The 67,359-nt window shown below is 45.1% G+C and overlaps 3 protein-coding genes across 5 annotated transcripts; all 3 read right to left on the bottom strand.

Annotated features, from left to right (window-relative positions):
- Positions 1-6,686: 6,686 nt before the first annotated feature.
- On the bottom strand, positions 6,687-50,180 carry ENDOD1 (endonuclease domain containing 1). 3 transcript variants are annotated; one of them, XM_072795070.1, is made up of 2 exons: positions 50,041-50,180; positions 6,687-10,851 (listed from the first exon to the last, which is right to left on the bottom strand). In XM_072795070.1, exons 1-2 carry the CDS (start codon positions 50,044-50,046, stop codon positions 9,649-9,651), a joined length of 1,209 nt encoding a protein of 402 aa, XP_072651171.1. In that variant the 5' UTR covers positions 50,047-50,180; the 3' UTR covers positions 6,687-9,648. The 3 variants fall into 3 exon arrangements, with proteins under 3 accessions (XP_072651171.1, XP_072651169.1, XP_072651170.1); XM_072795068.1 differs by lacking the exon at positions 50,041-50,180 and adding an exon at positions 33,710-34,038; XM_072795069.1 differs by lacking the exon at positions 50,041-50,180 and adding an exon at positions 33,851-34,038.
- Positions 50,079-52,016, bottom strand: LOC140615189 (lysine-specific demethylase 4D-like). Its single transcript, XM_072795071.1, has 2 exons — positions 50,946-52,016; positions 50,079-50,218 (listed from the first exon to the last, which is right to left on the bottom strand). Exon 1 carries the CDS (start codon positions 51,800-51,802, stop codon positions 51,065-51,067), a length of 738 nt encoding a protein of 245 aa, XP_072651172.1. The 5' UTR covers positions 51,803-52,016; the 3' UTR covers positions 50,079-50,218; positions 50,946-51,064.
- A 7,170-nt stretch (positions 52,017-59,186) lies between these two features.
- On the bottom strand, positions 59,187-61,172 carry LOC140615187 (lysine-specific demethylase 4D-like). The gene has a single exon (XM_072795067.1). It carries the CDS (start codon positions 61,155-61,157, stop codon positions 59,202-59,204), a length of 1,956 nt encoding a protein of 651 aa, XP_072651168.1. The 5' UTR covers positions 61,158-61,172; the 3' UTR covers positions 59,187-59,201.
- Between the last annotated feature and the right edge of the window lie 6,187 nt (positions 61,173-67,359).

Genomic DNA, 67,359 nt, shown 5'->3' with positions numbered 1-67,359 from the left:
AATGAGGTCATGTGTGGATGGAACTGGAGGGTATTATGCTGAGTGAAATAAGTCAATCGGAGAAGGACAAACATTATATGGTCTCATTCATTGGGGAATATAAAAAAATAGTGAAGGGAATAAAGGGGAAAGGAGAAAAAATGAGTGGGAAATATCAGAAAGGGAGACAGAACATGAGAGACTTCTAACTCTGGGAAACGAACTAGGGGTGGTAGAAGGGGAGGTGGGTGGGGGGTGGGGGTGACTGGGTGACGGGCACTGAGGGGGACACTTGATGGGCTGAGCACTGGGTGTTATTCTGTATGTTAGCAAATTGAACACCAATAAAAAAATAAATTTAATAAAAAAGAAAAAAGAAATGTCATGTTAGGGATTAGCAAACCCAAGTGCCTATGGGAGCTAAGCAGTAACTTAAATGAGTGAAGTAGATCAGGTCAGAGAGGTGATAAAGAAATGATGGGGCTCATGACAAATTGTCTACTCAGCTCTAGCTGATTATAGCCTATAAAAAGGCTGGAATACAGTGACCAGAGCTTCTGTTTTTTTAAAGAAGTCAAAAAACAAAATATTTGTGGTCAACATAGTCCACTGATGAATGTGAAAAGGCTTTATGAATTAGAAGTCACCTTATGTATTTATAGGGCATCATTATATAGCTTAACTCAAGCTGTGGGCCAGTCCGTGAGCAAGTAGGGTAGATATTTATCTTGCCCCCTCCTCTTGCCATGGAGGCAAGCCAACCTAGGAAGCCAGGTCATGATTCAAAGGTTGTATGGTCCGAATGGGATTGAAAAAGAGGTGTTAGGTAAGTTGAGGCTTAATGGCATTATGCTAAAATAACCTGATGCATTCACTTCACAGGGCAGGTGATTGATTTGGACTTGGAACTATTCAAAGTTCAAGTTGCTATGACTTCCTCTCTTGTGGATAATACTCATATGGGCATAGTCGGTGTCTGTCATAGTGACCTTTCTTTCTCTACCATGCCATGGCTGATCAACTCCCTGTCTGCTGGAAACACCTTTTCTCTATATGTCTTAATGCACCCAAATGGGTTATAAAGTTGTGGGTGGTGGAGTGGCTCCCAGTGACTTGCACCAGCTCAGGAGTGCTGATCATGTGCATCTCTTCCCCGTTCTGCATTCAGTGATGTCATACTGGAACCTTGAAATTAGCCACGGTCCAAGTATTTATACTAGAGAAATTGGCAAACATTACAAATGGAGTTTATCCCTCTCACCCGCAGAAAACTGGTTGCTGAACACTAAGTAGCACACCACTGGTCATGCGTGTTATAGAGTTTGTAGCCTTGTTACCTCTTCCATGTGTGTATTTCTAATTTGACCTATTATGGGCCGATCTTCTACTTGACATGTAGAGAGCAATGTGCTGACATTATTTCTAAGATCTTAGAGGGTATCTTGTGTTGTCCCCAGGGTATCTTTCTGGCCCCATGGAAAGCTGGTCTAAGGCTCCTCCTGACCCTCAGCAGAATGCTTCCCATCACACCCCTCACCTAGCAAAATAATTCATGTGGAGGCTTTGTTCCAGCTAGTGGGATTTCATGAGATCATTTATTCTAACTAGCTAGTATTGACACAGTGTGTAACTCTCCTTAGACTCTTTGTATTTTTATAGGCAACAGAGACAGCCCAAGGGAAGAGAACCAAGGGGCGAGATCCCTGGCAGCATTCCAGGCTGCTGGGGAGTTACTTGTGATCGAGGATCTTTATGACAGTTCTTAAATGCTCTCAGGTTGGCTATAACCTAAGAGTAACCCCACTAATTAATTTTGTGAGTCTGGGAAGAAGAAATAATAATAAAATAATAATAATAATAATAATAATAATAATAATAATAATAGCAATGATGATGAGATGATGCTTCATTATCCTTCCCAGTAATGTCCCAGGGAATTTCTCTGACTTTTGGTAATCGTCAAATAGAAGTGATAAACTTATAAAACTTGATTGGGATCTCTGTGACTCAGTGACAGAAAATTCCCTGTTGAAAAGCAAAGATTTATCCCCCACAATTTGGCAAGGCCCTAAGGATGGGCCTGTCCATCCCTTCTCGTTTTGCAATGACATCCGGAAAAAGTACAGTAACTCAGAGGAAGTAAATTCAGGTTTCCTGTGTCCCAGGAGCACCCTCCCATTGACTAGCTTGCTTCTTCCTCATTTCTAGAACTTCCACTTCCCTGAACATTCTTCTGGATGCAGTGAACAGGCTACACCTGGATATGCCTAATCAACAAATATCTTAGGGAAATACACACTTGAGAGAACCTCCAAACACACAATCCTAGAAGCTGCTGTCTGGTGTTCTTGGGGATAGATGACTCAGTGGCAGGCCCAGGCTGGCCCTCAGTTCGTAGGCTGGTCTGGGCAGCTTCTGTCAGTTTTCAGAGGCTCTCCTATGGCTTTTCACTCTCTGGCATGCTTCTTGTTCAGCTCTATGGTTATATGACTCATATAGTGTCTTCTTTTCAAGACCTAATATTCCAGGGACTCAGCTGACTCATACATGAGGGATAGGCATGAGGTACGTACAGAGCAGTCTACTGAAGATGGGATTTATTGATTTTGAGAAAATAGACTTAGGGAAGGATAAAAGGCAGAATAATGAGGATCTTTAATCCAGAGCCTTCCCAGGGCATTATTTCAACATGTTCTGCCAAACCCAGTCTTTGGCTAAACCACATACTTTCTAGATAACTGCTCTTAATTTTCATTTATATCTAATCACACTTTATTTATTTTTTAAAAGATTTTATTTATTTGAGAGAGAGAGAGCCCACCAGCAGGGGGAGGGGCAGGCAGAGAGAGAGAGAGAGAGAGAGAGAGAGAGAGAGAGAAGCAGCCTTCCAGCTAAGCAGGGAGCCCCATGTAGGGCTCAATCCCAGGACCCTGGAATTATGAGCTGAGCCAAAGGCAGATGCTTAAATGACTAAGCCATCAGCACCTCTGTCTACTCACATTTTAAAAAAGGAAACATGCATCAATTTTTGAGGAAATGGAACCAACCCTAGAGACTCCTATAATAATAAATCCTTATATTTATATGATAACTTTATAGTTTACAAAGCTTATTATCTCACTTGATCCTTACAGAAACCCTATGAGGTTGATATTTTTATTTGGAGATTTCCCCAAAAATGTCATAGGAGCACAGAGACTTGAACCCAGGTCTATAGAATCCAGAGTGCAGGCTAAAAAACAAACAAAATGATACGATATTTAAAAACCAAACTCAAAAAAAAAAAAAAAAACCCACCAAACTTGTGCCAAAGCTCTTTATAGAAGCACTTTTGTGCGGAACTCATGGCAAATTTGATCATGAGCTCCTTTTCCCTCCCCAAAATGCCCCAGATTCTGGGAGCTCTTGTTAGGACATGGCCTTTCCTATAACACTGAGTCTTTAGGTAGTGATGTTCCAAATCATAGTAGTATTATTCAGTACAGTTCTGCATGCAACTTCTCTCTATACTATAAAGTAAAAAAAAAAAAAAAAAAAAGTTGCTTTTTTTTTTTTTTAATGGAATATTGGGCCATCTTGTGAGTGTACCCTTTTTCTACCCAAAAAGGAATCAGATACTCCCTAAGAGGACAGCAGCTCTAGGCTTCTCCCTTGGAAGTCTAGTTAACTGTGGGTGTACCTGCCAATACTCTAGTTTACACAGTGCTGAGGAGGGTTGGATGAATCCCTCTTGGTGAAAGTACTTCTGAAAACTCTAGAGTTCTGGTAGGTGAATCTACCATTTTCAGTTGAAAAGGAAGCCAGTAAACTTTTTCAGATGGGCAAGGAGTATGCAAAATAACACATATATTTAGGAAGGGCTTATTGACATGAGAATCCTAATGACTGCTGGTTCAAGGCATCACTCTGCCCCACCACCAAATTATTGTATTTATTCTCAAAGCCCTTTTCATTAAGTATTGTATTTATTCTCAAAGCCCTTTTCATTAAGCATTAATTACATTTTTCTATACTTTTAAAGTCACATAAATTTAACTCTGGTTGGTTGCATGAGCCAAAATCCCCCTGTTACCCTCATAAACTTCTCCCCCACTACTCAGGAGAGGAACCTTCTAGCGTGCCCATGAAGTAGGGCTCCTCCTGGCTGGGGCTGTCTGAGCAGCTCTCCAGAGAGAAGGGGCTCTGGGTTGGAAAAGTGATCTTTCAGGAGACATAACTATGTCAAGATAAAAAGAAGCAAGACTGGTCCTGCAGGGTCAAGCCTCAAAAACCCAGAAAGCACTTAATATATGCATCAGTTGGAATAGGAGGCAGAGAAGGTTGGAAAGATGCCCAGCTAGGTGGTCAAGAGGGATGGAACTTACCAGTGAAAAGGGTGGTTCAGGACCCAAGTCCACAAGCTCTGAGCATCTGCCAGCATGACAGAGTGTTTGAACCAGAGTGATCCATTAAGTGGGCCAACTCAGGACACAAAAATCAGTTGACCTCTTATAATTTCTTAATCATCAAAAATTATCTTTTGGTTCATTTGATTAGTATAGATTCTTCTTTATTAAAAAATAATCTCTTATCCTGAAAGTTATTATGTGATCTTCAGAGGTAATGTGCAGTTTTATATCATACTCAAGCCCCAGAGTCCAAACTTGTTGTCAGCATCTGCTTTGGAGGTAGGTATTAAAGATCAGTTAGTCTTTGGGCACTACTACTTCATGATGTCTTAACTCATGAGAGGCTGAAGAAGGAAGAGGAATGACTATTTACAGTAAGAGCCATCATCCTTTCCAGGCCACTAAAATGTACATACTCTCTGTCGAGTTACCTCTCTTTCAATAACAGGTTCTTGGGAAGCTGAATCTGTTATAAAACCTTGGACTCATCAAGGAAGGGCCTTGGATGGAAAACTCTCTTCCAGCAACCAGAAATGCTCATGCCTCCCTTGCTGAGTAGTGCTGGAAACAAGCCAGTTCCTGGTCCATCCCTCACCTCTTTCTTCAGACAGAGGCTCGGAGCTCCTTCACTTTCATTCATGGCCTCAACTCCCAGACTCTACTTTAACCCTAGCCTTTCTCTCTCTGAACTAGAACCATATTTTTTTTAAAAGATTTATTTATTCGTGAGAGAGAGAGAGAGAGAGGCAGAGAGAGAGAGAGAGAGAGAGAGAGGCAGAGACACAGGCAGTGGGAGAAGCAGGCTCCATGCAGGGAGCCTGATGTGGGACTCGATCCTGGGTCTCCAAGATCACACCCTGGGCTGAAGGCGGCGCTAAACCGCTGAGCCACTCGGGCTGCCCCTTGAACTATCTTGAACTCTAAGGCCACTTTGGCCAGTTCCATCCAAGATGCATGAATATTATTATTATTATTAATTATTATGAATATTATTACCAACAACTTCTGTTAACAAGAATTAACATTTACAGAGCACTAACCACATGGCAGCCATGTAACAAACCTTCATTATCTTCATTAACTTCATTGGATTCACTAACCTTCATTAACTAATTGAATTCCCATAACCCTTTGAGGTTGGTACTAATAATTAGCCCCATCTTACAGATGAGGAAGCCAAGGATTTGGGTGGTAACTTGTCTAATATCGCACAGTTGTTGAACAGTGAGGCCATTTAGAATTCCTTCATGGATTCCGAATCACGTAGAAAATTACAGGATTTCAGCCTTAGTAATTTTGACTCCAGAGCCTGGGCTCAACCATTAGGCAATGTTCCCTCCAGAAGTGACCTTGACCCACCTCCCCAGAGCGTCTTGCTGTGGACTCCTATACACCAAACACAACCAATGATGACAAGTGGTCATGAAGGCTTTCTTTGTTGAAATTTAAGCTTAACAATAGTTGGTTTGAAGCGTAGTTATTAGAAAGCAAGTCACAATCTGGAGGGAGAGAGACAAGGGAAGTCTGAGAACTCATCAAAGTCAAGCAGTCCCCACTGTGTGGCTCCTGGTGTAACGTCTTGAAAACACACGTGTTATGTAGTAAGCTTAGGTAAAATGCTGAAAAAGACACAAAATCACACCTAAGACCCTGCCCAAATGGGAAGACTGTCAAGAATTACCTACACCTCAGATGGGGCGCCCTACCGAAGGCCACAGAGAAGACTGGTTCTCCTCAGAGCCCACTACTTACTTCTCACGTCATGGCCATTTCCTAACAAATAAGCAAATAAGTGTCTTTATAATGTTCTCTGATTCAGAATCAGTGAAGGAATAAGCCTTTGGTGCTTATTTATGAAGGACGTATCACAAATACCTGGTGTCTCAAATGGCTTTTGAGAGGAAAGAACACTGAACAGTAGTTCTCAGGCCGCATTCACTAATCTAACCTTCTCATATGATTCCAGAAACATTTTTTAAATATTTAATTAATTGAGAGAGAGAGAGAGAGCAGGTGTGTGCACACAAAAGCAAAGTGGGCAGGGGCATGTGGAGAGGCAGATTCCCTGCTGAGCAGGGAGCCAGGTGTGGGACTCAATCCCAGGACCCTGAGATCATGAGCTGACAGCAGATGCTTAGCTGACTGAGCCACCCAGGCACTTTTTTTTTTTTTTTTAACAAACCTAGATGTAAGAAGAAAACCACTTGAGTTAATGTGGATAAAGAAGAAAATGAGAAAAAATAAAAATCACAGATACTCGCCCAAGTTCATTTAATATAGACAGGATGATATAGATGGATAGATAGAACAGCTAAGGAGTTGTCGATGATTACTTTATTGAGCATTACAAGGTGTGCAGCATTGTACATAGCCTGAAAATGTCAAGCTGACTTTTGTCACACCCTCTGCAAAGGCTCCCCTCATTTCCATGGTTCTGTGGGCTTTCTTCCCGTGCTCCGGGGCGCACACTGCTAGTACCCCTCTTGCAGCGCTCAGCATGATGTGTTACAGCTGTCACCTGCACCATGTGTTCTCTCCACTAGATTTCTGAACTCTTCCAAGATGGGATCCACATATTCCTGATCTCTGCAAACTCGATGTTCAAATACACTTGTTACAGATGAATGACTGAATGATGAGTGCTTCATTCTAGTACCTTCTCCCAACTCCCTAGTTTGCATCTAGGTGGAAGTGCTAATGGTGAGAGAGAAGCCAACATTCAAAAGGCACAATGGAAAAGAGGAGTGTCCCAAGGCGTGGCTCAACCACAGACTAGAAATTAGCTCCATGATAAAGAAAAGTTGGCTGACCTCCCCAGGGCCTGAGAACATAACAGAGCCACAGAAAAATCTTCAAGCTAGACACAGGGCTCATTAGTCTAAATTCTCACCTCGAAGCCCAAAGTAGGTTGATGGGAACAGTCCTGCTGGAGCCAGTTCCAGTAAATCCCAGAGTTTCAGCCAACCTAGTGGTCCAGAGAGGATGGGCTCAGCCACCGAGCCTTAAGGATATATTTTGCTTTATTATCCTTTCCCATATTTCACAAAAGGCCACACAAGAATAAATAAATAAGACACTACACAACTATAAGTGAAAAAGAAGGCATTTCCAAATGGCTCTCAAGAAGCGGTTTGGATGCCTTGTTCCTTGCATGGTGCCAAGGGGTTCAAGCTGCCATGGGCGCCCTCTTCGGGCCTATCAGTATGCAAATTATTCTGAGGGAATACAGATTCTGCAGGAGGCAGTCAGCATGATGCTGTGTGTGGATGGCTAATCATTTCATCACACAGGCTGAATCCGATGGGTGAGTCAGGGGCTAGACTGTTTGATGGACCGAGAAACCCTGCCACGCTCCAGGGAGGCAGCTGAGTAGTAACGCACACACCACAGTATGTGACATCCGAGGTGTGATAGGACAGGTGCAAAAGAGCTTGGCTCCCGATCTGCCAGCAGCCAGCAAAGAAACGAAAGGCAAGCCTGCTGCCCCCTTATGTCTCAGTTTCTTCATCAGTTGAGGGCTTGGCCAGACCATCTCTCTGGTTGCTTCTAAGATTCCCTTCCTTTCAGCCAGCAGGATTCTTGATCCATCAGTACCAAGGCAAACCCTCACCCTGCCACATACCTTCACACTCAAACAGAAGTGTTGCTAAAATACTGCTTAAGATCTTGGATAAATCTAGTGTACATCCCCTATCATGGACCAGTCTGGTGTTCATAATCCCCAACATTGTATCACCAATTGATCAGGATGGCCACTCTTCCACTTTGGGTGCAATTAAAGTATTTTTCTGTGACATGTAGCTCACGGCACTCATATTTCTTGTCTACCTACCCACAGCAAATATTATTTCTCTCCATTATTCTCTCCTTGTTGCCTTTCTGGATCCCAGCTGTTTACAACCAAGTTTCAGATGGATGGTACCCTGTACCCCTAAGATCAGTATTTTATACTTGCCCCATTTCTACCTCACGGCAGCTCTTTAGAAAAATCCAGATGATTGCATCTCAGCTGTGGAAGGCAGAGCAAGGTTTGGAAGATTCTGCTTTCTCTTTCAGGAAAAGATTTAAAATGATAAGTGCTTTTTCAAAAAAATAGGGATTAGCTCTTAAATCAAACTTGCATTAACAGGAGAGTTGTTTTCTAACCTCAAACACGCTATAAAAATAATGTCCTAAGACACAGTGATTCTTAATCAAGTTTATGCCTACATAAACTTAGATATATATGGATATGGATTTTTTTTTTCTGAGATGGATAGAATAGTTTTTCTTTCGTGGTTCTTCTGTATATATTTAAACCAAAACAATCATTTAAGGTGGGGGTCAGAGTATTTTGCTGTAATGGGTACTTGTCTGATCCATAACAAAGGTGGATCTAGAATGTTGGAGAGTACAAATTTTCATGGTAGCCAACATGTCAGTCTTTGAGCTCATTCTTAGCCAGAGATTTAATATACATCAAGTTAATCTAAGCTTAGCTAAGGATGTTCTCAGACCTACAGCACCTATTCAAACAGGGCTCTGACCCTTGCACTCTCTTCTTTATACCCGAGAGGACCGTATTATACAGTTTTTTGCCCGTGCATTCAAACTTTGTTATGCCACATTTAACACATAATCCTTATCATTACCTAAAAGAAAAATGCAGCAAAATTCATCTTTGGAAGAAAAAAACCCCAAACAACATTACAGGTCCTTGGAAGCCATGGAAAGCTCAGGGATCTAGCAAATTCCTTATCCCTAAGAAAGTTATTTCAACAGGGAAACATGTCTGTACTTCACCAAGATCAGCTGAGTTGGAGAGAAAGAGAAGCAATGAAAACAAATCGACCAACAACATTTGTATAGGTTTTGCCTTAAGTTTCATAACAGAAACAAGATTTCTTTTCCATTTTCTTAGAAACTCTTTGGATTAAGGTTATACTCTTGCTAACTCTTCCCTTCTCTGTAATTCCTAGTTACCACAAATGAACACCAGAGTATCTCAGGAGGTCCATCCAGTAGCAGAGTGAATAAAGATTCTAATGATTTGGAAGTTTGCCTATATCCCACAGATGACCTACACATACATAATCTCACTCCCCACATCTATCTTTGGCCAAGTCCTAATTATACCATCTTCCTTTGCAAAAGCATGCAAATACCCCTACCAAAGGCCAAAATGTAATGGTAATTGACAGTGAACAGAAACCCATTGTAAAGACAAAGTATTCCAGCTTTCTCTTTAAAAAAAACAAAATCAAATTCACTGTAACTGGACACTACTAGCTTTTTTGGAGTTCTATAACTCCCCAGAATTGTCAAAGGTAACCCTGTAACCAATCTTCTTGCAGATACTAAAAATAACCTGAAATACACCACCCATAGTACCAAAAGCAGTGTCAAAGAGCAGAGAGATGGTGCCTCCAAGGCCCACTGCGATGTCCTTGCACACGATTGGAACTGCACCTATGGTGTGCATAGGGAAAGTGGCCACGTCCACAAGGACTCGGACTGGAATGCCCAGAATGCGGCAAACGGCCTTCAGCAGACAACAAAGGATCCGGAGCACGGCCCTGATGATTTTGACCATGACTTTGAGTACCTTCCAGGGAATGCTTGCCAACTCTTCCCCAATGGCCAAGAAGTAGGAGATGGTGGCTGAACCCAGGCGGTAAAGGCAATTCTCGATGCCGTTAATCACTTGCTTGGTAACAAACCACAGGAAATATATAATGTTCTTCAGGATGCCTACTGCAACGTAATAAAGTAACTGGAAAAGCCTGATGACCGGGGTAGTGATGAAGCCCATCAACCTACCCAAGAAGCTCCTCCTCTCCTCCGGTGCCTCCGGAGGCAGCAGAGCTGATCCTTCACTGGTCATGCTAGAGAGGGGACGAGTGTCCTCCTTGGATAGTACCGTCCGCTCCTCGTCCTGGACTTGGTTGACCACCTCCAGGATTTTCTTCATTCTCTCCGTGTCTTGCTCAGTTTCACCACAATTGTCCTGGAACAGCTGGGGGTTAGACGGAAGCAGTTTCTCAAGCTCCTTCACCATCACGTCTTCTATGATGTCACCATCCCGGGTGTGCTGGACAAAGCCCATGGCCCAGCCACCCCCGGGCATGGCACAACAGGCTGCCAGCCAGACAAACGCAGGGATGGTCACTCTGTCCTGAAGTCTGCGATCTGAGGGCACGGCGCCTGCGATGAGGTACAGGTCTTCCCCATTGCCACACTGCGGGGTCAGGGCCCGCTCCATCAGGCTGCGGAGATTCGTGTACCACCGCTCCTGGAAGGACGGGCTCATCGGTACGGCATTCGTTAGAGCGAAGGTGGCCTCTCGGAAATCACTGCTAAGGGAGAATGGGTACAGCTGTCCCCTTTGGTAATCAGGGTCCACATAATCTGTACTCAGGGCCTGCTTGCTTCCCAGGCTGTTCACAGAGGAGATGGCATCAGCCTCATCAGTCAGCTCCCCGAGGGTGCTGGTGGGGTCGTCAATCTGAAAGAAGAGGGCAGGTATTGAGATGCATCCTGTTCACAGGGGAGAGGGTGCATATGAATCACCTGCACTTGGAGCCGTGGCTCTAGAGAAGTCCCCAGGGCACCCGCCCTCCCAGTGCCCGGGTTTGGAAGGGCTTGGTTCTCTGGGGTGCATACACTTCATTCTGCTATCCCACCACCCTGTGTTTGGAAGCAGCTTCCGAATAGGTTGTTTCCTAATTTACTGCCTGATAAGTAAAGAGATCTCTTTACTTAAGAGATAGGTGGTAACACACTCTCTCTCTCTCTCTCTTTCTCTCTCTCTCTCTCACACACACACACACACACACACACACACCCCGGGCATTACACGATGAAGTCACTCTATCATATCATTTATAAAACATGAAATCCCAGGGCTTTTTTTCTTTTGTAAGATTTTATTATTCATTCACGAGAGACACAGAGAGAGAGAGAGACAGGGTGAGAGAGAGAGAGAGGCAGAGACAGAGAGAGAGAGAGGCAGAGAGAGAGAGAGGCAGAGACACAGGCAGAAGGTAAAGCAGGTTCCATGCAGGGAGCCCGATGTGGGACTCGATCCCAGGACCCCAGGATCACAACCTGAGCTGAAGGTAGATGTTCAACCACTAAGCCCCCCAGGTGCCTCAAAATCCTAGGGTCTTATAATGGTTCAAGCCCTGACCTCTACTGACAGAAAAGCTCATTATGATTCATGCTTCCTGTCTCAAGACCAGTTTTTTAAACCTCTGACAAAACTTTCTTCTGATCCCCGGCTGACTAGTGTTTTAGTGTCATTTGCTATAGAATCATCTGAATAACTAAATAAGATCAGTAGAACAGCTCCCCGTCATCACCACGCTTACTTAGCTCTACAGAACAGCTGAATCTGTCTTGGAAGGCCTCAATTTCTGAAGGAATATCAGTGCGTATGTAACTAAAATACCTAACTCACCAATGGGAAACTGGACTAAAAAGAATATTTGGTTTAGAAAGTCTAACATAAGGGCACCTGGGTGGCTCAGTGGTCTAGTGTCTGCTTTGACTTGGGTCGTGATCCCAGGGTCCTGGGATCCAGTCCCGCATCAGGCTCCCTGCATGGAGCCTGCTTCTCCCTCTGCCTGTGTGTCTGCCTCTGTGTCTCTCATGAATAAATAAATAAAATCTTAAAAAAAAAAAAGAAAGTCTAACATATTCTTTGAGACAGTGTCACCTAAAGGGCAGATGTATTTTTCCATGCTCTCTGCAGACACAGTTTAATGATCTGGTTATTGCCATTATAGTAAATTACTGACAACACCACTCCCTGAGGACAAAAATATGCCTATGACATAAGAGGTAATTTCAGACTACACTTCTGGTTTACACTTGCCTTCTTGCATGCACCGCTAATCTCACTCTTTGGTTTCCCAGTGGAATCTCAGGATGGAGGGACAGGCACAAAGCTCTCTCTGTGGACTCCACATCCCTGCTGACCTTGTCCCACTGGGTTGCCCATGTCATTGGATACAGTTCCTGTGTTTCATGGAAAGTTTTTTTTTTTTTTCCTAATCACAACATGCTAAGTAGGTTTTAGAAAAATGAACTCTTCCCCTCCACAAGCATCCTGTCCCATAAATAATCTTGTAATGAATTCCTTTTCAAACTTAGTACCAAGAAAAAAATAGTCTCTCTCAATGAGTTGGTCTCTATACCAGACAATAAAAGCTATTTAAACCCATTGGGTTTCTTTTTGTTTTGGAATTAAATGAAAGGAGACTTTCAGTTTTCCTGCCAACATGCATGTAAGAAAAACAGATGGATAGAAAATTGCAAAAGAGGACCGGAGGGGAAATATTCATCCATTCAACAATATTTATTAAGCATATATTACATGTGACTGGTACCACAGAAGGACGCATTAGCACTGGGAACAACCATCACCACTACCACCATCAACATTTATTGAACACTATATGCCAGGTTCCATTCTATGAACTTTACATGTATTAAATCAGTAAGTGGTTATGCTAAGTCTTCACTCATTTAAACTTACCAAAAAAATGAGGTACTATGGTATTAGTCTCACCTTTTGACAGATGAAGAAACTGAGGCACATCAAGATTAAGAAGCCTACTCAAGGTCACACAGTGAGTGGTGGCATCACCACATGAACACAGAAAGTCCAGCCCCGTGGCTGGTGTCCTTACTGTTTTCTATGCCTCAAGACAGGCCTTCACATTAAGAAAGTCACCATCTATTTGGGGAAATGAGATACAAAGTTAAATAGGAAACCAAGAAAAAGACAACAGTGCCATGCAGGTTACCATAGATGCTAAATAAATGATATAAAGAGGGGCACCTGGGTGACTCAGTTGTTAAACATCTTGCCTTTGGCTTAGGTCATGGTCCCAGGGTCCTGGGATCAAGTCCTGCATAGGGCTCCCTGCAGGGAGCCTGCTTCTCCCTCTGCCTGCATCTCTGCCTCTCATGAATAAATAAAATCTTTTAAAAAATAAATAAAATAAAGAAAAAGAGCAAATGAATTTCAAAGGAAGGAAGGGCACAACGAATGCAGTCAGAGATGACTTCTTACTTCTTGGAGAAGACAGAGCTGAGGTGGGATTAGAAGGATGTGCATGACTTCGATGAACACAGAGAAACCGAAAGGTTAGTTAAGGCTTAACAAGACTTTGGCATCAAGGCATGGGGGTAGAGACCACACCAGCCTGTGAAAATAGAATTCTTTCTCTCTCCTTTTTTTTTTTTTTTTAAGGATTAATTAACTTATTTGAGGCATTGAGGGGCAGAGAGAGAGTCTCTAGCAGTCTTGAGCACAACCCTGAGATCAGGACTGAACTAAACTCAAGAGTTGGACACTCAGGGGATCCCTGGGTGGCGCAGCGGTTTGGCGCCTGCCTTTGGCCCAGGGCGCGATCGAATCCCACATCCAGCTCCCGGTGCATGGAGCCTGCTTCTCCCTCTGCCTATGTCTCTGCCTCTCTCTCTCTCTCTCTCTGTGACTATCATAAATAAATAAAAAAAATTAAAAAAAAAAAAAGAGTTGGACACTCAACCAAATGAGCCGCCCAGGCACCCCAAAAATAGGATTCTACGTAAGTAAAAGTGAAAAGCTGAATTGGAAAGGATAAGCAGGAAGCAGAGTATAAATGATCTGATGTACAGATAACTCATCTTGGGATAATTATTACTTCCACTTACTGAGCACTCGTGATGCACCAAGCACCACAGAAAATGGTCTATATATAAAGCATCCTTTTTAACCCTAATGGGATCCCCATCACCTCAGATACGGCAAAAATTGTAAAGCACGTTTGCAAATGACTACGATTCAGAAAGCACTGCCCTGCTGCATCCCATTTACTCTCCACATAACCCAATGGGAGAGGCACTGTCTCCATTTGACACACAGGAAAATGAAAACTCACATAAGCAATGGGTACAAGGTCACCCAATATCTAAGTGGCAGGGCCAAGGTTTATACCCAGATTCTCAGGCTCCAAAGCCCCAGCCCCCCGCCAGCAGCAGCCCTTGGATGAGGAAGGCAGCATGAGAGCCACAGGGTAGCCACACTGGAGGACACAAGAAGGACAAGACACAACTGGGAAACACAGATGGAGCCGTTGGACAATCAGTCATCTAGGGTCACATCAAAAGTCAGGGGAGGAGAAAGCTTTGGTGAGAGAGGATCGACAGTGTGGCACCCACCACAGAGAGGGAAGGTTAAGGATGACAATAAAGACCAAAACCTCTGAGGATTCGAGAATCCTTAGTGAGGCTTCAAAGGGCGATTTCCACTGAGGGTTTGGCAAGGGAGGCAGGTGACAAGACTGACTGGATACAAGCAAGAGGGAGCTGAGACAGACACAGGCTTGTTGGAGAAGTCTGTAGGTAAAGGCAGGAGGTAAGGAGGCTCTTCGTTGGGAAGCAGGGCTCACAGGAATCAGCAAAGGTGGTCCTGCTGCCCCCCACACACAACCCAGGGAAAGGGGCAGGGTGGGGAGGGGTTCTAGGTCTCTGTGCGTGCGAGCGAACATTCTGAGGCCCAGAGGCATCTCAGGGGCACAGTGCCACGGAGCACCAGCCCAATCCCTGAGGGCTTCTGGGCTGCGAAATCCCTATAGACCTCAGGGACCTGAGTCACCTGGTGCTGATTTGTCACTGAGCGGGGAGGAGGAGCTATGTGCCGACCATGATGATGGTCTGCTGAACATGAACAGAAGCTTCGGCACTCATCAGCAGTACTCTACCCCCTTCTTCCCTCCTTCCTCTCGCTGTCTTCCCAACTCCTGTAGGAGTCCACAAGCACCTTCTCAGAAGCAGTTCAGAGGCCTGGCAGGTACAGGGGGTCCATTAACCCCCTTCCCAGTATTAAGACTGCACAAGGATTTTGACAAGACAACTCTACAGGGCCAGAAAACCAGGAGGTCCCAGCCAGGACCCCCAAGACCAGGTGGGGGACTGCACCATGGCCAGGAGAGTGGCAGCAGAGGGAGAGTGTATCTGTGCCCTGAGAGTGTGCAGAAACACAGAATGTTCCAGAATGCACAGCTGCACAGAGGCTTTGCAGTGGGCTTGGGATGACCAACCAGGTGAGAAGGACGGGAATGTGGGAGATGCCACCAAGGTTAGTTTTAAAGAGCACACACAATGGATCCACCAGAAAGAGATCTTGCGGGAGGGCGGTGTCTGCGTGTGCCAGAGATCAGGCTCCTGTGCATTTGCTTCTTGCGTTTTTACAGGCTGCAAGTTCCACAAACACCAGGATCACCTCTCATACTTTTGTCTGCTACAAACCTAATGAAGACTCTGCATATGATAGGTTTCTGGTAAGTGGTGGCCGATTAGTATGCTGGTGATCATGATGGCACCAATGGCACAGAGGAGCGGGACAGCAAAGAGAATGACAGTGGTAGCACGTGGAGAAGAGTCAGCCTGGAATGAGGGGACCTCTGCTGAGAACACAGGGGACGACGGAAGGGTACATGGGGGGTTGGTATTGGTGAGTTCTCTGCCATATGTGGGGGACGTGGCAGCAGGACCATAAGGAGAACACAGTGTGCAAGCCTCCAGAGGTCACAGTGCCAGGGAATTTAGGAGAGAGGAAATATGCTGGGAAGAAATGAAGGCTGTGTGGAAGCCAGCCAGGGTTAATGGGACAGGCCAGATCTGTTTAGTCCAGGGTTGCAGTTTTTATACTATTTTACCCACAGCCATTACCCATACATACTCCAGGGACAGGTGCAGAGAAAGAACTGGTGAGGATGAAGGGGGCGGGGGCAGGGAGGCTTGGCATTGCAAACAGAATTGAAGCGCCTCTGAGACCAGGTGGGCAGGGGCTGAGGTTGGCAGGTGACACCTCCTGGCACTGCTCCTGAAGAGACAGTGGGTACAGGTGAGGAGCAAGACAGGCTCAGGGGACGTGGACCGGGGATGCTGGAGGAGGGGGGGGGCACCCACACGAGGAGGGGGACACAAGTGGACAGTGGAGTTAGGCAAGCTGGCCACCAAAGACAAAGTGGGGAGAAGTGGTCCAGGCCCTGAAACTATGCTTATCCATCTGTCTGTGCCACTGAACTAGAGTCGGAGCCGGTGGCCAACGATGCCTGTGTTCTTGCACCTAGCACAGAGGCCCTTCGCACCAGGAAGCCATTGGTAGTTGTGGAAAGAATGAGCCCATCTGACCTCTACAACAATCTCCTGATGCATATAATTTCCTCCAGTTTGCAACTGAGAAAGAGAGGCCCCAGAGAGAACAGTTTGTCCTTTGGTGCTGCTCCAGGATCTGCCACATGGAAAGGTGGCCATCTAGAAGGATCATCAGAGCAGTTATAAAACTTCTCAGTGATTCAGGAAGGGTGGAGTTTCCCCCCCGGAGAATCTCAGGCTGAGGCTAGAGATGCACTCGCGGGGCTGATTCAGATGAGACCCCATGATCAGGAGAGACCCAACGGGCTCCCCCCAACTCTGTGGCGATAAAGAGGCTATATCGTTTGGGGAGTTGTTTTATTTCCAACGAGAACTAAGTAATCGAATGGGCTGAAGAGTTGGTGTTCTAATTCTGTTTCTGCCCTGAACTATGATGTGCACACAGGGACACTGAAAACATGCTGTCGTCCTCCTGCCCATCATGAAGTGGTAAGAGGGCCTCTCCTTACAGGGCATATGAGAGCAGCCGACAGTCGGAACATCAGATAATCTTATCAGACCTGGAGCTGGCTGGTGCACACAGGCCCTCAACACACTCGCACACACTAGAATAAACGAGATCTGAGGCCTTGGCTGAATGCTGAGAGAATGTATTCACCATGGAAAATACCCAGCTTGAGGAAAAGGGCTGCCTTTCATAAACGTAGCAGGACCAGGAGAGCAGATGAGGGAGCATTTGAGGAAGACTAAACCCTAAGACCTTTCAGCTATCAGGAAAGGGATAAACCGAGCTCTGACCCACCTATTTAAGAAAAATAAAATCCTCCCTGTTTGGCATCCAAAATATTCTTTATCCTCTTGGGAATAGAAACAGCTTTAGAAGACTTAGTAGGATTTTTTATTATTATTATTTTAATTTCTTCTTCTTCTTTTTTTTTTTTTTAAAAGAGAAATGCAGGGCTTTCCATGCCCTGAACTTCAGCACTCAGGTGGACTTCCCTGTCCTCTCGGCCCTCCTCCCCATGAATCACCCTTCCTCTGGGCCCCCCTGGGCCACTCACACACCTTCCTGCCCCAGGGAGGAGCCTGATTTTCAGCTCTCCCTCCTGCTGCTGGGCACCCTGGGCACACTGTCCGTGCTCAGTGCGTGCAAAGTGAGCCTGAGGAGGTGCAAAGGCAACTGGGGGAAGTGTTCTCTCCTCCTATGGTCAGAGGATGACGGAACAGAAGAAATAATCAAAGGATGTTCCTCTTCCATTTCAGACTTTTCTTTTTCTTGGAAATTAAAAAAAAAGAAAAAAGAAAAGAAAGAAAAGAAAAGAAAAGAAAAGAGAAAAAGAAAGAAAGAAAGAAAAAGAAAAGAAAAGAAAAAAAGAAAAAAGAAAAGAAAAGAAAAGAAAAAAGAAAAGAAAAGAAAAGAAAAGAAAAGAAAAGAAAAGAAAAGAAAAGAAAAGAAAAGAAAAAAGAAAAAAGGGAGCGATTAAAAAAAGGACCAACCCAAAACTGGCCACACCTGCTGTCAAGGGACTCCTGGGAGAGGCCAGTGGGTGGCCCCGGGGACAGACAAACTCCCCATGGGCTCCTCCAGCTGCTCCTTCTCACAAAAACTCTAAGTTTCAAGCTCCTTCTGGGAGCCTGTGAAAATGTGCCGAGAACTCCTTTAAGTCCTTCCAGAAGTGCAGCACCTTCTCAGGTTACATTGTCCTTGCTCTTCTTGGGTTTCCTTCCTCATTACTCACTGAAGCTTGTTTTCTACTCTGTACTCCGCTTTCTTTTCCAGAGCAATTATTCTTAGCATGTGACTGTGTTGTACAGAATTCCACAAAGTCCATTAAGCTAAGATATTTCCATTTCTAATTTTTTCCACCTTCTGGGTTCAGACAAGATTAGAGGTTCTTAGGTCTGGCTGCATGTCAGAATCACCTGGAAGCTTTAAATAAAATATGTCCAGGCCTCACCCCAAACCAATTAAATAGGAGTTCTGGCATCAGGAGAAGGCTGGGAATCAGGATGTTTTTAAAGTTCTCCAGATGATTCTAAATTGAGAACCTGCTGAGCTAGATCTCTATCAGATTTTCATTTATCTTATCAGGCTCTGGTGGAATTAACTCTTGCTCAGATGGCTACTACAAGAAATTAGTGATATCTCCTTAAATCAGTAGTTTTCAAAATTTAGTTTCTATCAGAAGTACCTTGGTCCTTGTTAAGAATGCATATTCCTGGGCTTCACACCAGAGATATATTCAGTAGGTCTGGAGTGGGACCCAAAAGTGCATTTCACCACTACCCCAGGTGACGCAGATGCAGAGGCTCCATGAACCCCACACCTAAAAGCAAACGTTTAAATCACCTTTGGGTAGTGCCCCAGCTGGGCTTAACTGATTCACATGATATTTGTGCTATGTGAGAGTATTATCCACAAATTCCAAGAGCTGTGAAGATAATACCAAGGGAGAGAACAAAGTATTAAAGGGCCATTAAGTCCCTCCACCTATCAGACCAGTTAATATTCTGATCATTTTTATGATTTGTAAACATGGATTTCTTGTCTTATTCACATATGAAATGAGAAGTCCATTTTTGCTAATTTACACTCAGTAATTTATACTCTTTTGAGCATATATTACTACTCTAACATCTTCAACAGCACCCTATATTTCCTGGTTAAATGACAAACAGGCATATTCGTCAGGCCTCCCACCCACAAAAGTCCTCCTTTCTCTTCTCTCAAATCTTCCCTTACATTCAACCACAATAGGTCCACCCCTTCCCAACCACATCAGTTACATGGATGTAATATACATGCTTCCCTCTGCACTCCCTCCAGGGGCCTCAGTGGTAGGGGTGCCTCCACCATTCCTCTCTGCTACTTGCGTGGGTGCTCAGTAGCACCCATGGATGGGCCTGTTGCTCAGGCCCAGCCTCACAGCCTCCCATGCTGGGGGTGGGGGGAAAGGGAGGAGGTCTCCTTTGGCCTCACAGATCCATTCTCCACTCTTCTCTGCCCCACTCTGTGCCACAGGAGGCTGACTTTTAGGACCCACATCATCTGAGCTCTCTTGCCCTCTGGCTTCTGACTGGAGCAGCCAGTGCGGGGGGAGGGGGGAGCGGGTGTGGAGAGAAACCAGAGTACTTATTCCTTTGCTCCCCATCCCCCTAGCTGCTGGGGTTCTGGCTCTGGCTGAGTCTCTCTACAGTCATGGCTCTCACCAGGCTCCCGCCTGACCCCACAGGCTTGGGATGGTGACAGCTTCCTATAAATGGCTAGGCCCTAGGAGCTTTACCAGATCGTGTTGACTCCCTTAATTCTCTGTAAATAAATTCTTCATTCAATTCTGTTGGTTAAACTACTTTGAAAGTTCCATTTGTTTCCTGCCAGGACCCTCGATACAACCTCAATGAGTGTTTTCCTGAGACCACAACTGGCCCAGTCCTGGGAGACTGATTCCACCTTGGGGCCTCTGTGGCGTGACTTACACACAGAGCTGGTACACAGACCAGTCCTGTTGAGCAGTGAAGGTCACTTGAGTCATTGTCCAATATGGCTGCCCAGACTGGGGTCTCCCAGACAGCCATCAGCACATCAGCCCTTGTTAGTCAGTGTGCTATAGTTAACTTCTATTTCTAAATTGACTGTTTCAAATACTATCTCTGAAAGAGTAGCACTGCTTGCCACTTGACCCCCTCCTACCCACCTCCTTGCCAGTCACAACCAAGGGATGGCCAATCTGGCCAGCAACCAGTCAGCTGGTTCTCTTGGGTTTTCAATCCAAGACACTCAGAGACTGACAACAAGCGGAGTGTGAAGGTTGCTATATGCAGTTTAGGTGTGGTAGCCAGGCTGACCCGTGGGAAAGCTGGAAAACCCTTAAAAGACCAGGAGGGTAGGATAAAGACTCTGAAGACTGTGAGACCATTTGGCTACTAGAAATTTCCCAACTCTGGTTCCTTTGAGGCCTGTGTGTACCTCTGTTCCTATGTCTGTGAATCTACCAGTGATCTGTTACAACAGACCTGCCCTTCACCTGAATGAGCTCAGGTAAGCTTATGATTCATGCATCAACTGGCCTGAAGCATCAGGAGAACCCAGCAAGTCTCCTGTGGGAGTTGGAGCAGGAACCTTATAGGCATGGAAGCTTCTAGGCATCTGGGTTAAATTTCAGGAGCAAATGAAGAGACAAGGCCATCTTGGTTCTAGACGTCTGGGAACAGACCAGAGGCACACCCCTGGGAGCAGAGAGAATGAACTTCTACTGAGTTCCTCAACAAAGAATGTACCAATGGGCAAAGTAACATGGAAGATAGTGTACAAGCCACTGAACTCAGAGAAAAAGCAGGGACCAGTCACAAGTAAGGTAGGAATGGAGCAGGAGTATGAATTTTTGTTTTTGACTAGCTCAACAGTTTTATTAGAGAAATCCTAGATTACAAAGTACTTTAGAGTTAACATTGGGATCCTTTTTTTGTCAGTACAACACTGACAAAGCCCTGCTTTTATTGCATCTGCTTGGCCTGACCGGTCTTCTCCCATTGACCACCTTAAGAGTCTGACCTCTCACTTCCCCGGAACAGGCCAGGAAACCATTTGAGCAATGATACTGAGTCAAATATAGGACCATGATGGCCCTAAGCCTGGCTGTCTCCACGGCAGGCAGGTCTCGGAAGTAAAGATTACTTGTTGGTTCAACATGCTTATTGTATATCTACTGAGTGCTTAGACACAATGCAGGGTGCCTTTTGTATATGCTGTCACACCAAGTCTTCCCAACTTCTCTATGGCATAGGGAAAATTTATTAGCCCCATGCCATAGGTAGGGGACTGAACTCCATGAGATTCAGTAACATTTCCAAGGTCACACAGCTGGTAAATGACAGGACTCAATCCAATTTTATCTCTCTACAAGACCCACTTTTTTTTTTTTTAAGATCTTTAAAATTTATTCATGAGAGACACACACAGAGGCAGAGATATAGACAGAGAGAGAAGCAGGCTCCATGCAGGGAGCCTGATGCAGGACTCGATCCCAGGACCCCACGATCACGCCCTGAGCTGAAGGAAGATGCTCAACCACTGAGCCACCCAGGCTTCCCCAAGACCCACTCTCTTAACCGCTCTGTGTGCTCGCTCTATCTTTGCCCCTTTGGGGCTAACAGTCTAGTAGGAGATAATTAAGTTGGTCATGATCTGCCTTCCTGACTTAAGGTAACAAGACACGTGCATGAGGGGACTGGGTCTTGTTCCAGGACCGTGTCTTAGACTCCTATTTCTTGGCTTGGCACTGAGAGAACTCAACAAATGGTTTGAATGTGGATGAGAATGACAACACCAATCAAAGTGTCAATCGGCAACTGGGTGTCTGACGATGCATTCTTGGCGGTGCTAAGATTCTAGACCCGCTGACCAGGAACGGATAAGTGAAAGGGCAGATAATAAACAGGATGGGTTTGCAAACACCTGCCATCCTATCCTTCCCTCTTAAATCCCAATTCACTGACAGAGAACAAATTTATGATAAGGTCGTCTCTGACTAGCTATGACCACATTTCATTACATACCTGAATGAGAGGAAATACTCTGGTGCTAGGAAAGGCTCAGAGCCTATCTCCACACAAGATGACAGTTATCAGAAATAGCCTTTCTCAAGCTGACAAAATTGATCCTTCATTGTAAACATCATTAGAGAAGGGGACTTGACAGCCCTCAGGTCCTTTCCCACAGCAGAGGAACTCTGTCAGGAAATGGCTTGTTTCCAACCCAAACTCTCCTGGAACTATTCAATCTTCCCCTCCTGTATTTGGCACAAAAGAGATAGCTTATGCTTCTCAATGCTGTGCAATAAATAAGATCTGAGGCTAGTAAATCTGCCCTCGGGCAAAATCATTTCCATTTGTTCAACCTTTTCTCCTGGGTTTTATGAGTATCACTCCTCTTCAAGCTCCTTTAAATATGAGAGTATGGGGCAGTGGAGCATGGGAACAGAACACCAGATTAGAAATGAGGAGACCTGTCACAGCTCTGCCACTGACTGGCCTCCTGACTTTGGGCAGGCCAGTGAGTCCCTGGAAGAAGACAATGATCACCACCGCTGAGGAGCACAGGAAGGGGGCAGGTTCTTTCAGGCCACCTGTGAGTTGCGTAGACACTGACTTGAAAAAATATTATGAAGTAGACTTTGCATTTGAAGGCCCCAGGCCTTCTGTTTCTAAATGAAATAAATTATTTCTATACATGTGCAAATCCACTCATTGGAGAGCCTTTTCACTTTCCCACTCCAGGGCTATGATGGTCCTTTGAGGGGCTTGTCAGCTGTGGCTTCAGAGTCCAAAGGGGTGTTGAACCCTGTCGACCAGAATAAAGGGTCTGAGAGCCTATATGCATCTCAATGTGTAAAAGAAATTTCTGGAATGTTAGTGTGCGTGCGCACACACACACACACACACACACACAAACTGTAAAGGTTAGTTGTCTGTGAGAAATGAGATCTTTTTCTTTATACACTTCTAAAATGCTCAAAAAATATTTTTACCATAAGCACATACTACTTTTATAATCCTAAAAACCCTTAATATTATAAATGATGGCCATCACCATACATTAAAAGGGTTAGTTGAAAATTGTTTGCAGATCTATATCTAGGGCTGGCAGGCTGGCAAAAGGACTGGGATTGCTCACCTTTCAAATTTCACTGTTGCCATTCAATCCATATTTTTTAAGTGCTCAACATCCAGCAACATTTCCTAATTACTTACAAAGTGCTGGCATGATGCTAGCCCAGGGGCTGGCCAGCTACCTCCTGTGAAGCCAAAGTCAGCCTACCACCAGTTTTCATAAATAGAGTTCCCTTGGAACACAGCCACACTCATTCATTTATGTATCGTCCAGGGCTATTTTCCTGCAAAAATGGCCTAGCTGAATAGTTGCATCAGAGACTGTATGGCCGGGACGCCTGGGTGGCTCAGCAGTTGAGTGTTTGCCCTAGGCTCAGGGCATGATCCTGGAGTCCCGGGATTGAGTCCCACATCGGGCTCCCTGCAGGGAAGGGAGCCTGATTCTCCCTCTGCCTCTATCTCTGCCTCTCTCCCTCTCTGTCTCTTGTGAGTAAATAAGTAAAAAGTCTTTAAAAGAGAGAGAGAGAGAGAGAGAGACTGTATGGCCAACAAAGCCTAAAATACTTACTATTTGGCTATTTGTATAAAAAAGTGTGCTGGTCCCTGTGTTAGATAATGAGGATCTGACCATGAGCAACTAGCCTGGCACCCTGCCCTCATGGAACTTAGCATCTAGCTGGGTGGCACTCAGTCAGTCACACAAATAAACAAATAAATGTATAATTGTAACATACTAGCAGAGGAAGGTTATGTTTGGCACTACTAGAGAGTATTCTGAGCAGTTGACCTATTTGGGAATGTCATGGAAGACAAAAAAGCAAAATGAAATAGCAGGTACATAGGCCCTTTGATGGTAATTAAAACAACAGCAGCTTCACTCTCACAGAAATAAGCCTCTTTGCCAGAGGTAAAGGCCTAGCAATGTGGGCAGCACCAGATAAAGCTGGGTGGGGAATGGGAGACACATGTGCAGGACTCTGGAGACCACGATAAGGACTTATCTTTATATGAGGAGAATGGGGAGCCCTGGAGGCTTTCCAGTGAGGCTGTTGGAGGCACGATGGGATTGATGATCTGAGACAATTTCTGGCTTCCAAGGGGAGTAAGTTTAGAGATGTGAGTAGGAGGGATTAACTACTGGGGAAGCTGTTTTGCAGAGGCCTAGAGGAAGATGAGGGGAGCTAGTACTTCCAAGTGTAGATGGCAGGGATCACAGGGAGTTGGTCTTTCCAGTTAAGGTGCAAGAGCAAGGCCACCACCCACCCCGAACAGTGCACTTGGCCATGAAGAGGTATCTGTCATCATGGATACCATGGCTCCAGATACAGTAGAAATACTCCAGAATGAGAAAAGACCTATGATGGTTCATAAACTCAGCTTTCCCTTCCCTAGGCTTCTGTGCATTCTGAGATTGCAGTAGATGACTGGTCTTTCAGAAACATAAATTACATGACTCTCTTCAGTCATACATCCTGGTCAATTCACTCAAAACACTGATGTGATTGATACGGGTCAGCTTCTTCCCTCAGTTAGACATATTAAAATAATGGAAAGGGGACTTCCTGAAACCAATGCTACCATCTCCCAGAGACACTGGGCAGGCTCATTCCCCAAGCTGGGTTGATGCCAGGTTACCTAGGACAAAAGGGCAAGGCAAGAACCTGCACAGGGGGAGGACTTCAGTTTACTAACAGTCATAAATAAAAAGGATTTCAAGGACATGGGGTGAGCGAAGGCCCTCCCCTGGTCCCAAATTGGGATGTACTACATTGGTGGAGTAGGAAGTGTCAGAATGTGCTAAATTCAGCTGCCTTTCCTTCTCTGGGGAACCAGGCTGGGTGCATCGAGGGACTCTTGAGCATCCTAGGGCAGAAGGATGGATGAGTTGTTCCTCTATCTCTGTTCCAGAGGTGGGGCTCTGGAGGGTGTGGTTTGCTTGCATCCACTCCCCTCGGGCAATTGCCACCTGGTCCAGAACCGAGCTGTCCTCATATTCCTGCATGGCACCAGCCTACCTGCAGCCACAGCAGCCCCACGCCCCCACAGATACAAGAGCCTTCCCTTATCCTGACCATGCTCACCAAGACTCAGGGAACCATCCTTGTTGCTTGACAGAGTTTTTAGATGATCCATCCCCACCCCCACACCCTGCCCCACCTTATGCAGAATGTCTGTTTGCATAATGGCCATCAGAACTGTTCGAATGGATCTTGAGCAAAAGGGAGGGAACAGCACCCTCAGCCCCTTACAGTGCTTAAGGCTCCCGTAACCTGCTCTAGCTACAGCACAAGGGTGCACCCAAAGGCCATGAGCTTTGACGGTCACTGGCTGTGGGGCTGGGCACACGCTCTGTTCTATAGAATCCTGATAAATGAACGTGCAAACTTTGGCAAGAGGAGCTTCACCAAGGAGAGGTAAACAGTAGCTCTCCCATCCACTAACAGGTTGGCTAACAGAGGAGGTTCCCTGTGCTCTCTGCCGTCAGACAGCCCCAGCTCCCATCCTTCCTAGCTGTGTGGACATGGAAGGGTAATTCAGCAGCCTCCTCTGTCCAAGGAGCATAGCCACAGCGCCTATTTCCTATGTCTGTCATGGGAATTACATGAGATCACAGGTGAAAACATGCCCAGGGCCGTAAGTTAGGACCCAGAGAGTTCGCGGTCCCCGCCTGAAGCTCCGCTGAACACTGAAAGGCAGAAAGGCATCTCGTGCTGAGCACTGAGCACGTCTAACACACCTGCTGCTCTTCGTCTTATTCATGGTAACTCCATTCTTCCAGTTGTTCTGGCCGCAGTCCTTGGAGTCATCTGTGACTCCTCCCTTTCTCTCACTCTTCGCTCTTCCTTCAAAACATACCGACTGCTAGACTGCCACCACCAGTGGTCCAAGCCACCACTGTTTCTTGCCAGATTATCTGGCCTCTCTGTTTCTGCCTTTGAGCCTACACAGTCTGTTCTCAATGAAGCAGCTGAAAGGATTCTACTAAAAAATGTAAGAGTGTGTCAAAAACCCCCTATTTAAAGATGGCACAGTGGCATCGGGTCTCACATAGAGTAAAAGCCAAGCTTCTTACCAATAGCCCAGAAGGCCCTGCATGGTCTGCCATCTCCCACTCCATCTTTCTGACCTCATGTCCCACTACTCCCTCATTAATCCTTCCTCAAACATGAGGAACATGCCTGCCTCAGGGCCTTTGCACTTACTGTTCTCGCTGCCTGGAACATCCTTCCCCCAGACACCTGCAGGACTGGTTTTGTCACTTCCTTAGGGTTTGTACACAAAGTCACCTCCACAGTGATCCTTCCCTGAAAACCCTTTGAAAAGGTCACCTTTCCCCTGATACCTCATATCCTCTTGCCTTGCTTTATTTTTCTTCTTAGCACTCTATTTAACATGCTATGTCTTTTATTTATTTATTTTACCACCTGTGTCCTCTACTGGATAGTAAGTAAGCTCCAAGAGAGAAGGTATTTTTGTCTGATTCATTGCTCTATTCCCAGGGCCTAGCACAGTGCCTGGCACATAGCAGATGTTCATATAACTATTTGTTGATTTAGTGAATTAGCTGACAGAGGGCCCAGGGCTTTGGGTGTTCCTGCCAACTGAAACTCAATCAAAACCCAAAACCAATCATCCCTAAGATTAAGGTACAAGTTGCCTAGAACATGTAATTTAGCTTTGATTTTCAAATGCTGTTTCATCCATCTGTTTACTCTGCAATCTGGGGAAACATACCCATATTTTTCATTTTGATGCCAAGTGTAGGACATCCTCAGCCTGACCTCTAGGGATTGAACCACACTTCTGTCTGACATTGCGTCAAGAGAAAGTGTGCCAGGAATACTAATGGTGCTTCCCTTTTTGGTTCATGCCATGACTCAGTTTCTTTTTTATTTCTCCCTCTTGTCAGTGGCCAAATAGATTAGCAGGCAACAAATTATTACTGCTGTAGATGCCAAGTTCTGTGGGGTGATAGGTTACATGGCCACTCCTGGAGACATGATACACAGCTTGAAGGGGGAACACATTTTTGAAATAATAGTAATTCTAGGAGAAAGAGCAGATCACAGGAAGCAAAAGCTACTGGCAAGTAGGAGGATTTATTTTCTCACATTCTTACTTGTACTTTAAGAGTTTCACTGACAATTTAAAAGGAAGAGAAATTTGAAACCCAAGAATAAAATCTTTACTCAAGGAAAGCAAGGTTGAACCACCATGAGCTCATAACTGAGCTAATGACCATCTGAAGTGGGGATTTTCAGAATGGTCCATTCAAAGCAAGACCGCAAATCATCCAAAGAACTAGATGAATTCAGTAAAATAAAATGACAACCCTAGTCAATCAATTTGGAATCTGGAGAGAAAATAATACAAATGCAGTTGTTGGAAAATGGCACAACCGAGGAGAAAGTACACTTAGGACTTTGGAACCGGGCAGCCATAACCTCCAATTCAGGCTCTGCATCTAGAAGTTGTAGGACCATGGGGAAGCGATTTAACCACTTGGAAGCTCAGTTTCCTAGACCATAAAACATGGCCCATAACACCTACTTATATGAATGAGTTAATTTGTGAAGACCCTCATACACAGTAAGGGAATCAATAAATGATAGCTCCTTTCCTGGGCCATCCAAATTTAAGTCTGAACTGAAAGAATGGTGTACAGATCTGTCACCACTGAACTGTTTCAGAACAAAATATCCCTAAAATGTTCTGTCAGTGTAGGGCAAGTACCTTTACTTGCTCCTGAGAACAACCACAAATCAAACAGAAACGTTGAATTTGGGATCCCTGGGTGGCGCAGCGGTTTGGCGCCTGCCTTTGGCCCAGGGCACGATCCTGGAGACCTGGGATCAAGTCCCACGTCGGGCTCCTGGTGCATGGAGCCTGCTTCTCCCTCTGCCTGTGTCTCTGCCTCTCTCTCTCTCTCTCTGTGACTATCATAAATAAATAAAAAAAAATTAAAAAAAATAAAAAAGAAAAAAAAAGAAACGTTGAATTTAAAGTTGAAGAAAAAGCCAGGAAAGGAGAAAAATGCAAGGAAAGATGGCCTTTGTGACTCCTGTTTTTGCTATTTGCACCTCAGTAAGGAAGAAATTGAGAGTGACTAACTTTGGATTCATCCCTTTGAGTCAGCGGCTTCCCAGACTTACCCAGACTCAGCACAATAGATTGCAATGCAATTGCTCACTGCTTGTTTTGTGACAACACACCTCTTGGTGACTCAGGGCAGGGAGGGTGGAGGTATCTCTGGCACTGATCTTATTTTTGTTTTTTCAGTCACCTAAATCCATCCTTTCATCCACCCATCCACCCAATCTGTCACCAAAGCTCTTTCTAAGCACCTGTTGTACAAATGTGAAACATATGCCTGCCTAGTGTTTGAGAAGATACACACATGGATGTTTTACATTTTAAGAGTTGTAAAAAAAAAAAAAAAAAAATAAGAGAGTTGTAGTTGTAGAATTTCAGGAGTCACCTGTCTAATCCAACATTTAGTGTGTGTGTGTGTGTGCGTGTGTATTTGTGTATATCTTACACCTATTATAGCATGTGACTCTTGATCTCAGAGTTGTGGGTTCAAGCTCCACACTGGGTGTAGAGCTTACTTAAAAAATATAAAAAAGATTTTAAGGTAATAAAAAAAGGGAGGGAGCTGAGTCAGCAGAGCATGCGACTCTTGATGTCAGGGTTGTGAGTATAAGCCCCATGTTGGGTGTACAGCCTATGTAAATTTTTTGAACATAATAACACTGGGGTGCCCGGGTGGCTCAGTCGGTTAAATGTCCCACTCTTGATTTCTCCTCAGGTCATGATATCGAGCCCCAAGTCAGGCTCTGTTTGGGTGTGGGGCCTGCTTGGGATTCCCTCTCTCCCTCTGCTCCCCACTCCCTTCACATTCCCTCTTAAAAAAAGAATGTAATAACACCTATTGGAGTAAGTCTTTAACAAAATATACACATTAACATTTCCTAAGACCTTACCATATTCCAGGTACTGTGCTATATGTTTGTGTGTGTCACTTTGGACGTTTCCCCACTATGTGAAGTTAAACACTGTAGTCACCTCTAATAACCAGATCAGAAAAACGGAACTGGAAGAATTTAAGGTCACACAGCCTGTAAGTGGCAGAGCAGGAGGTCTGAATTCAAGTCCCCCAACCAGAAAGTATGTATCAGAATTGTCCTGTTTGCTGCACAGAGACTTAAGTGTATGATGCCTTCTATGCATCTGTTCTCTGATATAATGAAAAAGGGACTGATGTTAGAATAAAGGCTTCACAGTTTCCCAGTGTGTGTAGGTAAGAAGCCACTGACAGGAATTAAAGACCCAGAACCTAAATGAGGATCTAACTTGTGATCACTGTTCAAATGCATTTACTAAGATTTGAAATACGGCCTCACTAGGCCCTTTAGGGACAATGATTTTGTAGTTCACCAAAATCTACCCTTCGCTCCAGAGCCACAGACCCCTAAGCAACATTGACATGGCCAAGTATGTGTTCCCACTTATCCTACAGAAAGAGAAATGGAGTGGAAATTATGATCCCCATATAAAAGATAAGAAGAATTAAAGCCCTATGACCAACAATGCAATGGATCTACTGAGGTCAAAGAATCTCCATGATGTATTTAAAAAGCACTTGACTAAGAGAAAATAGTCATGAGTTCAAATTCAAGTTGTGTGACACTGAGCACATCACTTAACCCCTCTGAGCCCATCTGCTCATCTCTACAATAGAAGACAATGATATCTACCTTGGAGTATTTTTGTAAGATTAAATAAGTATAAGCTGAATAGGATGCCAGATCTGGTCAGTATTCATCTTTATAAAATGGAAGTCTTAGATGACAGCCTCCAGCACAAATTGACAATGTACATTGGTAAGGCATCACTGATCTCTTATCCAAAAATTCTTCCATTCAATGGAAAGGTATTGAAAGACGAAAAGGTTTGAGGCTCCCTGTACTAAACCAGAACCCAGTTCTCAAGTGTCCGAAGTCTTGACTGGAAACCTTCTAAAGCATCTCCACCATGCCCAAGGGGGAACATTTTCTCATCTTTTTTGCCTTTTCCCCATTCTCAATTTAAAGGGGACCACATTCCATATAAAACCTACAACAGCCCACTGATTTCTCTGCTTTCTTTTCAAGTTCTCATTCTGTCCCTCAAAAGATCCCATTTATATTCTTCCAGTGTGGGTGGAGATGGGATCCTGTATCTGACACCAAAGAGCTATTGTCCAGAGAAGAGAACCAAATCATTTGGCGTTGTTCCAAAGGCCAGAGCTGGGAATGGAAGGTTCCAGCTCTGCATATGGAACGTGTCTGCATTAGCAGCTGCTGACCAGCTATGGGGCAAGCCTGTGAAGTAGTACATGTCCCGCCAGGAAAGCTCAAGCACAGCATCTCACCCACTGCTGCCTGATTAAGCCTAATGGTTGAGACGCCCTGTGTCCCGGGCACCAGGAACGTCAGCATGACGAGCAAGGGGCAACATTCATCTCACAAGGGCTCGTGCTGAAGAGGCCAACACACAAGCAGGTAATTATAAAAAAAAATGTGAGGAGTGCAAAAAAAAGTGAGACATTATCAGAGCACTGAGCACTAGACCTAAATCAGAGGGCTATTCTTTCTAGAAGAGATGACACCTCGGCAGTCTTAAAGGATGGAGGAGGAGAAGCAGAGAGGGACAAGTTGGGGCAGCACACAAAAGGGATTCGGGGCAAAAGGAATGAGCATGAGGGAAGAAGTGACAAACAGTACTGTTTCTAAGGGGCATGCCAGGCAGCTGGATGATGCTGGAACATAGACTGTGAGGGTGGGGTGGGGTGGGGTAGGGTGAGAACCAAGGCTGGAGTTGGAGCCAGGATGCAGAGATGAACTGTGTCCTGTACATGTTAGGCAGCCAGCACCTCAGAGGTTTTAAGCACAAGAATGACAAGAGTTTCCATGATCCTTAATCCACGAGTTCCCAAGGGAAACTGCAGGAGAGCTGTGAAAGCTGCTGAATTGGGCTTTGGGAACCCCTGGGGCCAGTGCAGCCCTGCCTGACTCATCATTCAAGGCAAACACCAAGCTCCTTTGGCCTCCTGCCTCTTCCTCCCCTGTCTGCTAGGCCTCTTACAAAGCTGACTGGGTAAAAAGGTGATCTGGGCACAAGGCAAGCATCACAAGGTGCTCCGAAGCAGCCAGAAGTCCACGGTGAGCCCTGAGCATCTTTCTGCAGTGGGAACCTTGGTCGGGAAGCGGGCCGCAGGAGGGTCAACTCTGATGCAGTGTGCTCCAGAGCCCTCCTGCATCTCATCTTGCAGCTTTACCTCCTCCCTGCCTTCTTCCTTCCCTCCCTCCCTCCTGATACCCTCTGGCTCCTGGCTGACCCCCCTGAGGCTGAGGCTGGAAGGAGCGGGACACCAGCCCATCTTGCAGGGAAAAGCATCAGCTGCCACCACCATCCTGACCTCCCCAGCCAGGAACTCTGGCCTCCTGCCCTTTTCCAAACCACCATTTTTCTGATCTCTTGAGCTGCCACTTGGAACAATTTCCCCCCTCCTTCCCCATCCTCCTTCACCTCCCTAGTGCCATTCCTCCTTCTACCAAAACTCATCCTTTGGAACTCCTTCTGTAACTGCATGGTGGCTCTGCCTCCCTAAGTCTTCCTTAATCATCCTTCACACCCGCCCTCTCCCTTCCCTTATTCCCTTTTATTCTGAACCCTTGAGCTTACTGTAGCCTACATACTTCCACTGGTTTAGCAGCTCTAGCCACTCCCTGCACACTAATCCCTGAACATGCATTTCTCACTCTTGGTGATCCCTCTGCTTGGAACAGCTTTGTCTCTCTTCTGAGCCCTGCCTCATCCTCCAGGCACAGCACAAATGTCATCCTGACCCTAAGGCTCTCCCCTATCACCTCCAAGATGGGTTCAGCCTCATAGGACTCTGTTTACCTTTATTAAAGTATAGGTTTTGCTTGTGTCCTGATAGCAGCTAGTACTTATGTGCCAGGCATCTTCAGAGAACTTTATATAGTAACTCATCTCATCCTCAAGGCTGCCCTGTGATTAGCTCCAAGATAACCTGCCCAGGGTTACAGCTAGTCAATAAAGGAACTCATTCTCAAGCACACATACACACACACACACACACACACACACACACATGGCATGGCTCTAATCAGCTGTTTTGCCACCCCTCTGCCCAGCACGCTTCACCTGCACACCAGGAAGCCATAGAACCCGAGAGCTACTCTCTTGTCTCCTGGCACCCTCGGTGTCTGGCACCCAGCAGGTGATTTCTAGATGGGCTCTGAGTTCAACTGAAATATGTTTAGCATGCATTCCTGTGTCTTCTTCACATGCATGTTCTGTCTCCTTGAGCTGTCCATGAGATCCTCAAGGAGAAAGGACTAGATCGTCCGTTTCCTGACAGGTCCACAATTGTGATGCATAATAAATTGGGGGATATGCAGAGAGCTTGAGGGGTGCTGGGGGCACACTAATTTTAGATTAATGTATGTCTGATGTTTGTACAATTTACAAAGGCTTGTTCACACCAAGGTGAAGGCTATGGATTGGAGGCAGACAGGAAGGTAAGAAGATTAAGGTACAAGATGGGGTGAGACCCAGCTAAGCTCTCCAAGCTAGAAATATCTGAATGACATTACAGAAACCATAACCCAGGGCTCTGAATGAAGCACCTGAAAGCCACAGTCTGTTCACCCATGTGGTACTGGCCAGCCGTGGCCATCAGGAGTGGGTGGGCTGAGTGAGTAGCTCTGCCCCCTGCTAGGGTGGCCACTGAGGCTGGGGCAGGTGCAGGACCCAGTGGGAGGCTGGTGAGAGGGGAAGGGCCCGCCAAAGGGGAGCCTGGCTGGGTCTGTGGGAAGGAGGCCAGAGAAGCAGAGGTGGGGCGGGATGTGTTGAGGCAGGTTGAGCAGGGCCTCTGGGGACCTTCCGCAGTGTTCGGTCACCCTCACCCGCCAGTACGGAGCACTCATGACACGTCTCCAAGTGGTCTGGTAATACAGACGTGAGGAGTCACGTAAAACTAGTTCGCCCTTCCCAGTAGTTGGAGATGGTTTCCCTACCATTTGTTACTATCCCATAGCATTTCTAAAAATATGTTCCTCTAAAAAAAAAAAAGAAAAAAAAAAGTACCTCTATTGTCCTAACTCAACGCGACCTCATATGGAATTTATTCGATGTCCTGCGCATCACGGGTTTTCAGGCCCAGGCGGCCCACAGAAGAGAAGGTTTTCCACAGCGGAAAGGGCAGCGACCTGGCCTAAACGCCGGGCCCATCTCACCGGCTGGGGAGGCCTCCACAGGCCTCGTCCCTCCCCGGGGCCTTCACCTCCTCGTCCGCAAAATGGGCATGAACTGCCCGCCCGCCCCCCCAGGCCCGGGAGCTGCGGCAGCGCCGCGCTGGGGCCGGTGAGCGCCCGGCCTGGCCCCGCGGAGGAGCCGCCGAGACGTCTGCCCCGGAACCAAGGGGAGGGTCTCCGCGCGGGGGCAGGGCCGCTGCGGCCTCGGCGGGGGCGGGGGCGGGGGCGCCGGCGCGGGCGCGGGGCGGGGCGGGGCGGCTCGCAGCCCGGGCTCACCTGCGGCTCCACCAGCCAGCGGGGCTCGGCGCGGGCGGCCGGGGGGCGCGCGGGGGCGCGGAACGCCGAGAACACGGGGGCGCGGGCCCGGCCGCTGTACAGGGTGGCGAAGCGCTCGGCGCCCCCGAAGCGCTGACAGACCTTCAGGTGGGCCGCGGCCTCCAGCCCCGCGGGCGGGGTCCCGGCGTAGAAGAAGCGGTCGCACTCGCCGAAGCCGGCTTCCTCCGGGCCCACGAGCCGGCCGTCCAGCGGCCCCGCCAGGGCGAGGAGGCCGCCCAGCGCCAGCCAGCGCGCAGCCCGCATGGCCGCCTCGGGGCGGGGCCGGGGGCGCGGGGCGCCGGGGGCGCGGGGGGCCGGGGGCGCGGGGGGCCGGGGGCGCGGGGCTCTGCGGTCCGGGCCGCAGCGGGAAGCGGGAACCCGGGAACCCGGGCGCGGCGCGGCGGGGCAAGTGCTGAGCGGGGCGGGGCGGGGCGGGGCGGGGCGGGGCGGGCCCGAGGTCGAGGCCCCGCCTCCCCGCCTCCCTCCCGCCCGCGCCGAAGATGGCGGCGGCGGCGCCCCCGGGCCCCGCCCCGCCCCGCCCCGCCCCGCCCCCTCCCTGCGCGCGAGCCCGGGGGCACCTCCGAGGCGGCGGGGGCGGTCCGGGGCCGCAGGGTGCCGAGGGCGGCGGGAGGCCCGGGCCGCGGCCGTGGGGCGAGCGCGCACCGAGCCCGAGCGCAGACGAGGGAAAGGCGGGGCGGGGCCGCGAGGCTCCACCGGAGCGGTCGCGCCGTCGGAGTCCCTCCCGGGCGGCCCCGCTGCCAGGCCGAGAACCACCACCGGCGCCCGGAAGGGGCGTCCCCGGCCCGTGTGCGCGTTGGGTCGGGGTTCGGTTCCTCACCGGGGGCAGCGCCCCGTCACCGGCCCGGGTTGGGCCCTTCACCCCCGCGCGGAGCCCGCGGCCTCCCCGGAGAGCCTGCCCTTAATCACAGAAGCGGGTTATTAAAAGAATAATTAAAAACGGAATATGGAGCATTGAGAAACTGGACCCCTTCCAAAGAGAACATTTCGTGCTAAGATCGAGCTCACTCCTGTAAATGGCCCAGCCCTCGCGCCTAGGTCCTGGGCCACAGGGTGCCCGTGGCTGGCCCCGGCGAGCTCTCAGGGCCGCCCGCTCCGGGCCTCCAGGCCGCGGCCTCCGTGGGGCTGGTGCGCGCTGCAGCCGCGTTCCCTGCTCTCTCCCAGGCGATCGCCTCGGCTTCCTCTTTGCTACCGACTCTCGTCTCGTCTCACAGGGGAGGGATCTTCAAACCGGACCCTGTTGGACCTCTGCACTCATCCCTCGGTGGAACATCAGTGCACAGTCTTCGGCAAAGAGCATCACTTTTCCTCTTTCCTCTGGCGGAGGTGGAATAAAATGACATTGTATTTACAATCCAGTTGGCTGGGGCTTTTTCCAATTTGTTTGAAAACAGGACGCAAACTAGGTACTTCTCCACGCCCCCGTTCCCACCTCTGTGCTCTGCTGACAGTTCCTCCCTGGCCACCCCCATCACCACCTTAAACCAAGCCAGCCTAAACTCACCCAATTCATATCCCTTCATCCCCTCCAATTCATTCTCCAGCTTCAGTGACTTCCTAAAATAAATCTGATGTCACTCAACTCTTACAGCTGTTCAGCTGCTCTCCACTTGCCCAAGGATGCCACCCGTCTCCCCCTACCTGACCCTGTGACCACTGAGATCTGCACACCCCCACCCCACCCCTCAGCTCCAGCCTCCCACCGACCCCCTAAACGCTCAGCAGTACTAAGCAGTATTGGATTCTTTGCCGTTCCTCAAATGGCAACGCTCATTCTCGGGCCTCATAAACTGCTTCTGCTGGGCTGGACTTCCCACCACTCCCACATTCCTGTCCTTTCACCCCTTTCATTTACACCCCCCAACTAATGATCTGGTTAAACATTAGTTCCACAAACCACCCACCTTCCTGACAAGCTTGCCCTCCCCTGCCCCTGCCACTGCCCTACATGAGGTTAAGGGCCCCATTCAACTGTGCCTGCCCAGCCCAGTATATCAGCTTGTACCAAACTTTTACCCTCCCCCTTAGAAATACACATAGTGCCTGTTACAGGGTAATGAGTCAGGAAATGAATGAATGAAAGCAAAAACCCTGCTTCCACCCAACTTTATGTGAATTCTCATTGCTCTAGCTCCTTCATTCATTTTCAAATATTTTTAAAACATCTATTATGGGGATGCCTGGGTGGCTCAGTGGTTAAGCGTCTGCCTGCCCTGTCCCAGGGTCCTGGGATCGAGTCCCACATCCGGGTCCCCACAGGGAGCCTGCATCTCCCTCTGCCTGTGTCTCTGCCTCTCTCCCTGTATCTCTCATGAATAAATAAATAAAATCTTTTTTTTTATTTTTTTATTTATTTATGATAGTCACACACAGAGAGAGAGAGAGAGGCAGAGACACAGGCAGAGGGAGAAGCAGGCTCCATGCACCGGGAGCCCGATGTGGGATTCGATTCCGGGTCTCCAGGATCACACCCTGGGCCAAAGGCAGGTGCCAAACCGCTGCGCCACCCAGGGATCCCAATAAATAAAATCTTAAAAAAAAAAAAAAAAAAAAAAACACCGTGAGCAGCCTTTGTGCTAGATGTTGAGGATTCATGGGGAGCAAAGTCAGATGGGATGCCTGCTCTCCTGGTGTGGCACTCGAGCTACCATCTGATTACACAGGTCATCAGGACACAAAGCAGAAGGTAACAGATCCTGGGCACCTGCTGTGCCTCAGAGCAGAGAAGGCAATGCTGGGAACTTTCTATAACATCGACTGCTTTCCAATGCAAGGTTGGCATGCATCGATGCACCACAGGACAGAAATAGGCAGGGAAGACACATAAGCAATTACAAGACAGTAGAGGAAGTGCTACATGCTATGAGGGCCCAGAAGGCTAACCAGGGGAGAAGAAGCTCTAGAAAGACAATGGGTACACTGGAAAATCACACTTAATGAGGAGACCTGTTGAAACAATGGCTCACAAACTAGAATCATAATTAATTTTTAGCCAATTTCTTTGGCTCTCCTCTCTGGATCATCTAGCACTTGTACAAAATCAACAAATAATGAGGAAGTTAACCTCATTTAGATCTCTAGGAGAGATGAGGAGGCTGAGAAGTAGCTCCTGTTTGGATTAGAATGCCTGATTTCTTTGCCTATTAATGACTAAACCAAGAAAGCAGGCCTGGCTCACCACTCCAGTGAGTGGCAGAAAGCTTCGGAGTCCAAGGGCTGTTGACACCCAAACGAGCAGAAAGTTGATGCTCACCTAAACTTGGGGCAGAACTGTCTTCTTTCTAGCAAAGCTAAACTTTAGATGATGTCTAAAAGTAATAATTAGACAACTTCTCTTCTCATGGAAGCAACATCCATGTGTGCACATACATACTGGCTCCCCATGGGCCTGAATTAAAAAAATTCACCCCCTCCAAAAAAATTCACCCAGCCCAGGGAACTGCTGGGCATTTCTGGGTTGTTCAACTGCTTTCTGGATATTTGTCCAGATGTTAAAGGATTACTTCAGGCAGGAATAACTTTGAACACCATAAGTGGAGAAATACTTAATTTATCTGATACACCTCAAGTGTGCCTGGCTGGCTCAGTTGGTTAGGCGTCTGCCTTTGGCTCAGGTCATGATCCCAGGGTCATAGGATGGAGCCTGAATCAGGCTCCCTCCTCAGTGGGGAGTCTGCTTCTCCCTCTGCCCCTTCCCCCACTCTTGCTTTCTCTCCCCCTCCCCTGTGCATGTGTGCTTCCAACGCCCGCGCTAAAATAAATAAATAAAAATCTTTTTAAAATTTTATCTGATATACCTCAATAAAAAGAATTAATAGATAAAAATAAAAATAGATTTTTCTGAAGCTTTTTTTTTGGCTTTCCGTACCTATAGGGAGAAAAGTGTAGTGGTTATGAGCTTGAACTCTGGAGTGAGACTGTCTGAGTTCAAATGCTGGATCCTCTCACTGGCTTTGTGATCTTGGGCAAATTGTTGAACTTCTCTGTGCCTCAAGTTTCTCATCTATAAATGAGGACAATGGTAGCATGTACCTCCTAGTGTTAAGTGTAACATGCATTAAATACACCATGCTTCATTGAGTGTAAGTCATGCATTTTAAAATGTATTCAACTCTCAATATGAGAATGCAGAACATTCTATATTAAACTTTCATATTTTTAATTTTCTTCATTGTGACTAATTTGTATATTTCTATTTATCTAGAACAAATGTATATGTCCTTTGTATTAAGAAAGTTAAAAAAAATAACCTTTCCAACAGCTGTCAGACAGGAAAAGGAAATAAAAGGCATCCAAATTGTTCAGGAAGAAGTAAAACTCACACTATTTGTAGATGACATGTTACTATATATAGAAAACCCTAAAGACTCATCCAAAAAAAACTACTAGAACTGATAAATGAGTGCAGTAAAGTCTCAGAATACAAAATCAATGTACAGAGATCCGTTGTATTTCTATATACTAAAAATGAAGCAATAGAAAGAGAAACTAAGAAAACAATTCTGTGTTCCAACTGCACTAAAAATAATAAAATATCCAGAAATAAATTTAAGGACAGAAGTTGAAGACCTGTACTCTGAAAACTATAAAACATTGATGAAAGAAATTCAAGATGACACAAACAAATGGAAAGATATTCCATGCTCATGGACTGGGAGAAGCAATATTGTTCAAATGTCCATACTACCCAAAGCTACCTACAGATTTAATGCAATCCTTATCAAAATACCAACAGCATTTTTCACAGAATTAGAACAAACAATCTTAAAATACATATGGAACGACAAAAACAAAAGCAATCTTGAAAAAGGAAAACAAAGCTGGAGCTAACACAATTGCAGGTGTTAAATTACATAACAAAGCTGTGTTAATCAAAGCAGTATGGTACTGACACAAAAATAGACATAGATCAATGGGACAGAGTAGAGAGCTCAGATAAAGCCACAATTATACAGTCAATTAATCTTCAACAAAGGAGGCAAGAATATAAAATGGAGAAAAGACAATCTCTTCAACAAATGGTATTGGGAACACTGGATAGCCACATGGAAAAGAATGAAACTGGACCAGTTTCTTACACTATACACAAAAATAAACTCAAAATGGATTAAGGGCCTAAATGTAAGACCTAAAACTATAAAAATCATAGAAGACAGCACAGGCAATAATTTCTCTGACATTGGTTGTAACAGCATCTTTCTAGATATGTCCCCTGAGAAACAAAAGCAAAGCTAAATTATTGGGACTACATCAAAATAAAAGGTTTATGCACATCAAAGTAAAGTACCAACAAAGCTAAAAGCCAACCTATTGAATGGGAGAAAATATTTGCAAATGACATATCCGATAGAGGGTTATATCGAAAATATATAAAGAACTTATACAACTCACCACCAAAGAAACCAACTAATCCAACTAAATGATGGGCAGAAGACATGAATAGACATTTCTCCAGAGATGGTCAACAGACATAAAAAGATGCCCAACATCACTCATCATTACAAATCAAACCACAATGAGATATTACCTCACACCTGTCAGAATGGCTAAAATGCAAAATGCAAAATACAAAAAACAACAAGTGTTGACAAAGATGTGCAGAAAAAGGAACCCTGATGGACTGTTGATGGGAATGCAAACTGATGCAGCCACTGTGGAAGACAGTAATTAAAAATAGAACTACCATATGACCCAGTAATCAGACTACTAGGTATTTATCCCCCCACAAAAATACAAAAACACTAATGTGAAGGAATATATGCCCTCCTATGTTTATTGCAGCATTATTTACAACAGCCAAATAATGGAAGCAGCCCAAGTATCCATCAATAGATGAGTGGATAAAGAAGATCTGGAGATATATACAATGGAATATTATTCAGCCACAAAAAAGAATCTTGCCATTTGCAACAAAATGGATATATCTAGAGAGTAGAATGCCAAGCGAAATAAGTCAGTTAGAAAAAGGCAAATACCGTATGATTTCACTCATATATGGAATTTAAAAAACAAAACAAAGGAAAAAAAAGACAAACCAAAAACACACTCTAAACTACAGAGAACAAACTAGTGGTTCCTAGAGGGGAGGAGGGATGGGTGAAATAGGTGATGGGGATTAAGGATACACTTGTGATGAGCACCAGGGGATGTATGGAAGTTTTAAATCACTATATTGTACACCTGAAACCAATATAATACTATATATTAACTACACTGGAATAAAAAAAAACTTTCCAGGAAAAAAAAGTAACAAGTTCTATTAAAATGTTTATAATAGAAAGAAACATTAGAAAAAGAATAAACAACTGAATACATGGCATGATCACACTGTGTGAACATATGCAAAAAATGAAAGACTGATAATTCAGGAATTGTCTCTGCATGATAGGATGAGTAAAATTATGTTATTCTATTTTTGATTTTAGATTTTAAATAGAGAAAATACCTTACAAGAGAAAACACTTTGTTTTTAGAGAGAGAGCGCATGAAGGGGTGGGGAGGGACAGAGGGAGAGAGAGAAAGATCTTAAGCAGACTCCATGCTGAGCGGGGAGCCCATTAGGGGCTCAAACTCACAACCTTGAAAACATGACCTGAGCCTAAATCAAGAGTCCGACGTTTAACCAACTAAGCCATCCAAGCATCCCAAGAAAACACATTTTTAAAACAAATAATATTGGGGGCACGGGAATGGCTCAATTTATTGTGTCTGACTCTTGATTTCCATTCACGTCATGATTTCAGGGTGGTGAGGTTGAGGCCCCAAGGGCTCCGTGGTCAGCATGGAGTCTGCTTAAGATTCTCTCCTTCTGCCCCTCCCCACCCCCACTGCTCAAAGGCTCCCGTGCCCAGACACACTCTCAAAAAATAAATAAATAGATAAACAAAGCAAATAATACTAAATTTAGAAACCACTAAATTAGTAAGTATAAATTTTAGAAAAACTCTTGGGAAGATTTCCTTTCTGCTAGTTGTTCATAAGTCACCAAGGCACTTGGCCATTCTTTATAATACAAACATGACCCAGAGGCTCTGATGAAGCAAGAAGACTCAAATCCACACTCTCTAGATACAGATAAACTGCTTGTCTTGGTTGTCTTGCCTAACAAGACAAGCTAATATTATCACTAAATTAATATTAATGTTATTAATGTTAGTATTATCTAGCATTTGCAGTAGTCTGTTCTGGCCGCTGTAACAAAATATCACATACTAGGTGACTTGTAAACAATAAACATTTATTTCTCACAGTTTCAGAGGCTAGGAAGTCCAAGGTCAAGGTGCCGACAGATTCAGTGAGTAAATGTCATCCTAAGACACCACTGATTACCATGCACGACTAATTTACATACACTAAGGCAATTAAACTATTCCACATTCATGCTAAAACCCAAGAGGTTCATGGTATGTAACCACCCTCCTTGGATCTGTCTAAAAAAGGCTTTATTGAGAAAAGTGGAAAGGAGCAGTAAGAAGCATAACATTGGCCATATTCATCGAACTGTCTCCCTTGGTTGGTTAGCTAGCTTCCCTAGGTCCTAATTTTGGCCATCAGTGGTGAGTAGGTGGCAACAGTTTTGCTGGACAGTATTACTGCTTGTCTCCATGTGAAGATGACTCTTCTTGATGTTTTGTGCTCCTGCCCACTTCCCCCAAGAGCTCTACCTACACTTCCAAATGCATTTAGACTGTGGACTGGGGTCCTGGGTCTCCCATAGGCCTGTCCCCTTCACCTTGCCCAACGCTATGTGAGCCCCCTGCTCTTACAACAGGTTCTGCTAATAAAGTCCCTGGGCATTTGAGGCCTGTGCCTTGGCTTTATTAATTTGCTCCACATGTACCCAGAGCCCAACAATGAGGGCATCTGTTGCAATTCTAATATTAGCAACAAACACAAGTCACATCATCTTGTATAAAGAGAATATTGAGGGAGAAACATTCAGTCATAGCAGAGATGTGGCAGCATAAAACAAGGAGCTCTGTCAACTGCTGGGTGGTGTGTGATCCAGGGGAGAGAGATGAAGGAAGAGAGAGGAGTCAAGGGGATAAATTTTCTCCTCTTCCCTTCTGTCCTGCTGTCCCAGGGAAATGCACATACTCTGCGCAACCCCTGCACCGTCTGGCCCCAAGTCAGGCAGAGAGGTGCCCTGAGATCCTAGGACAGACAAATGTCTTAGATGGTGGGAGTCAGAGACAGCCATACTTAGGTCTAGGCAAATGGAAGGTGTGCAGAGGGTCTACTGAACTAACAAGTCATCTGAATTACAAATTCGGTCACATGACTTCAAGAACTCTTTTTTACCAGCTCCAAAGGTAGGGTGACATCACTTAGGGGAGTCGCCACGATTGTGGAATCTCTGCAGCCCAAAATGGCTGTTTAGAAGAGGGGGCATGTTTCAGAGACCACATGGGCCAACTCTGGCCTCCAAAAATGTTTAATTTGGCCTTCAGGGCTTATAAGTTTTTAAATCAGTTGCCAAAATTTAAAGACTTGAAGACTTTTTACCCCTAAAACTTTTTCCTAAAATTACAAGTTGCCAGCTACTCTGGAAAATTCAGCAAATGACAGCCCCATGATCCTCACTCCCCAAAAATGATAGTAGGCTGATGCCAGGGAGGTCTTACTGTGGGGCAAAAACCAACACCTGGACAGTAATACTCACTTAGATGAGTCACATGCCCAGGGAGAGTGTGAATTTTCCACCAGGGGTCAAGGGTCTCACGGGAAAGGTCAGGAGATCTCTGACTGGGTTTTCTCCAACCAGACAGCCTCTGGGTGCCATGAGCAGTGGGCAGGAATGGATGGAAAGAGAAGGACCCCACCTCAAAGAAATACAAGCTCCCACAGCTGAAAAGCCAGGCCCTGTGACTTGAATGAAGGGGACAGTGGGAGCCAACACAGTCTGGACACCGTGACTTGCAACAAAGAGAAACAGAAACGTTGGCCAAGAAGCCTGCACAGAGCCTTGTCACGTGTCCTGTGCCCTGGAATGAAGACGGGAATGGCGGGGGCAGGGAGAGAAGAATCTGTCCTCTCTGTGTCCCTTCATTCTTCCCCTGGGCCTGAAGAGAAAGAAAACAAACCAGAACTCTCACTGGCACCTGCTGACGAAACTGAACTTCCAACACCCCTTGCAGCCTACTTCCCTGGGGACCAAATGCTAGATGGGTGGTCCTCATCTTGGATACACATGGGTGTTGCCCAGGGAACTTTCAAAATTTTGTACTCTGGCCATTAAAATGAACTTAGGGGGTGGAGATGGGGGTAGGGAGAGGGCATCCAGACATCAGTATGTTTCAGATATACTCCAATGTGTTGAGAACCAGGATGCTGGAGCAACGCTTTCAACCATAAGCTTGCCTGTGACTCATCCGGAATCCAGTTAAAAATTCAGATCCTGAGTCATAGGTCTGGGCTGGAGTCTACCAGGCTCAAAGGCCATGTCCACACTGTGGATCTAGACCATACTGTGAGTGACAGGAAGCGATAGCCCTTTTCCTTTGTCATTGTTTTCAAGTATTTTAGCAAGGGTCTGAGACCAAAGGCCTGTCACTTCGAAGTCTGAAATAATAGTAATCACAAAAAAATAAAGGTAACAATAATGTCATTGAAGTAATATAAAATAATAGGAACATCAGTAATAGCTAGGCGTTGCTGTATGCCTTTAAAAAAATTTATGTATTTCTTTGAGACAGAGAGAGAGTGTGCAAGCAAGTAGGGGGAGGGGGCAGAGGGAGAGAATCCTCAAGCAGACTCCCCACTGAGTGCGGAGCCCTTTGCCTTCCCGGGGCTTGATCCCACAAACTCATGAGATCATGACCTGAGCCAAAACCAAGAGTCGAACACTCAACCGACTGAGCCACCCAGGCACACCTATCGTGTGCTTTTTGCCAAACGCTGTGTTGTTGTTACAGTTTTTTTGAAAAAAAAAAAATTCAACAAGAAGTTGTGATTGAATAGCTTGTTCTTAACTTTGAGTTGGTTACTACAGTTTTACTTATATTGACTTATTTGATCTTCACGACCCCTCTTGTAAGGCTATTATCATTTCCATCCTCAGGAAGAGGAAGCTGAAACAGAGATGAAGCAGCTCACCAAGGTCACCATTCATAAGCACAGTGCTGGGTGTGTGCTGGGTACCACTCTGCTACACCATCTCTCCAGGGAGCCAGGGCCTCAGAGTTGTGAGTCACCTGCCCATGGCAGAGCTGGGCTTCACATCTCCATCAGCTTGACTCCACAGACTGACCTCTTGGAAGGAAAAATGAATGATGTATATACGCTGCAAGTCAGTGTTCCTGGCACACAGCACACATTCAATATTGTAGCTGTGTTCCCTGTCTCTTTAGCTCCTTCTCTTACCTTTCTCTAGGTAACCAGTGTGAACTACAGAAGCAGATTAGGAGTGCCTTTGTCCATTCAGGCTGTTGTAACAAAATACTATAAACTGGGTGTCTTGACATTTATTTCTCACAGTTCTAGAGGCTGGAAGTCTGAGATCAGGGTGCCAACATGGCCGTATTCTCGATGAGGACCCACTTTCTGATTTACAGACTGCCAGCTTCTTGCTGTATCTTCAGATGGTGGAGAGCAAAATCATCTCTCTTGGGTCTCTTCTTAGATGGGCATTAATCCATTCATGAGGGTTCCACCCTCATGACCTAATCACTTACCAAGGTCCCATCTGCAAATACCATCATACTGGGGATTAGGGTTTCAGTATGTGTATTTTGAGGGGCACATTCAGTCCATAGCTGGGTGACGGTGGGGGAAATAGTGAGGGACAGAATGGAACACAGGAAATGGAATTTAAATGATTGAGCCCAGCATAGCATTGGGCTCCCTATTCAGAGAGGAGCCTGCTTCTCCCTCTCCCTCTACCTGCCACTCCCCTTGCTTGTGCGCTGTCTTTCTCTCTCTCACTCAAATAAATAGATAAAATCTTTTAAAAATATAAATAAATAAAACCAGTGGCTTGGGGAGAGCCTGGATATCGTTATGGTTGCTGAGAAGAAGCTGTGGTATGGAGAAACTGCCTACTGCTTGTCTGTGTCTCCAACCAGATCATAAACTCCATATTATGTTGTATTCTGAGCACCTAGTGCAGTGCCAGGCAGGGATGGTGCTTAACAATGTTTGTTGAGTGAATGAACGAATGAATTGTCTTTGGAATATGAGACAGAGTTTATCTCTGACTCTGCAAGTTATTTCAATCCTCTAGCTTAGAACTGGATGTCTCATTTTAAAACATAATTAATGCGAAAGCGATAATGCCATCATAGAGACTGTTCATTCATTTTAGCTGTTTCTTATGATGTTAATCCTTTTTTCAATTCTATTGGTGGTGTGTCCATTCAACCAACAATACTCATTGAGTTGTCACCATACAGAGAAAACCAAGAGAGGTAATAACCAACTGTATTAATCTGCTGTAATCCGCAAGATAAACCAGAGGTAAAATAAAGTTCTTAGGGTCCTAGGGGGTCATGGGTAAGTACAGCCAAAATGATATCACCACAAGAGAAGTAAGGTTAGGACAACTTGTTCCTAAGGAGTTTCTCAGGAAGGAGAAACTTACTCAGTAGACCTTTGACATTCACAGGGAATGGATCCTGGCATCTTCACCAATTCCTAATGCTGGCACTTTCTTGAATATTAAACTTATCTTGATCTGGGATTTTCCTGTGCATAGCCTCACTCTAAATCAACCGCTGTTCAACTCTCATGCCTGACCATCCACCTGGTAGCCGTTTTGCTAGAAAACTCCTGCTGCAGGCGCCCCAAGAGCGAGGTGTCTCCTTCCTTCACACTAGCTTCAGAGCCCCTTGCATTATTCAAATATGGGCCTCAGCAAAACTCCAGAATATGGACTGCACACCATTCGGCTGTTAACTTAGTGAATGCTAGGGACCTGCCGTTCCTGCTGGAGTGCCACCCAATTACAGCGCAAGTCTAAAGTTCCGACTGAGAGTCTGACACATTCCACGTTACCTGATACAGCAGGAAATCAAAGCATATGAAACTCCTGCTCTCAGGATTTGCATTTGGTAGGACAGACAGAGCCATTTCCAGGGTTGGCTGTGAGTTATGAGTGATTTCAAAGTTTCTCTGGTCCCCAAATTCTTCTAACCTCTGCTTACCTGAAATACCAACCATCACAGTCACTCGGTAGTCTTCTAGAGTGGAATGCATTAACTGCGTAAGGATATTCTGTGCCTATCCCCCAGTATAGACCCCTGGCTAGGCTCCCAGTCCACACTTCTGCTCTTCACCTCCTTTGCTAATTTGTAAGCGCATTAAGGATGCTCCCGCCTCAGGGCATTTACACAGGTCGTCCCTCTGCCTATAATGATGTCCTGACTCCCAGGTCCTCAGGGCACACTGGAAGACCATATCCCCAAGAGACCTTCTCAAGATCTCTTCCCACATCCCTAAAAAGGCCGTCCTATCAAAGATAGCAGCCCTGTCACCCCCTAACCCCTCTTTCTGCATTCCTTTTCCTCATAGTCCTTAGGACTACGTGATATGTTTCTACATGTCACTCTACATAATGAGAATCTAAGCTCCAGGGGGGTTGAAAGTTTGCCTTTTTACTGTTGTGTCCCTGATTCCAAGAACTGTGTCTGGTACACAGTAAGTGCCCAGTAACCATCCTGAATGAATGATGGAACAAATGAATGGGCCCGGAAAGGGCCATTCACACAGGATGTGAATCTTTTGAGAAGAGGCTCTGAGAGATGGGTCAGAGACAACATGCTCTCTGAGGTCTACGGGCCTGGATGTAGAGCTTGTCTGGCACGGGGGTGCGGGGGGGAAGGGGTGGCAGTGGAGAGAGACCCCGAACAGTTAGAGCACAGAGATACTGGATGCCAGCATACCAGAGTCGATGAAAGAAAATGTAGAAACCTGTCAATACAAGCATTAGGTTTTTGTAGGGTGGCCCCTGCAACAACATACCCTTCCACCCCATCAGTTCTGCTCCTGCCCGTCCTCCCTGAAATTGCTTATCTCTCTAATATCCAACACTTGTTGAGGTAGTAAGAAGGGTGTCACTCTCACACCACAGTGAGAAGCCGTGAGAGACAAGGACAGGTTGAGGAATTTCAGGGTGAGAGGCTGGCGTGCAGGGCAGGACAGCCAGGCAGCTGGATGAGGGGCAGTTCCTCACCACGATTCTGTTCAACTCAGATCAGTTTCCTTTTGGCTTATCTCTGTGGCCAGTTCCTAGCAACTGTTGGTGGTTTCCTACTTCAAGGGATGAAAGGTAATACAAGCACTGGGATCGAGGGGGGGAAACAACTTCAAATCCATATATAGCCACCATCCAGTGAAATAAATACCATGCTGAAGATATTTCTGAACATCTAGAAAGGCCTCCTTTCACACACGGAAACTGAAATGGTGCCATGGTTAATCCTGAATAATGCAGAGTGTCCAGATAGACAAATCCATAACTGAAACATTTTAATAAATCTTGCAGGAGTCCCATGACCCAAACACCAATCTCTACAAGTGGTGGTCAAGTACGGTTTCTTATGTTGGTCTCACAAGTTTTGGCTTTTGAGTAATAACAGTAACAGCTAATACTTCTTTAGCACAAGTCATGTTTGCACTGGTCTGAACTTGTGTGCAACCTCCAGTGCAGGTGTGATGTGTTAAGCACTCCCTTTGCCTAAATAGCGAAGTGGAGAGCCAGAGGAAAGAGCCAACTTATTGAAAGATTGCTCAACAAGTCAGGGTAGGAGCATGAATAAAGGTTGGGTCTTCTGGTTCTTGAGTCTTTATGAAATCTTGACCTTGCCGTGGTAACATTACAAGGCCAAACATGAGAAGGGGTGGAAATTGCAAACAAGCATATGTGACCTTTTGTAAAGTATGTGGTAGATCATGAGAAAAAAAAAATAGTACGTTTTCTACCAGTAAAAATAACAGGTGGAGGACAGTTGGGCATTTTCTTTAAAAGCTAAATATACTCTTACCATGTGATACAGCAACTGCACTCCTTGATATTCACCCCGGTGAACTGAAAACGTCCATCTACACAAAAACTGGCACACAAATCTTTACAGTAGTTTTATTCATAATTGCCAAGACTTAGAAGATGACCTTCAGTAGGAGAGTAGATACACAAACAATAGTATATTCATACAATGGATATCATTTGGCAATAAAAAGAAATGAGCTAGGAAGCCACCAGACACAGAGGAAGCCTAAATGTATATGACTAAGTGAAAGAAGTCAATCTAAAAAGGCTACATATTGTATGATGTCAACTATGTGGCATTCTGGAAAAGGCAAAACTATGAGGGTAATACAAAGATCCATGGTTGCCAGGGGTTTGGGAGGAGGAAGCGCAGAAAAGGCAGAGCACAGAGGATTTTTAGGCAGTAAAACTCTACGTGACATCAGACGTTTGTCAAGCCCACAGAATGAACATCTCCAAGAGTGAACCCTAATGGAACTATGGTTTGATATGTCAGTGCAGATTCATCAATCTTTTTTTTTTTAAGATTTTATTTACTTATTTGAGAGAGAGGGCATGAATGGGAGGAAGGGCAGAGGGAGAGGGAGAAGCAGGCTCTCTGCTGACCAGGGACTCATGACCTAGGATCATGACCTGGGCCTAGGGCAGATGCTTCATCAACTGAGCCACCCAGGTGCCTCTAGATTCATCAATTCTACCAACTGTACCCCATTGGTGTGGTGCTGGTGGAGGGGGCTGGGAAGAGGTATGTGGGGGTCTCTGTACTTTCTGTTTCATTTTGCTGTGAACTACTCCAAAAAAATTAATAATAAAGTCCATTAAAAAAAAGAAAAAAGGAAAAAAAAGTCACCGGTAAGCCTGTGAGGACCACAGTAGAACCAAGCAGCTTGGAAAGAGAGAATCTGAGAGTGTGTCCCTGACCTTGTGCTTGCCCTAGAGGCAGTGAGGGTGCTTGATGCACATCCAAATGAACTGAGTGCCTCCTAAGTGTCCCTCACAAGGACATCCCACAGCATTGTACAGAACTCTTGCACTATAATTTTGGCTCACAGGAAATCAGTGAGCTCTTGCTGCAGGTCACAGACTAGGAGGTGGCACCGCAGAGATCCAAATGACATTCCCTGACTCTAGGTCCGGTTCTCCCCATTAAGTCACTGCTAGCAAGGGAAAAACAGTGACTAGGGAAAGGTTTGCTTTACTAAATATATTATGCTTCAGAGTCAACTTTGCACATATGCATCCAGAGCAGGTATACGGATGAACTGAGTTTGTAGACAGAGAGAAAGTATGAAGCCACCTCAACAGCAAGATCATTTATTTCCTTTACCATTAAAAGAAAAGTCAGGGGGCACCTGAGTGGCTCAGTGGTTAAGCATCTGCCTTCAGCTCATGTCATGATCCCGGGGTCCAAGGATTGAGTTCCATATCAGGCTCCCCGTAGGGGGCCTGTTTCTCCCTCTGCCTCTACCTCTGCCTCTTTGTCTCTGTGTCTCCCATGAATAAATAAATAAAACCTTACAAAAGAAAAGAAAAGTCAGAAGCTACAGGGGAGAAAGTAGGGAAGAGGAATCAATAGAGAGTCATGATAACTATCCAGAGTGACAGCCTTCCTGGAATTTCCCGTACCGAGGACAGAGGCCATCTGTACTGGACAAGCAGAGACCCAACCTTCCCGGGAGTCACCCTGGGGAGTCACTGTCTGTGTGATGGCGAGGTCGGCAAGCCTTTGCAGCTCTGGAGTTAGACCAAAGGAGACTGCCTCGCAGGCCAGCGACACCATGGGGGTGGCCCAGGGCCAGGCCACCTGGCTCAACTGTCACAGCCAGCAGCCTGAAGCAGGCCTAACGGGAGGGCTGAAGTAGCCAGAAGGTGCAGAAATGCAGAGAGGTGGGGAGGCAGGTAGTGGTAGAAGCTGAAGCAGAAAGCTTTATGCTCTCCAGGACTAGGCCCTAACTACAGTGCTCGAACTCCCTTCCTGGTGTCTTCACTGCAATGGCTTAAATCTTTTAAAGTCGCATCTTATGTGCTGCAAGATGTCCCCCGTAACTCCAATTACCACAGAGTTTTCTCCACCCACAGGACTGACTGTCTTCCTTGGCCAACGGCAAGTCTCACAACCCCAAAGATGCTGTGTCACCCACCATCCCAAGGCCCGTCTCACACCGAAAGCCCAAACAGGAGGCAGGCAGAACCCACACAGCCCCTACGCTGGGCATTGCCAGACACCAGAGCCTCCCCACAGTTCTGGTTGTCTGTTCAGAGAAACAAGTCCCTCTCAGAATAGCCTCACCAGCATTTGATGAGGAAAGGCACAGAGTCTCTGCTGTAGTTAGTTTGCAGATCTGACCCCTCTAGGCCCAGGCAGGCTTCGCCAAGTCTCCTTTCTTGCCCACTGTGCATTCCCAGGGACCGAGCACCATCTTCCTGCCTCTTCATGGACACACCATCTCCTTCTTCTGTCTCCAAGCCTGGGTGGAGACAGAGAAAATTGTCTACCTCCCCATTTCCTCGCTGCTCCAGAAAAACAAAGGCTTCACTCCTTACAGTTGCAGGAGAGCGGAAGGAGGCAACACACACACTGACACACATGAGTCCCTGGTCAGACAAAGCTCTTGTCTTAATATCATGAGTATGACTTTCAGCCCCCTTCCCAGATAGTGATGATAGGTGTCCTTTGGACTTTCTCTTCTATTTTTATTCTAAGAGCTCATCTAAAATCTTTCTCATTCTGACCTAGACTTTTCCAAAGATTATGCAGAGCCCATATTCCCAGGTGGTCCCTACGGGAGCAGTCAAGATAAAATGTTAATTACCGTTAGTTGGGCCTATGATAGTACTGGGCAGGCACTGTTAAAAGATGGCTTAAAGCATTAGCTAAGAAGATCCTCACAGCAATCTGTGAGGTGGGCATAGGATCCCATATTACAGGCAGGACACGGCAGCTCTGAGAGGGTGAATTGCTCAAGGGCCCATACGTTGCCGTGAGTGACAGAGCTAGGATTCCAACCTGGTTGATGCCAAACCTAGTCTTTCTAACCACAAGCTCAGAGGTGCAAAGGAAATCGGGAACTTAGGCTGCTAATGGCCAGGGATCCAGAATTCAGCAGAGTTCAGTGGCGTTTTTGGAGAACTCTGTCCAAAACATAGTAGTGCTTTGCAAATTCAGCTTTGGCCTAGAACTCAAATGATTGTTACCTGCGTCACGTCGTGACACTAGGAGGCAACCAGGAAAGTCTGGGAGGGATGGGAGGAAACGAGGTCCAGGCGCCGTTCAAGGACTCGGGGCTGTGGGAGCTTTAGCGCAACGACAGGTGTCAGGGCTCCGGTCGCCAGCACTGCGGGGGGGCCGAGCCCAGGGCCGGAGCTGGGCCCCTTGCGCCCACCGAGAGGCGCATCTCGCCCCGGCGTGGGCGGTCGGCTCCTGGAAGCAGACTCCCCGAGAGCAGAGCCTCCTGTTCCGAAGACGCTGACGCGGACCCCGTCTGCCCGCTGGCTGGGGACTCCGGGCAGAAGCCCCGCCAGGCGCTCAGCTCCCGGCTGTCCGCGGCCGTGGGCTCCGTGTGGTCCACAGCAGCCCGGTCCTGCCCGCGCTTCCACAGCTCATAGCGCTCAGGCTGCAGGATGCGCACGAAGGCGTCCATGGAGAAGGTGACCCTGGCCTCCCCGCAGCTGCACTGAGAGGCCACTTTGCCGTAGTCGATCCAGCGCGCGGTGGCGAAGTTGATGGCCTCTGCGCAGTTGAAGCCGTGGTTGAAGCCAGAGTGGTAGCCGTAGGGAAACGTCACCATGAACTCGCCAGCCTCCTGGGTGACCCGACTGAAGGGGATCCCGCTGTCCCTGAGGACCGTGGGCGAGATGAGAGCCACCTTGTGCCTCAGGAAGGCCTCGCAGGTGCGGGCGCTGCCCGGGAAGAGCTCCCTGGCCAGGCGTTCCAGGCGCTGGCCGTGCTCGGGGGGCACGGCGTACCAAGTCTTGGGCTGCCCGAAGTGCAGGTAGTTGATGCTGTACAGGTCCATGTCCTCCGTGTGCCAGGCGAAGGCGGTCTTCCACATGCCGAAGTACAGGTAGGGGGTGTTGACGCCCTCGATGACGCGCCGCACTCCTGCTCCAGCGGTCCTGAGGGGTTCCCAGGTTTCAGAGTTGGATCATATAAGGAGCCATTGACTTTTAACGGAGTGATTTGGCCGGACGTATAAGCGTTTCTTCAAATATTTTCGCTGCAGATCCTCTCAACGCACCTGTGTCTGGATGTGATGCAATAGCCCCCCCCCCCCCCCCCCCCCCAAGCTGGTGAGTTTTCCCACAGCCCGCCCTTCTCCTTGGTGTTACTTGGTGACGGACTGCGCTCCCCCTCGCCCCCTGCTGCACAGGAGCGGCTATTGCAGCGGCCCTGGACGAGCCGGTCCCCGTTTATTAGCCAGGCCACTACTGCGCCTGTGATTCGACTCCAAGTCAGCAACGTAATTCTGAAATATTTAACTGTTTCGCACTACTGGATGAAATGTCATTATTGTAAGACTTAGATTCTAGATGCCGTGTTCCTGAGATGCCATGGTTTCAAATGAATAAGCATCACAGTTCCAAATCCCAAGGCCTGTTCTCCACGCAGTAAGGTTGCAGGAAACCACAATTATATAAACCTAAGTATTAATTACTACAATGATAAAACCTCTCATATATGTCACGAACCACCACCAATTCCAACTTGAACTTTTTAAGCAACTGAAATTATAAGAACATCTCTCATTCATTCAGGAACTAAATCTTATTTTCAGAAGTTTCTTGCACAGAGGAAATGGATTTTTTTTTTAAAGATTTTGTTTATGTGACAGAGAGGGAGGGAGAGCACAAGTAAGGAGAGCAGCAGGCAGAGAAGAGGCAGAAGCAGTCTCCCCACTGAGCACAGAGCCCAACAGGACCCTGGGATCATGACCTGAGCCAAGACAGCCACTTAACTGACTGAGCCACCAAGGCATCCTGGAAACAGGATAATTTTTTGACTGGCATTTCAATCAAAACATATTATTGAAGATAGATATAATTGAGGGAATAATTGTATTTAATCAGCTCCAATATACTTCTGTTGTCAGCAGACCAATCAGATTCCCAAAATTCTTGTTCAGTGCTAGTAAATCTCAGTTTCTTATCATTTTACTAAAAAAAAAACTATTTGGGGTAAAAATATTTCTTTCAAACCTGAAGATAGAAAGGTACAAAAACTCACATGTCTTAAGAGTGTGAAGACTTGATAAAAATTTTAAAAACGTTCTTAATCACCAAAATAAAAAGTAAGATTTAAAATTTTTAGACACCATTTCAAATGTAAATAGTTCTTGCCTTAATCTCTTTTACATGTTTGTTTGTTCTTTTTAAAGAACAAGGGTGAAGGATTAAACAGGAAATTGTCCAATAATATGCAATCCTGATTTGACACAAGCATTTTCCAAGATCTGGAAATATGCTTTCCCCTTTGAACGCAACCTCAAAATGAAGCAGCATGAATTGATAGCTCTATGTGTTCCATCAAAAACTAAATTCACTCAAACTATTCTTATCCAATCCCTCAATATCGTCCAAAATCATTCATGTCAAACTCTGGTCTACTCCTTCAAGTTCCCGTAAAATAAAGACTGCCTGATAAAATCTGTCTTTAAAACTTTTTTAAAATTAATTAGTTTGTTTGAGAGAGAAAGAGAACATAAGCTGGGAAAGTGGCAGAGGGAGACTCCCCACTGAGCAGGGAGCCTAACATGGGGCTGGATCACAGGGCTGTGGGATCATGTGATCTGAGTCAAAGGCATCTGCTAAATGGAGATTAAGCAGGCACCCCCCCCCCCGGCACCCCCAAATTTTTTTTAAGATTTTATTTATTTTATTTGAGAGAGAGAGAGCCAGGGCGGGGGGAGCGGGGAGCAGAGGGAGAGAGAATCTTAAGCAGGCTCCATACCCAGCACAAAGCCTGACTCTGGGCTCAATCTCATAACTCTGAGATCAGGATCTGGGCTGAAACCAAGAGTCGGATGCTTAACTCACTGAGCTATCCAGATGCTTCTGTCTTTAAAACTTCAAAAAAAAAAAAAAAGTTTTAACATGACAACATAGCAAAACTAGTTACCACCCATGAGACAACAACTAAATGTGTGTACATATATCTATAACTAAATGTGCATACACACACACACACATGTGTGTGTGTGTGTATGCATTTTTAATCCAGGAGAAATGGAAACTCCATCTATCATGATTTCCAAAGCAAAAATTAAAATATGTTCCTACAACTGGAAAACAAAAGCTTTAAACTTTTAACAAAGGAAGTTCTCCCTTTCTATCAATTTCACACATTTAATAAGAAAAAAAGAACATAATAATACATAGCCTATCTTCCACTGATCTGAAATCCTGATTTCAAATAAGACACTCCCAGCCCCATAAAGTGCTTTCTCACTGGAGTCATCTTCAAAAATGAAAAGGAATGGAGTGATAAGCCAATAACATTTTATTTTATTTTTATTTTTTAAATAAGCTCTATGCCCACAGAAGTGCTTAAACTCAGGACTCTGATCAGGATAAAGAGTCGTAAACTCTACTTCTACTGACTGAGCCAGCCAGGGACACTGCCACAATATTTTAATTCAATCATTTGTATCTTAATCCAATCCCAAGGCTCCTCACTGTAATTCAAGAGAGAGTTAAAATTAAAAGCCACAAAAAAGGTAAGGATTCAGGGAAATTTTTAATCAGGAGAGATGAAAAACCCTAGCTAGCTGACTTCAGTAAATCATGGACTCAAATTAGTATGAATTGAGTGGCGACAATGCTTAGGTATCAAGAGAGGTCCAACGGAGAAGAGAAAAATGAATCAAAAGATGTTTCTTTCCATGGGAAAGATAAGACAAATGCAGAATTAACACTAATTGACAAATTGGATTTGGGCTCAGGTCATGATTGCAGGGTCAAGAGATGGAGCCCTGCGTCAGGCTGGGGTGGGTGAGGAGCCTGCCTAAGGTTCTCTCTCTGTCCCTGCCCCTACCTGTCCCCTGCTAGCACTCTCTCTCTAATAAGAAAAAAAAGAAAGAAAGAAAGAGAGAGAGAGAGAGAGAGAGAAAGAAAGAAAGAAAGAAAAAGAAAGAAAGAAAGAAAGAAAGAAAGAAAGAAAGAAAGAAAGAAAGAAAGAATCAAAAGAAAGAGAAAATACATTTCCAGTATTCTACTATATTTATTGGAACAAATCCACATACACATAGACTCTCGAAGTTCAAACTCATGTTGTTCAGGGTCAACTGTAGTGACTGGGTATGGGTGACCACTGACATAAACAAGAAAGACACAGAATAATAATTTTAAAAAAGACATAGAAGGTTGCAAAAGTTTTCTTAATATCATTCAGCAAGCTGACCTCTCAGTTCATTCACCTCCACTCCTTTCTTAAATGATCTTTATCCTCACCCCAACTTAGTCATCCTATGATCATCCTCACCTTTTCTGAAATCTTGACTTAAGAATCCTTAATTGACTACCCTTTCAGTTTGCATGAAATATACCCAATTTTTTTTTTACATAAATGAGAATCACCAAATGTCTGGTTCTCTCAGTTCTCTCCTTTTTTCTACTCATTTTAGATGAAAAATGAAGTTTTGATAGATTTTTTTTCCCCAGAAGTCAAATCTGGGCAGCACAGAGCCATGCTATGGTAGAGTAAGAGAGAGAGAGAAAAAAAATATATAATTAGCTTCCTCCTTGGGTTTTCCAGATACTTACTCATACCTACTTTAAAAAAAAAAAAAAAAAAAAAGACTAATTTCATCACTTCCCTTCCAACACTTAAAGTTCTAATATTTTGTATTGGCTGATACGTCCAATTCTATTTTAATTGCTGGTATAAATGTCTCAAATTTTTCTATGTTCAGTGAAATGCTGGCTTTGGAGTTAAAATAGTTAACTAGATGGCCATTCATTAGCCATTGGCTATTTATCCAACCTCCGGCCTCTCATGCCTGCCTGGAGGTCAAGGAGTTGGGATTGGAAGCTCCAACCCTCTAATCACATGGTTGATTCCTTTCATTTCAAGGAAGTGTTTATTCATTGATTCTTGTGTGGGAGGGTGTTTGAAACAAGACGAAGTGTTGAGTTTTGTCAAATGAGTAACAGCATCCACATAAAAGGTCATATAGCTTTTTTTCTTGGAACTATTAATAAGGTAAGTTATATTATCACGTTTTCATGTTTTAAATCATCATTGCCTTCCTGCAATAAATCCTAATTAGTCATTATGTTATGTTTATAATGTAGTTCCCTTTCTTAGCTAATTTTAATTTAAAACTTTTGCTAGTATGCTCAGAAATAACATTTGTCTATTACTTGCTCTCATTATACAACTTATGAAGTTTTTCTATCAATGTTGTGCTTGCTTTAAAACTTTGAATTTTTTCTTCTTTTTGAATATCTACTTTATAAAGGTCTTACCATTATGCTGTGAAAAATTATCTGGTACTAGTGATTTTTGAAGAAGCAGATTTTTTTATGTTTCTGTATTTCCTACAGACAAATTTATGTTTTAGATGTTCTTTCTTTTTTTAAGTCAGTTTCAGTTAATTTTTCCTAGAAAATTATCTATACTCTCTGATCTTTTTGTTGATTTATTAGTTATATTTTTTCTAACTCATCAATTAATGTTATAAATTCCTTCCTACTACTTTGTTTTTTCCCTAATGTTATGAGATAGAAGCTTAATCCAGTTAATTTTATTCTTTCAATTTTATTGATAAAAATACCTAATTATATAAATTTTCCTTAATACTATTTTAACTGAGTCTCATATATTCCTATGTATATTTCATTCATTTTTAAATCGGAAAACAGTCCAATATTCTTGGGTTCCAGGCATAATCTTAGCGCTTTACAAGTATTAATTCATAGAACCAATATACCAAGCATAGGAGGTAGGTGCCGTTGCTCTCCCCATTTTACAGTTGGGGAAACTGAGTCATCACCATTTAGTAATTTGTCAAGGTCACACAAAGGTCACACAAAGTGGTAAGAGTTAAGCTAGGTTTCAAAATCAGGCAGTCTGGCTCCAAAGGTCATGTAACTAAAAATTATTTATTCTGGGGGCACCTGGGTGTCTTAGTGGGTTAAGTGTCTCCCTTTTTAGTTCAGGTCCTGATCCCAGGGTCCTGAGATGGAGCCCCACGACAGTAGGGAGCCTGCTCAGTGGGGAGCCTGCTTCTCCCTCTCCTTCCAGCTTATGCTCTCTGTCACTATCTCTGTCTTTGTCTCTCTCTCTCTCTCTCTCTCTCTCAAATCCATAAATAAAATATTTTTAAAAATTATTTACTCAGTTTCCTTGTTTCCTGGAAATGTGGCTCAGATCAAGTCATTCAACTGAGAATTTTTAGCTTTTCAGGAAAATGACCTCTATATTTTCTGATTTAAAAAATTAATTTCTAGTTTTTTTGGTTTTGTTTTCTATTTCAGAGAGAGAGAGAGCACACGAAAGGGGTGCAGAGGGAATGGGAAAGAACAGTCAAGCAGACTCCCCATACCCAGAGCAGAACTGGAAGCTGCCCAATCCCAGGACCCAGAGATCATCACCTGGGAGGAAACCAAGAGTCAGACAACCGGTTAACTGAGCCACCCAGGTACCCCCAATTTCTAGTATTATTGCATGATAATGACTAAGGGTTTTTTTCTTTGTTTTTTGATGCTTTATTGATGGCTTTTTTTTTTTTTACACCCTAATATATTGTCAATTTTTGTGATTGATCCACTGGTACTTGATGAAAGTGAGTGTTCTCTATCACCAGATACATAAGTTCCGCCTATTTTAATGCTGTTTAAGTTTTTGACACTCTTAAGTTTGCCCATTTTTTTTCTGTCTTGCACCAAGTAAGGTAAAAGTGTTTCCGAAAACCCAGTTCCGGTGTGTGTTCCCGTTTCCCATCAGCAAGCTGTCTGAAAACCAACTCAGTTCTGAAACTCTCTACCTGATGATATCATCAGGTCCCACAAGTTAAAGGGTCAAGACTGCTGCATCTCCTCCCCCCATCCTGCCACTGTCTCCCCTCCTCCGCCCCTTCGAACATTCCTGTGCTTCTGACCAACTAGCTATAAATGAGGTTCCCTCCACTCCTTTTGATTTGATTACTTTGCTAGAAAGGCTCACAGAACTCAGCAACCTTTCACTTACTAGGTCACCAGTTTTTTTATAAAACAATATGACTCAGGAACAGCTGCGTGGGAAAGATGCAGAGGGCAAGGTATAAGGAAGGGGTGCAGAGCTTTCTCTCCAGGGGCACCACTCTCCCAGAACCCCAATGTATTCACCAACTCGGAAGCTCTCCAAACCCAGTCCTTTGGGGCTTTTAAGGAGACTTCATTACCTAGGCCTGATTGTTTCAATCATTGGCCATTGGCTATTTATCCAACCTCCGGCCTCTCATGCCTGCCTGGAGGTCAAGGAGTTGGGATTGGAAGTTCCAACCCTCTAATCACATGGTTGGTTTCTCTGGTTAGTCACATTTAGGTGACTAGGGCATTCCAAAAACCACAGCATTAACATAAGACACCTTTATCATTTGTATTTCTTAGGCGATCCCAAGGGCTTTAGAGCCTGATGCCAAAAACAGGGATGAAGACCAAATGTGTATTTCATATTATAAATCAGAGTATCACAAGGCTAGGGAGAGGGTCAAGTAGACTCCCTGCTGAGCCAGGAGCTCAATTCAGGCCTGAATCCCAGGACCCTGGATCATGACCCCAACCAAAAGCAGATGCTTAACTGACTGAGCCACCCAGGCACCCTGACTGCTATATTTTCATGGTGAAATTTAGCCATTGACATTATAAAAAGCCTTTCCATGTGTCTTTTAGCCTTGATTCTAGATTGTCTGATATTAAAACCCATGACTGCTGCTTTCTGTTTGTATTTTGTTTTGCATAGTTCTGCTTATTCTTTTAACTATACTTAATCTCTGTTTCAGACTTTCAAAAGAAAAACTGAGACATAGTAAAATTTTTAAGGGTTTATTTGAGCAAAAATCAATTCAAATCAGGCAGCATCCAATCAAGCAGATAGAAAAGAGCTCCAAAATGAAAGATTTTCATAGGCAGAAGGGGACAGGAACAAGAAAGTTATACTAGGCAAAAAATTGGGTTGGGACAGGAACCCTGTCCTTTAGAGGATGGGAGAAGTCTAGCAGGTGGATAACCTAACAAGTACTGGTCAGGCGATTCCCGATCATCTGGTTTAAGCCTCTATTTCTGAGAAAGTTGAAACTATTTAGTCTCTGCTTCGTGACATGGGGCTTAGCTTAAGACACTATTTTGGAACTGTTTTAAACTGTGTCTTGTTTTTAACAAGGTATCTCATATAAAATTCCTGATTTAAAAAACATATTTGAAAGATTTTAACCTTTCTTTTTGCCTTGCAGTTACACACTATAGGCAACAACTTTAATAAGGATCATGGGCAATATCTTCAATAGCCATGAGCTCAAAGGCTAAAGCTCGTCTATCAGGGCTGAACACATCATAGGGTTCAAAGATGGAAACTGCCTGGGGCTTTAATTCCAGAGGATCACAATCAGGGATGCAAGGGCTGCTGGCGACTGGAGCTGGGGTCAGATCCATAGAGGCATAAGTGTGGTCCATCATGACAATCTCAGAGAGGTTCACAGGGGCCCTGCTGTCGCCCCAAGCATGCCTGGGGAATCTCAGCATCCCAGCAACTGCAGGAGGAGCCAGTGGAACACTGTCGGAGAAGTTGACTGTAATTCTGTCCAGGGATAGCAGGCACGGGCCAGGGTGCATCGGATTATCAGGATCCAACGGGGGCCCTAAAGGCTGAAGATCAGGGGCACAGCAGCACCCAGAAGCCTCAGCATAAACCGGGAATCCCGGACTCAGCGGTGCAGGGCTGTGCATCCAGCCTCCACCCACAGGCGGGGGCTGAGCCTCCGAGTGCTGAGCCGTGTGCCCGGTTCCCACCGAGAGGCGCCTCTTGGCCCGGGCCTGGGTGCCAGATCCCTGAGCCCCCTGTTCCCGGGGACGACGACCAGGACCACACCTACCGGTCGAGGGCTGCAGATCTGGGGCAGAGGGAGTGAGGGTCGGTGGCCGGGTGGGGCCGGGGCCCCGGGAGGTGCGGCCGGCAACAGCACCAGCCCGGCCGGCAGAGGAGCTCTGGGTGGGCGAGGGGCGCGGAGAGGCCGGGCGCAGAGGGGCGCGGCGGCGGGTGCCCTGACCTGCCGCCACGGGGCGAGGGGCACGCGGGGCGCGGCGCGGTGGGAGGTGCCTCAGGCCCAGCGCGGCCCTCCCCGGGGCTCGCACCCCCCGCCAGGCGCTCAGCTCCCGGCTGTCCGCGGCCGTGGGCTCCGTGTGGTCCACAGCAGCCCGGTCCTGCCCGCGCTTCCACAGCTCATAGCGCTCAGGCTGCAGGATGCGCACGAAGGCGTCCATGGAGAAGGTGACCCTGGCCTCCCCGCAGCTGCACTGAGAGGCCACTTTGCCGTAGTCGATCCAGCGCGCGGTGGCGAAGTTGATGGCCTCTGCGCAGTTGAAGCCGTGGTTGAAGCCAGAGTGGTAGCCGTAGGGAAACGTCACCATGAACTCGCCAGCCTCCTGGGTGACCCGACTGAAGGGGATCCCGCTGTCCCTGAGGACCGTGGGCGAGATGAGAGCCACCTTGTGCCTCAGGAAGGCCTCGCAGGTGCGGGCGCTGCCCGGGAAGAGCTCCCTGGCCAGGCGTTCCAGGCGCTGGCCGTGCTCGGGGGGCACGGCGTACCAAGTCTTGGGCTGCCCGAAGTGCAGGTAGTTGATGCTGTACAGGTCCATGTCCTCCGTGTGCCAGGCGAAGGCGGTCTTCCACATGCCGAAGTACAGGTAGGGGGTGTTGACGCCCTCGATGACCACGCCGCACTCCTGCTCCAGCAGGTCTTGAATGGTTCCCAGGTGCCCAAGGTTCCACTCCTTCGTGTTTTCATCAAACAAGGAGCCGCTGATGTCAGCACCATAGATCGGAGAATCATAGAGACGGGTTTTCCAGTATTTTCGCTCCAAATCCTCAAAATCCAGGTGTGGTGGAGTCCAGTATTTTATGCTGTTTGCCAGTTGGCGATACTCCCCCACTGTCGTGGCTCTCTTCTTCTTATGGTATTGAGTAAACACACCTGCCTGCCCGGAGACCACCTGCTGGAGGGGAGTTGCTATTAAGATGTCACTGATATCATCGTAGTTCTGTCTGGCTTTCCATTCCTTGGGTGGAATCACCTTGGCGAGGCCTGCTCGGTGTGCACCTTGGGACTCCATGTAAGCAATATATTTGTTGAAATCTTTAAATTCTTGCATGGTTGGGTGGAAGGTCATGACTGTAAAGCTTGGGTTCTGAGTACCATAGTGCTTGGACTTCATGTCTGCAGAATAAGCATGAAAAGCACAAGAAGACCTGAAACCAGTATAACACTGACTGTTAATTAAACTTCAATTTAAAAAATATTTCTCAACTTCTCTTTTTAAAAAGAAAGAAAGAAAAAAAGAAAGGGTGCCTGGATGGCTCAGCTGGTTAAGTGTCTGCCTTTGGCTGGGATCATGATCCCAGGGTCCTGAGATGGAGCCCTTGTGTCCAGCTCCCTGCTCAGGAGGGGAGTCTGCTTCTCCCTCTGCCTGTGCCCCTCTACCTCCTACTCATGTTCTCTCTCTTTCTCTCAAGTAAATAAATAAAATCTTAAAAAACAAATACATAAAACTGGATTTACTATCATCCCCCTTCCCCACTTCCAAAAAAAAAAAAAAAAGTGATACACACACACACACACACACACACACACACAATCGGGAATATCATTTACTCATGAGAAAGATGAAAATCTATGGAAATCCTATTATTTGGGACCACAGAGACCTTGAGAGCATCATGATAAGTGAGATAAGCCAGATAGAGAAAGACAAATACTACATGGTATCACTTATATATTAATCTTAATTTTTTTTTTTTTAAGTCGAGACTTACAGAAACAGTGGAAAAAGTGGTTGGGAGGGCCTGGGGACTGAGGGTCATAGGGAATGGTTGGTAAAAGGCTACAAAATTTCAGCTATAAGATGAATAAGTTCTGAGAGGATCTATGGTAAAAAATGGTGACTATCCTTGATAAAACTGTGCTAATTGAAGTTTTATGAGAGTAGAACTCAAATGTTCTCACTGAAATATAAAAAATAAAAAGTTAATACATGAGATGATTGTTGTATTAATTACCTAGATGGGGGAATCATTTTACAATGTGTACATCCAACAAATCACCACAATGTTCACTTTCAAAATTTTACAATTCTTTAATGTCAGTGATACCTTAGTAAAGTTAAAATTTTTAAAAAAAGAATTTTAGGGCAAATCATAAGACAGAAAAGGAACAACATCTAACTGAACTAAGAGAAAAATTAAGCAAGTTTGTAAATCATTGAGTGAAGCACTCAACTCAATAAACTGGATGAATTAACCTCAAAGGTAAATTAAGGAAAGGAAAACAAAGATATAAACTAAAATAATTGCAAACGAAATATAACACCCAACAGAAATGATTACTGAAACCAAAACTTAATCCCTTTTTAAAAAAGATTTGATTTATTTATTTGACAGAGAGAGCACATTCAGGTAGAGGGAGAAGCAGGCTTCCCGCTGAGTAGGGAACCCAAGGCAGGGCTCGATCCCAGGACTCTGGAATCACTGATCTGAGCCAAAGGCAGAAGACACCCAACTGACAGGCCCCCCAGGGGCCCTGCAAAACCTGATTCTTATAAAAGACCATTAGAAGTGAAAAGACAGGGGTGCCTGGGTGGCACAGTCAGTTAAGTGTCAGACTCTTGGTTTCAGCTCAGGTCATGATCTCAAGATTCTGAAATTGAGCCCTGCCTCCCGCCTCCCACTCAGCATCCAGCTTCCCACTCAGCACCAAGTCTGATTGAGATTCTCTCTCCCTCCCCTTCCACCCTTCCCAACCCCACACTCAGTCTCTCTCCCAAAAAATATAGAAATAAAATCTTTAAAAAAAAATGAGAAGACTTAGGCATGAAAAACACAAATAGACCACATTATGATCAAATAGGAGATATAGCTAAACATCTAGCAGAGAATTTTTTAAATTATAATTGAATTTTATAAATAACTTGGTGTTACTAATTTTGAAAACTAAAGTGGACAATTTTCTCAAAGTACAAATATCCCAAAGTGGTCCAAGAAAAAAAGGAGAATACTTATATATACTAATAAACTTAATAGAATATAATATCTGTTTAAGTATGACCCATAAAAACCTAAAATATCATTTTATAAGTGGACTCTATACAAACTTTTCTAGGGTATGATATTCAGTTTCTTTTCTTTAAGATTTTTTTTTCACTTATTTATTTGACAGAGAGAGAGCACAAGCAAGGGGAGCAGCAGAGGGAGGAGAAGCAGGCCCCTCACCCAGCAGGGACCCCAAGTCCGGGCTCGATCCCAGGACCCCGGGATCATGACCCAAGCTGAAGCCAGACACTTAACTGACTGAGCCACCCAGGTGCCCCTCAGTCTGTTTTCTGAGGCTACAAGCATAACCTTGAAACTAAACCCAGAAGGGCCAGTACTGAATAAAAACTCTATAGGGTCAACGTTAGCTACGGGAAAAGTTGCACAAACCTAAGATAAAATTTTATCAAATTTTTACCACAACAGGGCATTGAAAGAATAACATGTCATGATAAATTATTGCAAGGACGGTTTGAAAACTAGCATTGTTGGGACACCTGAGTGGCTCAGTCGGTTAAGCAACAGACTCTTGATTTCGGCTCAGGTCATGATCTCAGGGTCCTGGGATTGAACCCTGCTTCAGTCTCACTCCTTGCTCAGTTGCAGAGTCTGCTAATCCTTCTCCCTCCCTGGATTGTGCTCTCTCTCTCTCTCAAATAAATAAAATAAAATCTTAAAAAAAAAAGAAACTTCTAGAAGTTCTAGAGGTTCATAACCTCTAGAATGAAATGGAAAATTCATCATCTTAAGCTATGCAGAAAAATACTTGAAATAACTCAACATCTATTTAATTATTTTAATACATGTTTTTTAAAAAAGAGGAAAGAAGTCTCAAAAAAGTGTTATGTAAACAAAAAGGAGGCAAAAATACAGAATATAAAAGTCCATATTAATTATGCACTTAATGTACACACCCGTTATTCTTAATGGGTAAACACTTGAAGCAATCTATTTAAAACCTAACCATATCACATTAAAAGACAAGTTATTAGACATAATAGTGTTCAGCAAAGTTTCTGGACACAGATTAGCATCCAGAAATCTGTAGCATTCTGTTTGAATCCAGTTAATAACCACCTGGACAGTAGTCTCCACTGATCTTCCGGGGATACATTCCAAGACTTCCCACGGATGTCTGAGACTAAGGATGGTACTGAACCCTATATGTACTGTGTTTTTCCTATGCATGTGTATCTCTGCTAAAGTTTAATGTAAAAATTAGGCACAGTAAGAGATAAACAACTGTAATTATAAAATAGAACAAGTATAACAATACGGTGAAGTAGAAGTTATGTGAATGTTATCTCTTCTTCTCTCCCAAAAGATCTTATTGTTTGTACACATCTTTCTTATGAGATGATAAAACGCCTATGTGACCAGTGAAGTGAGGGGAGTGACAATGCACTAGGATGTAGCATTAGGCTACTATTGACTTTCTGACCAAGCATCAGAAGGAGGACCCTCTGCTTCTGGACCCTGGTGACCACAAGTCCCTGGAGCTGAGGAAAGCGACACTGTGGATTAAGACTACTATAATGTGAGATAGCAAAAAGATTTCAATCCCTTTCAGCAGCAGAAATACAAGATTTCAGGGAAGAAATCTAAGAATGATATGCACATAATATTTGTACTTTGAAGGCATAAGTAAAGAAGAATTTTGGGGCACCTGGGTGGGTCAGTCGGTTAAGTATCTGCCTTCAGCTCAAGTCATGATCCTGGAGTCCCAGGATCGAGGCCTGCATCGGGCTCCCTGCTCAGCAGGGAGTCTGCTTCTCCCTCTGCTCCTCACCCTGCTCGTGCTCTCTCTCCCCGCTGCTCCCAAATAAATGAATAAAATCTTTTTTAAAAATAGGAATTTTACCAGGAAAAAGTTGCTCCCTGATATAAAATGTCATTGTTTCATTTGTTTTATGCTTTAAAGGAAAAACCCAAAGCAAAACCAAAACAAATGCTTGCTTACTACTAATTTAAGATCTTGATTCCAAATGATGATCCACTAGGACCTAGAAAATGGTCCCCTTTAAGGATTCAGCCTCTAAATGAAACAGGTTTTGCTTAAACTCCAGCTCAGTATGTCCCACTCTAATTCTAATCCAATTAGCACCACCCAATTCTGCTACTCCCATATCCAATCCAGGTCTCTAATTTAGTCTCACAAATTTCCCAGTTCCCTTTCAATTGGCTCACTCCTTGGCCGGTTCTAGAAACCTCTCTTGATTCTGTTGGATACCAGCCTGCTACATGCAGTGCTTTCTCCTGAAAATCTGTGTTTTTTACCAAGAAGATATTAAGAAAAAAGCTAACTCTGCAAGTCTGAAAACAAGTTTAAAAATTAAAAAACTCTTTTAACTCAAGGAAATGATAATCCCAATGCATATTTCTCAATTGTAAATATAGATATAAAACTAGTCACTTACTGAAACTTGTAACAGAAAAATAACTCTTTTGCAAGCAAGCACAAATAAAAGAAAGTGACCTACCTTCCACCAACAAAATCCTGATTCCAGTTGAAGGTACTCCAGGACCCAGAGAGGCAGTTGCCCTCTTGGTAGCCAGACTCCAAATGTAGCCGCCAAGTCCTTATGGCTCTGGTTTTATACCTGAGCTGCAGCCTAGTTTGATTCAATCACTGCCCATATAATGTAATCATGGGGCTAGGGTCTTGAGTAGTCATCCTACTTCCTCTAAGCTCTTTCATTTTTGGAAATTAATCTTTAAACAAAGCAAACTAAGAGATTAAAAATAAAGGAGTTGGAAAGTCAAACCCTGCAAATAGCAAAAGATAGTGATTAACATTAAATGTATGTATAGGATAAAAGAAAGACATTTTATCGTTATCAAGTCGAAAAGCTCACTAGGAATTATTACAGTGATGCACTTCATGTACCTAACCACATAGCACTGAGACATAGAAGGCAAAGATGGGAGAATTCTATGGGAAATGATTTTCAATACATATAAAATATTTATAAAATTGACTGATATAAGACCACAAAATAGGGACACCTGGGTGGCTCAGGGGTTGAGCATCTTCTTTCGGCTCAGGTTGTGATCTGGGATTCCAGGATCGAGTCCCACATCGGGCTCCCCACAGGGAGCCTGTTTCTCCTTCTGCCCCTGTCTCTGCCTATTTCTGTGTCTCTCATGAATAAATAAATAAAATCTTATTTTAAAAAAAGACCACAAAATAAATAACAATGAAAATTCCATAGAATCAACCCATTGAGCAAAATCTGGGCCACAATGAAATAAAATTGCAAGTCAACAATAAAAAAAAAAAAGACTGCACACAACTGTATTTACTTGAAAGTTAATATCCACATCATATCTACAATAATATCCATATAAAAATCTATTGATTTTTGTGTTCAACTGCATCAATTGGTAAAAAAAAAAAAAAAAAAAAAAAAAAAAAAAAACAGTATCATGCAAAAGAAAAGGAAAAAATCAAAATAATGATAATGTGACAAAGAAACAGAAGGGAAAATGAACATTGCAAAAGTAGCATTGATTAATAAAACAGAAAACTGATACTTTTAAAGAAAAATAAAATAAAGAACTGGCACCACCATGAAGGAAAGGAAGTTTCTAGGACTGGGGCAGGAAATAGATAACATGACCCTGGGGCTTCTTGCTATGCTTGAAATTAAGGACACACTAAACATTGATGGGGGCATCACAAAGGAGCAGAGGAGCCAGAAGAGACAACTCCTATTGGCCAGAACTCAAACAATATGGGCAGCAGAATAATTAAAGTACTATTGAATTGTAACTCAAATTATAAGATGAAAATCTGAGTCACATTAATATAAATGATTAACAAATTGAGGGAAATAAATCTGTCCTGCAGAAGATTCCAGATAAACTGCACATACCTCGCCCTAAAGGAAGAGAATATGACACCCTGATCCCTGAGTGTGGGCTGGGAATACTGGCTGCCCTCAGTACAGAATGGCCCGTGGGGGTGGGGGCAGTAACTGGACAATGGAGAGCCTTGACAAACTATTTCAGTCAAGTCAACCTCAAGAGCCATAAATTATGCTGATAGTATATGGCCTGATAAGATGTGATAAAAATGGCACTGTACCTCTGTAATCTTCCTCCAAAGAACACATAAACCAGAGGGTAATCATAAGAAAAACAAATTTTTACAGAGGACATCCTATAGTATAGCTGAGCAGTACTCCCCCATGTTGTCAAGTTTCTATATACTCATTTTTGTGAAAAATAAAGACTGAGAATTGGTTACAGTCAAGAGAAACCTAAGGAGATATTTAAAAACTAAATGTAATATGGTAGCTTGGATGGGATCTTGGAACAGAAAAAGAACAT

The sequence above is a fragment of the Canis lupus genome, chromosome 23 (assembly GCF_048164855.1).
Source record: "Canis lupus baileyi chromosome 23, mCanLup2.hap1, whole genome shotgun sequence".
Classification (NCBI taxonomy): domain Eukaryota; kingdom Metazoa; phylum Chordata; class Mammalia; order Carnivora; family Canidae; genus Canis; species Canis lupus.
The sequence above is the reverse complement of the archived record's forward strand: the minus strand, read 5'-3'. Positions and strand labels throughout refer to the sequence as shown.

Coding starts and splice junctions, on each gene's coding strand:
- ENDOD1 (XM_072795068.1), bottom strand. CDS start 34,012: ATGCGGGCTGCGCGCTGGCTGGCGCTGGGCGGCCTCCTCGCCCTGGCG. Junction 10,852..33,709: donor GCTGGCTGGTGGAGCCGCAG/GTGAGCCCGGGC, acceptor CTCTTCTTTCAG/ATTGACGACCCCACCAGCAC.
- LOC140615189 (XM_072795071.1), bottom strand. CDS start 51,802: ATGTGGAAGACCGCCTTCGCCTGGCACACGGAGGACATGGACCTGTAC.
- LOC140615187 (XM_072795067.1), bottom strand. CDS start 61,157: ATGAAGTCCAAGCACTATGGTACTCAGAACCCAAGCTTTACAGTCATG.